Source organism: Zeus faber (genome assembly GCF_960531495.2).
Source record: "Zeus faber genome assembly, chromosome: 3".
Lineage (NCBI taxonomy): Eukaryota > Metazoa > Chordata > Actinopteri > Zeiformes > Zeidae > Zeus > Zeus faber.
Genome location: NC_137190.1, coordinates 9455772 through 9527860, shown reverse-complemented (window position 1 = coordinate 9527860; position 72089 = coordinate 9455772). Strand labels below are relative to the sequence as shown.

The 72089-nt window shown below is 42.9% G+C and overlaps 1 protein-coding gene across 1 annotated transcript; it reads left to right on the top strand.

Annotated features, from left to right (window-relative positions):
• Window positions 1-19930: 19930 nt before the first annotated feature.
• On the top strand, window positions 19931-62289 carry tox3 (TOX high mobility group box family member 3). The gene is made up of 7 exons (XM_079998124.1): window positions 19931-20041; window positions 43362-43424; window positions 52751-53002; window positions 60150-60416; window positions 60599-60829; window positions 61013-61093; window positions 61310-62289. The coding sequence occupies exons 1-7, from the start codon at window positions 19940-19942 to the stop codon at window positions 62168-62170; spliced, it is 1857 nt and encodes a 618-aa protein (XP_079854250.1). The 5' UTR covers window positions 19931-19939; the 3' UTR covers window positions 62171-62289.
• Window positions 62290-72089: the final 9800 nt, after the last annotated feature.

The window sequence follows — 72089 nt, the reverse complement described above, 5'->3', positions numbered from 1 at the left end:
ATTGGGTCAGCTTTATTGTACAAATGAATCAATGAGCCGTTTATTAGAGATGATAATGATATTCCAGCGGCAAATTTCATTTTCCTCTGGGTGAGTTAGAGTCTGCTCCCGTCGAGCCTTTTGGCAGCGGCAATCGGTTTGGATTTCAACAAATCATACATCGCACACATGACCCTTATTCGTTGCAATCCTGCGTTGTGTTTACACATACTGTATTTGCTCGTAAACAGAGAGAGAGAGAGAGAGAGAGAGAGAGAGAGAGAGAGAGAGAGAGAGAGAGAGAGAGAGAGAGAGAGAGAGAGAGAGAGAGAGAGAGAGAGAGAGAGAGAGAGAGAGAGAGAGAGAGAGAGAGAGAGAGAGAGAGAGAGAGAGGTACAGGGGAGGGGGAGGAGATGAGGGAGGAGAGAACACGACCACTGAATGTCCCAAGCCATTAGAACAAGGGATATTTCTGCTTGACTGAGCAATTCATTCTCAACATGTCACATTGAATCTCTTCCATTATAAAACACCGCTGCCTCCTCCACTCCACAGGCAGATTGCCTGCACCTATTTCACCCAGTGAAATATTGCCTTTCCCTTCAAACAATCTTCTTTTTTTTGTGGGAAAAATGGTAAAACAGTGATTAGTCTACGGCCACAGAGATATGCTTTTTGCTTGTTGGTGGTTTTGCAGGCTGTGTCTCAGGCGAGCACATTTGTTTGTTTTTTTGTTTTTTACCGTTTTTCTGTCTGTAGTGGGTAGTTACGATGGTATATGTGCACATTCCAACACATTCAACACCTTCTTGTTTTCTCAGTTTTTTTTAATACAACCCATCCATGCCATTCCATTCTTTGTATTATTGTGATATTGGACATCGCTGAGAAAACATGAATACGCGGTTACGTCTACACAGAAAACATGAATGCATGCTTAAAAAAACTGCAATATTCCGTAATAACACTGTAGTAAGCTAGAGTAACACATCCGTTATCAGCCGTGTCCATACTGTTGGACCCATATTCTTATAATTTTTATGCAGCATGTACAGATATATCCAACTATATTTAAATCTACATTCATACCAAGCATGTGTATGTATGTATGTATGCATATGCATATAGCATTCCTGTCTATTTGCACTACAAGAAAAATTCCTAGTACATGAAAATGTACTTGGCCCAACAAACAGTTTCTGATTCTGATAAATCTGTTAGTGTCACTCCACACTGCGACCGCTCCCTCTTTACACCGCGTCAGCCGAGTGACACGCGAGCTGCAGCGAGGAACGGAGCCTTTTTTTTTTTTGCTTGAACCATTTGTACGATCTCCCCTCTCATCCTCCTCATCCTCCTCACCCCGGCGTCTGGTGGTTAGCTCCAGCCCCTCCTCGAGTCCTGACGCTACACCCCTGGCTTTGCTCGGCGCCTCCGACAGCTCTGACAGCCCCGCGACTGAGATTGATGTTGGCCGGATAGAACCGGGAGAGGAAGAATGGCAATTATGTCAGGCCAGGAGAAACATGTGTCTGAGCGGCGGCGATACAAAAGGCCCGCGCCGCGTTGTTATCGTTCTCAATAACCCAAAGTGTGCTCGGGAGTAAATGGATCGTCCGTAAAGTGCATTTCTATCGCTCCGCCGTGTTATTCTCTCTCCTCTCCCCACGCTCTCTCTCTCTCTCTCTTGTTCTTTCCCCTTCTTTGATTCCTCTTGGAGGCTTCTTTTCATTTCTGTTTGGTTTTAGTTATGATTGTTCTCTGCTGCTGACTGATGCCATAATTCTCCTGTTTCTAACGTTCATTGGGGGGAAACGCGGCGATGAGAATACACCGAGGTCTGGAATAGATGTTTATTCATTATATTATATATTATATATTCTTATTTTCCACTTCCCCGTCACGTCGACGATGGATGAAAATCATTTTCACTTTGATCACCCTGTATGTGAGAGATTGTCAACGTGACTGGGTGTAAATCTTTACACCCAGTCACTTAGACTGAAATTTGCGTTCGGCTCTGAAATCACTGGAAATAAAGCGCAGGATACAGACACACGTCATCGCCGGTTCCCAGATATAGGTGAAAGTGGTGATCTCTGAGATTATTTTTGCCAAAAAATCCGATATTCAATATGCGCCTCACATTTATTGACAATTCTGGGACTCAGTGTCGTGTCACAGCCGACGCCGTGGATCGTGTGGATTATCACGTTAAGTCTGTTTTGCCGACGTCATTTCTCCCATTGCCCATGACCATTTGTACCATCTGGAACATCTCTGCCATCTGTACCATCTGTAAGGTCGGCATGGTGATACACTGGTCAGAGAGTGACCGCGCCCCCCCCCCCCCACCCTCCCCCCACTCGTGATGGCGCCCATTTCGCCTGTAGAACGCCGGCCCTGCCCATATATGTATTCTGTCCATCAGTTCCTTCCCTTCTTGTTGAGGATGCGTTCAGAACATGTGCCTCCTGAATTCATCTCTTGCCCTGAAAATAAATGTGCTACCTGCCCGTCGTCTGGACTCTCTCTCATTTTTTCCTACCGGCGAAATAAAGTCATTTATTCTGGAATACGCGACTCATTAAAACACTATTGTCGCCACGCTATTCTCCTGCCGTGACTATGAAAAATAACGTCGGGAAAGGAGTCATTGTCTTCTTTTTCCCACTCAAACCCACACAGTGGCTATTATTTGGGCTTCTATTATTTTATTTTGTTCAAAGTTGACAATTGATATTCGAATTTTGAAAAAAACAAAGAGAATGCTCCGCTCGTCCCCCCACCCCCATCAGGACGAACCTTTGTTTGATTAATTCTATGATTAATTAATGACGGACAAGGTCGTTTGTGAATTAACGCGAATAGCGTTATCCGTTATCGATCGACAGCCTCATGGGTAGGTAGGAAATATGGGTAAACATCAAATATTTTCCCCTTCACTGTGACTCATGCGCAAAATATGCCAACGGGCTCGTTGAAGTGCCCCCGCACAATGAATTACCCAGAAGTAATATCATTGAAGGTCCATTGACTTGGAAAGGGTCCAGAACCTCATTAGGTCCTCGTGTACACTCCATCGTAACATTTATCATTGTGATACACTATATAAACTATTATTTCCACTGCGTGGCATTGTGGGAATAGTTCTCCATGCTCGGAAACACACACCACACAACCATCTATAAAGATTTCCTCGCCACGCTCTGTTGGGCCCCCAGTGGAACAGAGAGAGGTGAGGGCGTCGCCGGGGCCCCCGAGTGTCCATGCTATTGCACGGCCTTTTTTTTTTTTTTTCGGGAGGGACGGCGGCGGGGTCATGACAGCGATTCCAGTGACTCCTCCATTGCCCGGCTCCTCAAACTGACAGTCCCGAGCGTGGAGCAGCTTGTACTGACATAATGACACGGATTCATCAGTAACACCGGAGCGGCGCTGCAACGGAACTGAGCGCCGGTACTTGAGGGGTGGATTTAACGGCAATTCTTTGCGGGGCATTGGTGCTTAACCATTCGGGGACTTTTACGCCGCTGTAGTTTGGGGACAAATATCTCAAATATCTATCTATTATCTCTGGATCTATTCTGAGGGATATATCAGAGTTGTGACGTTAATCTCTGAGCTCTGAGTTTTCTTCTGCACGTCAATATTTTCTAACTGTGGCCCCCAATCCCATTTCGTACGTTCGAGCAATGCAGTCATTTTCAGTAAAGTTTCGCCATTATGCTGCGTGCGCAGACGTATCTGAAACGCTTTGATTCCCGGACGCGACCGGCGTCTCAGTCCTCTGATGTTGAGTCATCAGCCGTGTATTCCAGATGTTAACGCCGCCGACGTGTAATGAGATGGATGGGTTTTCGCGAAAAAATAAATTTCTCAGCTCCACGAGAGACGTGACAGGAACATAGATGCGATTTCATCCCGGCTTTGGTTTCCAGTCGCACCGCCACGCCAACCGGCCCAACGCTGGCCACGACGCTATTTCAACGTCTAACTACCCGTAATAAATGCTGAGAATCTGATAATAGCAGAGCAGGCTGCAGTTGTCGAATGCTATTATAATATTAGAGTTATTAGCGGCATATATATGATTTCAGTGGTATAGCATATACATTTTTACACCAATTTAAGGATATAAATATAATTCCTCAAGCTGTTGCTGCTGGAAATCACTGAGCCCCCATATCTTTTTACACTTTTTATACTGCGCTCTTCAGTGTTTATGTGCCGATAGTGTCGAGTGTCTCGTCCCGTGGCCCCGCTCCTTGGACTGGGTTAGGGGAGACGCGGAGCGGAGCGCGGTTTCATTTACGAGCGGCGAGATGAGCCCCGCTCTCCCCCAGACTCGTCCGGATCGGCGAGTGACACATTTATATTCAGCCGAAATATGAGGTTACGTTTTGTTTTACACCTGTGTTGACATTTAATTCGAAAGACAACGGGCGAAGGGGGCAGCGCCGCTTCTCCGGCCCATTTTTAATGAATATGAACACTGAGCCGTCGTAAAAAAAAAATAAAAAAGAAAGAAATGAAACACGATTTTATTGTGATAGTACGAAAAAAAAGTCAAATTGAAGAGTGGATTTTGAATTGGTTGGCACATAATATCTAGAACATAAAATGAGATTTGCAGCTACGGGGGAAGCAAATCAAAAAAATCCTTTCTTAAGCCATCGAACCGTGGCAGAAAGAATACAGTTATTTTAATGTGACTGGAAGATGATCGTTTGTTCGCGGTGTCTGTGCAGAGAATCTGTCTTTTCATTCAAAGCAAAACACTGTTTCTAGGCAAGAAAACATGTCCCTAAAATGTCAGTTTTTTATGAACGCTCATGCGTCTTACTTTCCTTTAAGGGACATTTTTTCCTACAATACAAACAATGGAGTTTTAAACAGCAGTCAGGAACCAAATTCATAGGAACATAATTCAGCTCAACGGCCATGTAAGATTCTAAAAATAATACAAAATATTTGATATGACGCTGTTGGGAAAAAAAATCCCCCCCGGTTGTGGGGGGGCCACAGTGTTTTGTTTCGTTCCATAAGGAAACGGAGCAGGGCGGCAGAGCCGAGGATCCGTTCTTCATGAATATGCATATCTTGCCCAGACAATACTCGACCACGATGCCTATTCACGCTTAAAAAAAACCAAAACAACCCGCCTGATAAAAAGGGGCATCAAGGGGCAAAAGGGGCAGGTGCTTGGGCACCCCCCCCCCCACCCCCCCGCTGAAAAGGGGCCCCAACCCACCGGGGGTCTATGCATTTGAAAAAGGCTTGTTATTTAAAAGTTATGAAAGCAATATTTATACATCATTACTCTCTAATCAAAGCCGGCAACCTGCACTCTGAGCTCATGTCAACTGATTGATTGTTACTTTGAACTTTTAGCGTATAGACCCAAAACAACAGGAACATGTGACACTGCCCAATTATTTATGGTCAGCACTGTATCAGAATCAGAATCTGTTTATAAACATATGTATATTTTTCTGTACAAGGAATTTGATTTGGTAGATTTGGTGCGTTTATGTACAGACAATTATTGTAAAAGTTGTTTAAGAAAAAGAAAAAGCCAGGTAAACAGAAATAGCCAAATGTATAAAGTGTGATTATATGCACGGGTTAAGTTATCGGTTTAGACATAAAATTAAATACAATACAAGCTTTGAACTCAACCACTGTGACATGGAACGTCCATTACATATTTAAGTATATGCCAAAATTCTGTCATGGTCACTTTTGAAGTTGAGCGTAGCTTGAGGTCCCCATGTAGCTTTCTCTTTTCTGTATGATGAGAAACATGTAGATTCAAATTTGTGTCTCAATGCAAGCAGCCCCCCCCACACACACACACACACACACACACACACACACCTACACACACACACACACACACACACACACACACACACACACACACACACTGCATTTTGTTACATGTTGTGTGTTTAGTTGCAAGTGGGCTCATAAATATTCACGCAGATGTATTTTTTTTTAACTCATGATATAAACATAAGCGTATGACCGGTGGCGGCCATTAGAGATCAGATCAAATGGAATATCCCGCCTTTGATGCCGACCAAGGCCTCGGCGTTATCACTGCAATTACAAGGTACGACAGGACTTCCGTGTCAAAACCTTTGTCGCTCCGGCGTCAGGTTCTCTGTTTTTTTTTTTTGCCCACGAGCAGGAGAAAACCCTTCATCTCTTCAGCTGTGGAAGTGGGAGTGGGAGTGGGAGCTGTCCGTGGTGACCTCAGCGAACCAATTTGGGATGTGAGGCCGGAGTTAATTGGCTGGTGTGATGTGATTCCTGTACAGGGCTGGTTCGCTCCTAATTAAAACACCGATCACCAAATGTTTCCCTTCCTGCAGAGGATTTTTTTTTTTCCCAATGCCCAGGGATGATTTCACAGATGTTTTTTTTTTTAATCATAGCATATCCAATTTTTTATGGCATGCCTGATTAACTAGCGCTTTCCTTGACTTGTCTGAGAGATGAATATGGGGTTTGCGATTTATTTCCATCTCTATGAAATTTTAAGGAATTCTTTTCCCCACCAGCACTGAAGTAAACACAAATTCACTATCAACAACCTATAAATAGCCTTTCCCACAGTAGTGACTTCATGCTAAATTCGGAGCAACGATATACTGTATGTCTAATGCCTCTGGTGGCTGTTTCCAGAACAACGTTTTAACCCCGCCCACGCAAATTCAAATGAATGGAGGACAGGCCCAACCAAAAAGTTCCCCCCAAATGTTCCTCAAGTGTTTCATGTGATTTGTAAAACCTCTTTTACCACTAAAGGAAGACTTTTACCATGCTTATTTAGTTTACGTCAATTGATAGGAAGCCATATTTTGATCCCATTACCAGCATGTTAGAACACAAAGTTTTCTTAGACATATAGTACAATGAGGAACAGCACCAAGCAAGAAATATTTCTTAATGTCTCAGTGGCTACAACAAAAATTGTATTTGTACTCTTTAAACTGTACCGTGAACTCATTTTATAACCTCATTGAATATATACGGTATATTATACTGTATATATATACAGTGATAATATATACTGTATATTTACTGTATGTACTATATATATATATATATATATATACACACAGTATATACAGAGGATGTCAATCAGTAAGTACCTGTTTTACTGCCATGTGCCCTTACAGCCCAAGTTTTAATTAATAAATCATACAAGAGAAGCATAGAAAAAAAATCAATTATCGGTTGAGACGAATGTTGGAAATATAAAAGACAGGGATTAATGGGTGTCTATTGGATGTGTGTTAATCACAGCTGTGACCATGAAACACCATTTAAAAAGGCTCTGCATTTAGATAATTTTCACATTTTTCTGTTCACTTTTCAAGGATCTTTCTATTTTCCGTGCGTGGGTGAAAACAAGACATGACAAGTGTTCTCCACCTCACTCCAGCTTCCCTCATTCAGAACCCGATTAAGATTTTACATTCCTTGAGATGTACAGTTTATTCCTCACATGGTTTTTAGACTGATATTGATAGATTTCCCTCACACAGATTTCCTTTTGAACGTTCTCAATCTTTCACTCTTGACTAAATCCTTATAACGTTTACTTAAATCAAAGACGAGACAACCGCAACCTTCCTTTCCATTTATCAAACTCCCATATCTCTGTTGTTACTGTAAATCCTAATTATTGCCCCTGTCAACTCCAGTTGTTTCAGTATCTGGTGATTACATCTTCCCCATTAACTTCACTTGACATTGTGGCAAAGATTTCTGTTTGCAGCCTGCTCATCCATCCTCATACGCTGCAGAGAACTGTTGTTGTTCGAGCAGAAACTGACACAGCATCATCCCACACCAGCTCACAGATCATCAGTCATTTCAAACATTTTGGAAGCATCACTACCTTTCGTACCGTGGAAAAACTTTTTTTGCCAAAAACAATGCAGAGCTAGTTCTGTCAGACAACTCGACCGTGCCACCCGCTTCCACGCCCTGACCGGCCAGCCTATTTTAGCAGTCCCTCCTGCCCTGTCTGCTTTGTTGCCTGCTTTGTTGCCTGCTTTGTTGCCTGCTTTGTTGCCTGCTTTGTTGCCTGCTTTGTTGCCTGCTTTGTTGCCTGCTTTGTTGTCCGCTTTGCTGCCTGTTTTGTTGCCTGCTTTGTTGTCTACTTTGTTGCCTGATTTATTGCCTGCTTTGCTGCCTGCATTGCTGCCTGCTTTGTTGCCTACTTTGCTGCCTGTTTTGTTTCCTGCTTTGTCGCCTGCATTGCTGCTTGCTTTGTTGCCTGCTTTGCCGCCCGCTTTGTTGCCCGCTTTGCTGCCTGCTTTGTTGCCTTTACTGCCTGCTTTGATACCTGCTTTGTTGCCTGCTTTGCTGCCTGCTTTGTTGCCTTTGCTGCCTGCTTTGATTCCTGCTTTGTTGCCTGCTTTGCTGCCTGCTTCGCTGCCTGCATCGCTGCGTCGCTGTGCTCCCTCCACCTCACCTGCATCCACCTGTTGGGCTCCACTCTTGTATCCGATGGAGATTGAAGCTCATAACCTCCATGTTTCTACGTCACAGAGGAAGCCTGTGTTTGCTGTGTTTGACACCTCACCCGGGGCACCAGCAGCAGAGCCCAGACGCCCCCGACTCAAACAACACAAAATAAATAAAGATCATTTGAAAGTAAATATAACTGTCTATAAATATAGCTGTCTGTCAGAATTAAAATTCTAACTGCGTTATCAGCCCCTATCCATTTAAACCTGCAAGACACTATTGTGCTACTGTATTTACATCTATACAGTATGTAGATGCTCCATAATATCTAATCTATGTCCAGCCAGAATTCCACCTGATACCCATACGAGACATCACTGCCCAAATCCTGGTCACTTGAAAAAGAAACCTTCTCGGCTCTTGCCAATGATTTCTTTAAAGCGCGAACGTGTTTGGACAGCGGCTCTACTTCCTGACCCCCGCACCCGCCAATGAGCTGGGCTGAGCAGAACCTGCGACGGGGGCTTTGTGGTCGTTAGAGGACAGCGCAGGAAGACACGGGGCTCAAGGAGAATCTGTGAAGTGTCCTCGCTAATGAGCTTGGGCGGACTGGCAGGGTGGATTAATTCACTGCTTGAAGACCACCTTCCACACATTTACTCCAATATTATGACGAACAACGCGGCCCTATCTCCACACAGACCTTGAGAGAAGTCTGTACTCCAGTCCAATCCTTTTATTGTAATATTAGAGTAACCTGTAATCCCCTTATTGCTTATTTCTATTTTATAATTCATTATTATTATATATTATTATTTATATGACTACTATTTCTATTATTATTGATAAACTGATAATATATTCACCATATACCATATACTATATACTATATTTTCTACGGGGGGTAGTCAGAAACCGTGTATTTTATCAAGTTTTTCAGGGTATTTTTGACCCTTTTGCACTTTGGCAAATGAGTGCTTTTGGCTACATCCGTATCAACGTAAGAGACTAGAAACAGGAAGTTGCGTTGCTTCCTACTGGCAGCCTGCTGTAGCAACATTACGCTCTGGATGAACTCCACCAATCAAAGTCGTTTTAAATAAAATGTGACATTACTACTACTTAAAACATACATACATACATATACATACTTACATATACATACGATCATACATATAATGCAGGGAAATGTCATGTCTTCAAACGTTTGCTCAGTTAGAAATGAACCATGCTCCGTCAAACACTCAATGTCCTTAAATGTCCTTTAATCGTGCCATTTTGACCTAATTTTGTCTTGTATTTGACAATATAGTTCCATTTCCTTTGTATGATTATACGACAATCATTCTATGACCATATTTAAGTCAACAGACTAACGTCAACTTGCATGGTACGGAGAAGAAACATCTTTTTCTTTTTTTTTCTTTTTGGATGAAAACAGACGTCCAAGGAAAACCTCTGTTTTCCTTGGACGTGTTATGGCAGAATAAGTGATTGCATTTTGCAAATGGCAGCCTGGGACTATTAATCATTATCCAAAAGATGTGGGTATGAAAACTCATTACACTGTAACATTTTATAAATATAGAGTGCGCTGGGGGTCATTTATAACATTTTGAACTAATCACATTTTTCTGGAATAATGGATCTGACGAGAGATAATTAATATTTTTTCTCATGGGGTGAAACAGGACACGGACATTAACAATGCCTGTGTGCAATAGTTAGTCCATTTAATAAATATTTTGACATTTGTATCGTAACAACAGCCTATGCTGTGTTAAAGCAATATTCAAAAAGTCAGCTGCACACTATAAAGACATATTATACCTCCTCCTTCATTGGAGCAGATTGTTTTTTATGTTAAGATACATATGTTGTTTGATAAATCTTATTTCCATTTGTTTGTTTTATTGGTTGATTGGCTATTTTTCTGTTTGTCCTGTTTTCTCTTGTAATCCGGAGGAGGGACATAGAGTGATCTCCACATAGAAACGCCGACGCCTGAATGAAATGTGAAATTATTAAAGGAAAAACTGAAGCATATAATGTAATTACAGCCCCGGCTTTAAGAGAACGTCAGTCAAGGGCATATCTCTGAATCGCTTAATGGGATATTGGAATATCCTCTTTCCAGCACCAGGCACCGAAGGCAAGAGCTAATTAGTATGAACGACCAACACTAAGATGACTAATGCGGCCGAGGACAGGTTTTAATTGAGAATACTTTAATGAAGTATCCTGCAGATTTGTCAGCGTGCCACCGCGGCTTCCCATTGGCTCGGGCCGGAAAAGAAACGGCCGGCGCGATCTTTGTCACACATGATGTGGATGTATTTTAGTATTTTCTTTGGCGGGTTAAAGGTTTTATCCTTTCTGAGCCGACGCTACCAAACAACGCAAGAGCACATCAGCAGTAAAGTAAAAGATGAACACTTGTGACATGTACTTAACAGCTAACAACTACGACAATAAATCAAAGTGTAGATTACGTCCGATGAGCTCTGGTTCTGGGCGGTGTTGCCAGTGTTCAGTTAAGCGCCGAGGTTGGAACAAACGGTGACGACAAGAAAAAGTCACAAACCCCGGTTTGGCAGAGAAAAAGGGGAATGAAAGCGAAACAAGTTGGCCGTTAATCTCTAATCTCCCTCATCACCACCAAGCGAGTGCGATAGAGACGATCGTCCCCGAAGGGCACGGCATAAAACTCAAGCACCACGGATGGAGGGAAGACGGGGAGGAGGGGAGGGATGGATGGAGAGAGGGGGGATGGCAAAATGATGCAGGGAGCCGTGGGGGGCGGCGGCGGCGGCGGCCAACAGACAGTAGGAGGTGTGCTCCTCTGGACCTCAGCGTCTTGTTAGCGAAACAAACCATCAAACTTTCTCGCTCCGGTCAGAACTTTCCTCGCTGTGGATCGTCATGGGAATGCGAGCTCAAATCATTTCGATTTCAGTTGACGTACGACAGAAATCCGTCATCGTTATGTTAAAGGAGGTCGGAGTAGATTACATTTGATTTGATTCCCGTGTCGAGGTAATTAGGTTTTTAACCTGTTCTTCTGAGATGATTATTCTTGTAGTATTCACCAATCATGAATTAATATTAACCTCATCATCATTATTATTATTTCTCTTAATATCAATTATTAATAATTATTCTTAAGTATTATTGTAATCATTATGGTTAATAATAATAAAATAATCGTTTTTTTCTTATCATTATGGTGATTTTGTACACATGTATTTACTGTAATATCATATTATTTTTATTATTTGAATGAATGTATCCAGGGCTTTGGAATAAGGAATAAGCAGATGCATAATGATGTTCGGTGGGTCACAAGATTCTGCTCTAGATTTGGGGAGTGTGAGGCACTCATGCTTATCCCCCAGCGCCTCGCTGCAGGCTATTGTCTATCTCTGAGTGGGTGACAGACATGCATTTGTCAAAGATGAGTGTGTGCGTGTGTGTGTGCATGTGTGTGTGTGTGTGTCCGTGTGTGTGTGTGTGTGTGTGTGTGTGTGTGTGTGTGTGTGTGTGTGTGTGTCTGTGTGCGCTTGGGTTGAGATCATTAACGCTCAACACAAACTGCCATGTGGCCCTGCAGCCCTGGCTGGTTTACATTTCTAATGGCATGTAAACAATGTTTCTTTTTTTTTTTTTTTTATGTTTTCTGAGAAGAGATGTTATGCTGTTTGAGAGAAAGCTAATTTTCTTGATCTCGGCAAATTATGCAATTTGTTTTATTTTGTATTACATGGGTGATTTAGCCATTTCTGGATTTACTGATGAATGCACTTCTCAAGGTTCTGAAGCAGAGAGTGATGGAAGGTAGAAGATAGCATGTGGTTGAATAGGAGTACAGTAGTACATGGTATAAATAGTAATACATGTAGTAGTAGTATCATGGAGACCACAAGTCGGGGTCGAATGGACAAAACTTTTGTTGGCTATATTTGATCAGAGATCAAAGAGGTTTGTGCTTAGTTGTGAGCAAATAATATTTGCACAATATTATTGTTCACACACAATAAGACTAATTATTGTAAGCTGTAATAAACAAAATTAACTCCATTCTAGCTTGTGTTTGCATAATTATAATGACAATAACAGCAATTAGCTACTCTTTAGCATTGTAAATTAAACACAAAATACACTTTTTTTTAATTTGGTCTGGGATGAGAATCACACTAAACCACTAGATTGTTATGATTACCTCATATTAAATGACTATGTCGTACGTATCAGGGTGAATGCACACCATTCCTTTTTGGAAATTAAACACCTAGTTTATCTGGATGATGCATTTCCAGGTGGCTGACAAATGGAGGTCACAGCTGCTCTGAGCCTGACAACATGTCTTTATTAGATAGATAGAGAGATAGATAGAGAGATAGATAGATAGATAGATAGATAGATAGATAGAGAGATAGAGGGAAATTGCATTGTCTGAACAGCTCACATCAAAACAACAGCAAACTAAAAATAAAGCAATGGAATAAAAATATGAAAAAGAAAATGGCAATACATGCAAAAATGTGAAAATATACACTAAGCAGTAAACTGTACACAATAAAAATATATGGCAATATACTGTATACTAAACCTAATGATAAACAACAAATATAACCTAAAAATAACAGAACAAATAAAAGATAAAAAGGAAAAATGCCCCCCCAAAAAATGATAAAAATGGAAAAACACCCCTGAATAACTAAAAAGGTCATGTCCAAAAATATAATACGTTCCTATACAATAAGTTATTATGACAGGGGTGAGATGATTTCAGGCACTAGCGGTTACTTTGCAAAGGAATCAAACCCTTGATACAAGGTGTGGGAGCGTAAAATAGAGAGTATTAGGTCCATTAATCAAATCTCATTTATTTCTCTTTTGTACCTCTGTATAATTACCCTGGCAGGTTTGGTTTAATTGAATTTGAACGTGGGCCAACAGAAGATCATTTGTTTTTGGGTTTCCTTTTTCCTTTTTTTTTTTGGCAACGTCGCTCGAGAGGAAATGACACGCGGTGGCCAAGTGTAATTCATCTGGCGGAGAGACACCGACACCCAAGTGTCAGAGAGGAAATTAATTCTGATCACCGTCCGTGCAACACACACAGAAACACCATCAAAGGACAGAAATGAAATGAATAACAACGACAAACACGCGGCAAAATAGTCACGTCTCCCTCGCTGTGTCGCGCATGAAACCAAACATCCAATAATCAAAGTGAATTGGAAATGTTATGAAATCCACTTATGTGGCCCCTCGGTGTGTGTGTGTGTGTGTGTGTGTGTGTGTGTGATGTCTCCGTACATGCCAGTGTGAATGGGATTTGATTAGGTGGGCGTGTCTGTGTGTAGTAGGAGTGTGAAGGCAGCGCTTTCTTATGCTTGTGTGTGTGCGAAACCTGACGTTTCTATCTACAGCGTCACTATATCTACATGTCTATCTATCTATCCGTCTGTCTGTCTGTCTATCTATCCATCTATCTAAATCGGTTTGGTTATCCATCTATCTATGCTGCAATATGCTTCTATCATATGAGATTTAACTGCGATGTAAAACAATATCCATATGAAAGGTTACACATTTTAAATGTTATATGTACACCGATCAGCCACAACATTAAAACCACTGACAGGTGAAGTGAATAAAATTGCTCATCTGGTTCCAATCGCACCTGTCAAGAGGTGGGATATATTAGGCAGCAAGTGAACAGTCAGTTCTTGAAGTTGATGTGTTGGAAGCAGGAAAAATGGAAAAGCGTAAGGATCTGAGAGACTTTGACAGGGAGCACATTGTGATGCTAGACGACTGGGTCAGAGCATCTCCAAGACGACAGGTCTTGTGGGGTGTTCCCAGTATGCAGTGTATAGTACCTACCAAAAGTGGTCCAAGGAAGGAGAACTGGTGAACTGGCAAGAGGGTCATGGGAACGTATGGGCTCATTGATGTGCATGGGGAGTTGAAGTCCAGCCCGTCTGGTTCGATCCCACAGAAGAGCTACTGTAGCACAAAATGGTGAAAAAGTTAATGCTGCTGTGATAGAAAGGTGTCAGAACACACAGTGCATCACAGCTTGCTGCGTATGGGACTGTGTAGCTGCAGACGGTCAGAGTGTCCATGCTGACCCCTGTCCACCACCGAAAGCCCCTACAATGGGCACATGAGCGTCAGAACTGGACCATGGAGCAATGGAAGAAGGTGGCCTGGTCTGATGAATCACATTTCTTCTACATCGTGTGGATGGTCGGGGTTGGGGTCCGACCCCATCCAGCATCTGTGGGATGTGCTGGAGCAACAGGCCCGATCCATGGGGGCCCCACCTCCCAACTTCCAGGACTTCAAGGATCTGCTGGTAACGTCTTGGTGCCAGATACCACAGGACACCTTCAGAGGTCTTGTGGAGTCCATGCCTCGTCAAAGCTGTTTTGGCGGCACGAAGGGGAGCTACACAATATTAGTGGTTATAAGTGGTGGTTTTAATGTTGTCGCTGATCGTTGTATATACTATATATGTTTTTAATATATAGTGTTTACTATATATCCACCACGTACTGTTTCTGTCAGGATGTCTACTGGCATTAGAACCCACATACAGACACGGGAGGCAGACAAGTTTTAACAGAGTTTACTACAGGCTCAGACAGGTTCCAGTACAGTACAGGTTAAGATGTATCCAGGAAGAGCGGGCAGAGAGGCTTGCAGAGGAAGCTGGTAGCAAACAAACAGGAGCAGGACGGACTGGAAGAGCCGGGACAGGTATCACGGGATCAGCAAACACGGGATCAGAACAGGGAGGCTTTCAAGCGTGGAAGGTAGTTGGTAGTCAACCTCGTCGACCTGGCACCAGGGGAAGGGAACAGCGGCGCTTTTATGCAGGGTCACTCATTTCTGGCCGCCGCTGTACTCTGAGTGTAACAGGCCTGATCGCTGACCATCTTCAGGTTGTGGAACCAGGACCTGAGCGGAGGATAGAGACAAAGGGAAACGAGAGACGGACCAAAAAAACTACCAAACACTCGCACTCACACAGAAAAAGGAAAATAAGGGGAGACCACGCTCGCACAAGGGGCACGGGTCACGGGGGAGCAGGCACGGCAGGTGTGAAGGTTCAGATTCTGCTTCTTCTTCCCTTCCTTTTTCAAAAGAAATCCTGTGTTTTCATCAGTAAATGAATCCGCACGAAAGACGCTTCATTCAGTCATTCAAGGACTTAGGTCTCTTTTTTAAAAGATTACCTTCTTTCCAGCGCAGTCCAATGTGAAGTACATTCTATTTGTTTAAAACACTCTCGTCACCCTGGAAATTCCAGCTTCAAGCAGCCGACCCAGAGGGACACCGGCACAATATGATGCTGCTTCTGATTCAATTTGGTACAAGTCTGAGAGAGACATTGGCTCAGAGCTACTTGAAAAAAAAAGAGGCTGGGCTTACAATATTGCATTTTTGCTTTGGTAAACATTTTGTCAAAAAAATAATGTTGGTCGTTTTTTGGGCACTGGGATTCCACCACACTGAGATACCACCGGAGTCTGGTTATCTCAGGGTACAAAAAAGGCCATTCCCTTCGTCGGCATGAAGTGCTGACTCTGCCGACGGAATCGGCTTCTCTCAAAGTTTCTTCGGTCAGAGTGTCAAGATACTTCGCAAAGTGCCAAAACAAAGTGGAGCTTGGGGTGTAAGTCACGTATCCACCGGCGGAAAGTAAAACCTTTAAAGCGTCGCTGTTTACTGTAATGCTGGGGTCACACCGCCAGAGATTGGGCTGCAGCGTGAAGCCGAGTCGCTCTCGTCTCGTACTTGTATTTGATTGATTTTTTTAAAGATCTTCCAAAGGTCTTAGCAATGAATAAATAACTCAGTAAAAAGTACCTACCTATACAGTACATATAGGCCTACATAAGTGAACCAGTAATATTCTGCAGGCCTGATGTCATCCATATCAACTGTTTACACACCACAACCAGCCACGCTGTCTGTCAAACTCACTTATTTCTCCTTTCACTCCTTGCGTGTGTCTGATTTCTGCATTCAAACAGCACATACGAGGAGCACCTACGAACGCAAAATACATTGAACGGCTGTTTCTTATGAAAGGGCAGTTTAATAAAGAATCCAATATGGGGCTTTTTTTTTTTTTTTTAACAAAACGGTCCTACGGATTGCCGCTCCATGTTGCGTCTGCTTGCCAGCAATAATAGGAAACCACCAGGGCAACCGAGATGGCAAGGATGGAAAGTGTTTTTACACCAACACAGGCCATGATGTTGAAACACTACGACTTATTATTTATATTTGGATGTTTGTGTAGCCTACATTTAAAGTTTTAAGTGCTTTAATCTTTCTGAATGTTGAATGAAAGACTTAATCTTTTAACACAATAGTTTTCTTGTGGTATTTATTTTCCCATAATAATAATAATAATAATAATAATAATAATAATAATAATAATAATATTATCCTCTATTGATATTGTTCAGGGAAAATTCTCTGAATTTTAAAAAACAAAACTTTTTGAAACAGAAGCCACGTACACGGAAACAGAAGCCACGAACAAGATTACGTCTTGTTTCAAGCGGTATGTCACAAACATCTAGTGGTTGAAGTTTCATCCAAATCGATCCACATATACAGAGCAAAACCCACCAAATTTGACCAAAATCACAGACGAGGTCCAATGGCTTCAAAGCCAAAATGTGTCCAACCCCGCTAAAACTATCTGGAACACGACAACGACATAGGCTACGAACCCGTTTGAGGTGTCGTTTAAACAAGTATGTCACAAGTATCTCGTGACATCAAGCTTCATCCAACTCGATCTACATACGGAGCAGATGTTGGTGAAAAAGCGAACAAATTTGACCCCAAGTATTCAGCTGGTTGTGCTTGACTGACATGCCACTGATTTAGAATGTGCAGACTCACCACTCACAGTGGTTAGAGATCACAAATGATGTGTTTGTAGGTATATATAATTATGTACCTTCTTACATGGTAGATGTCAGTAGATCTGTTTGACTGATATTTAATCTCTTTGGCCCCCATTACTTTGCCGAATTAATGAAAAATCAGAGAAAAAAAATTTGTCAACAAAAACTCGTGACCACGTCGAATCGAATCCACTCGAATGTACGACTGAATGATGCGTTCAAGATCCAGCGAGCCGTCTGAAAAATAGAAGCCATGCCACGCTAATAACTCACAGAAATACCACAAGGTTTTTTGTATTTCATGTAAATGAAACTTATTGAAAATGTAATTCAATAAAAAAGTCACCGCTAAAATGACGTATGCTAGAATACTATGTTAACCTCCGTAATCACGTGAACCTGCGTAAATACGTCCAAATTTATGCAGTCGAGACACAACGTCACCTTCCATCACTGACACTGCACATGTACTTACACACAACAAGGTAGGTTATAACAATGACAAAGTTTGGTTTAAAGTAAAAAAGTAAACGGTTGTTTTAATGAAACGTCATGTATAAACAGTTTCCTACAGCTAAACTTAGAAAACTTAAATCCAAAGGCAGAAGGTGTTAAGTCTTGACAAAATCCTCCATAATAATTCCAATACCAAATTAATGTTAAAGTTAGATAAATGTTTTCTGCATTACAATACAGACAAGTCATCTATTCAACTGGATAGTGTGTTTTCCAGTCGTAGATTCTTAAAAGAAAAAAAATACAGTGGAGCACTAATTAAAACTGACGTGTATGTTTCATGTTTAGGAAATAATATGTATTTACTATTATTGTTATGTATAGTAGTGACAAAGTTTGTTTTTGTTATTGTTCCAGATGTCAAAAAAAGGCTGTAAGTAGACGTTGGCGTATTTGAGAATACAATACAATACAATACAATACAAGTGGTATAAGGATGTTGAATTGAACAATGAATGGAATAACCCTCTTTCCAAAATTGAAGAACATCCAAAGACAACAAACAACAATAAATCTACATGCACTGATCATATTGAAAATGCAGATTTAAGTTCAGAAGATAAAAATATTGATAAAACATTAAGTGATAAACAACAACATGAAATGTTTATGTAACATGTTTCCAACCAGTTGATATTGTACATGTTTCATACGTGTTGTCGTCCGAGTTTGATTCACACCGATCTACATTTGTACCAGGAAATGTTGATTAAACTAAACAAACTCACTGAGACTTGAAGAACATTGGCATTACATTGAGAACAGTCACTTTGTGACATCATGAACCAATGATGTAAAAATTGATGGTTCATCTCTGGGTGGTCGTGAAAATCGAAAAAGTGTAACTTGCGCTACATTGCACAGAATCCGGAGAACTGTATTAAGTATCCAACACAACTAAACTGGACCCCGTGTATTGCTGCCTGCAGCTATATTTATTAGAATTATTGTTGTTATTATTATTATTTGTAGAAGTAGTAGCACAGTAGTAGAAGCCGAGTTGTTATTTTCATTTTGCTTAATTGTGTTTACTATTGCTGCCTGAGGCTATATTTATTATTATTACTACTACAAGAATAATATGATCTCAAGCTGAAAAATATATACAATATGCAAAGACTGTAAGAAAAAATAGGATTAAAAATATGTCAATATCAGCAAAAGTATATGCAGTATATATATATTTTTTTTTCTGTGCCTATACAGTATATACAACTTCATATTTATAAATAGTATTTATGCTCCTACTTAGGTATCGGATTAGAGTACTTGTTCCCCATTATAATCCAAATTCATCTTTATTACCACGCGAGTCCCTGGGGGAGTGGGAGGGGCTTCTGGTGTTTGGGGGCGTGGCCTATCCCGCACCACATCGCCTTGTTCGTCATTCCGGCGCGCGGAGCCAGAGGCGGAACGACGCGCTTTACCCCAAGCACCACAACACACGCACGCACACGCACACACACACACACACACACACACACACGCACACGCACACACACACGCACGCTCAACTCAAATAAAAGAGCACAAACTAAACACTGATACCGGTGGAAAAGGCCCGCGCGCGCCACAACACCCTCCCGAGGTTTGACGTTTTTTGTTGTTGTTTTTTTTTGTTGTTTTTTGTTTTTTAAATATCTTTTTTTGGACTTTGTCTCGGACGCTCCAGCTCCGACTTTACTTTTCCAACTTGGGGAGATTTAAGCTCGCCGCGGCCGGGGGGGGCGCAGCAGCGCGGACGCGGCGCGGGGCTCCCGAGACGAGGACGGTCGCCATGGAGATCTAGAAGAAGCGGAATATTCAAACTTATTATCACAAAGAAAAACACGCCCCCCCCCCCACCCACCCACCCCACCCCCCCTCCTCTCCCCCTCCCTGCCACCCCCCCCCCAACCCCACCACCCCCACCCCCTCCTCCTCCGCTCTCCGGACCCGGGGTCCAGCATCGTTTTCCCCCCACTCCGCAGCCACAAAAAGCCGGTCTCCGCGCCTGCTCGCCGCGGAACACCATGGATGTAAGGTTTTACCCCACGGCCACTGGGAATTCTATTCCAGGGGACCCAGCCAACCTGGACTTCGCCCACTGCCTGGGCTACTACAACTTCAACAAGGTGAGCGGTCGGCTCCCCCCGTGGGGTCCCTGTGGAAACGGCGCCTTCGCCGTCCGGCGGCGGTTCCCGGTCACTTCTTTGTGTGTGTCTGTCCCACTCGCATGCGTTGATTTGGACCCGTGGGCACCTCCACCGACGTGGACCGTGGTGTATAAACCCGTAGTAAGGCTCGCTCCCGTCCGTGTTCCCAAACATCAGTGGCGGGTTATTGTAACAGCAGACAAACGCACCTTTAAAACTAGCCCGGGCTGCCTTTAAAACGTGCAAAAAAATATATATGATAAATAAAAAATATCGAGGATTGAACCGAGTGTTTCAGGTTAATTCCACAGCCCGCGGATGCGAAGTCCACTTTTCCCTTTAGTTCAATTATCCCACTTTCCCCTCCTCACCGAGTCCCCCCATTTCAATGCGGGGAAACCCTCCCCTCCGCGCGGGTTATTGGGGGGGGAACGCCATTGCCGCGTTGACGCGTTTTGTTTATGTCCCCGATCGATCACCCCCCATAATCTGTAATCTCGGCTGTAATCCCCGTTCTCCGCCGGTTGCAACTCCTCCAGCAGCTGTCCACTACGCCCCTCCCACCCCCTCCCCGTCCATTCACAGTGACTGGGCTCATTGTGTCAAGGCTGCTGACCAACTCAGATCCATGTCCACTTAGACGAGCACCTCAGTGTACCGACAACCCACTGCATCAAGTGCACAGAGTGAGATCATTAACCGCCGTGCCGTGGCTCTGGCTTTTTGGGGGGGGTGGCGCTCCGAGTTTCCTGGCTCGTGTCCAGCTGAGACAGTTAACTTAAGTGTTAAATACTTAAAGCCTCCACAGGTAGATGCAGCCGCTGTTCCCATTTCGCTCTGGGACCGCCGGTGACGACGGATGCACATTCCCCGATATTGAATCCTGCGGTCAGAATTTTTATCTTGTACTTGTGCAGAAGTGCAAGTCAGAGTCACAAGCGATTGGCGTAAAGAAATAAAAAATAAGGAAAAAGCCTGACGGTCTGACAAAACAAATAAAACGGAATACTATCTGCTGCTACTACTACACTATCTTTGACGGTGAAAGTATGACGCAAAACTTTTGGTCCAAAGCTCATCGTGCACGAGTCTCCTCAACTGTGGCTGGAGAGAAATTCACAGAAATTGCATCAAAGTTTTGTCATGCACTGTGCACATCAACGCTCCACGCGCACAGATGTCCCCCGCCCCCCCCCCCCACCACCACCACCACCACCACCCTTCCTTATCCTCCAAATGATTTACCCCTGTGGTGCAGTTGTGTTTGCCCTACCCGCCCCCTCCGAAAAACCCAGTTACCCGCTCCATCTCTCTGTTTCATCAGCTCTTTGTCGTGTGGATAACTAGTTGCCATGTGTTCCGAATTTCATCATGTCTTCATCATCAACACCAGCAAAACTGCGCTGCATTGCCCTAAGAATATAATCACAATCTTATGGACGCTCATTAATTTCCCAGGTTGACAGAGAGAGAGAGAGGTAGAGATCCGAGGAGTGGCTTATTTCATTCTTCTCCCAATATGCATCATCAGTGGAGTGGGGGTCAGGGGGTACATGCTAATGAACAAAGTGTTTTCCTGCTCAGCAAATGGAACGTTGTAGCTATTACCTCCCAAATAAACATTGGATTGAATTGAGGCAGCGTGGTGTGGTGCACATTTCCACCCCCACCCCCCCACCCCTCCTTAAAGAAAACACTCTGTCGTGTTGACCCATCCCAAAGACACCAACCATCACTTCTGTCAATGAGCTTCTGCAAACAGGCTGAAAACGTCCTCCTGTGTCCCCCTCTCCACGTTTCTAAGACTTTTCCAAAAAATGCTGCGTCGTCACAAAACGCTGTTGCAAGAAATGTTTTAATTGTGATGACAGCTGAGACGAGAAGGGACCAGATGCACTTTGAAACACCGGAGATTCCTTTACATTTGACCAAAATGCTCAAATGAATGTTCCTAACTGCATTAGGTAGAGCAGTCGTTCCCAATGTTTGTGCCTGTGTTTGGATATGATAACAGCTGAATAACGATAACAACACATGTTAAACTAGTGGTTTGCTAGGATATAGTGTCACTGAACACAGCTCCCCTTTTTATTAAAACCACCATTAAGCACGATGAATAACACCTCCTGGACCTTTTTATTCTATATTTAATAGAGTTGGTTGATGTTCAGATGTGTCATATTCTGCCTTTCATATGAATTACAAAACATGTTCGCTGTGTTTTCTTATTAGTCTCCATCATGTCACTTATTGGTCGGTACTTAAAAAAAACCCCTCCAGTATATTCTGGGATAATGGCTGGAGGTATTGATGGCCGCTTGGCTGCAGTTGAGAGCACATGTGGTTGTAGTCAGTGGAATTTACAAGGGCTGCCTCTCTGCTCTGAAAAAGGCTCAAATAACGACATGAGCTCATGTGTAGGTATTTTAGTTTTCATTTCGGTAATTGAAACATCAAGACGCGGAGAGATATGTGGGACAATAAACCCAGGGGCCTTTTTAATGAATGTTCTCAGGAAATGAATCTTCTTTTGCTATGGCAATGTGGTACATGTTAAGATTCAAGAGGTTTATTCATCACATACATATACATACTTTCATACATATATGCAGTGATGTCAAGGTTAAAATAAGGTTAAAATATTTATTATCGTTAATCTTATAAGGCAATATATGCACTTTAATTTAGCCTTCCATGAATGACACGAGGTGAAGTGACTGATGGCATATTCTAACTGTACCACTTGTAATGTACTTCATTATTATAAAAAAGTAATTCTAAGGTTTTCCAAGCGGAGATCCAAACGTGCGGCACCAAAAGGGGTCACGCCCTTAATTAAAACGTGGAGAATTTTCTGTAACTTTTCAATTGCTGGAAAGAAAAACAACACTTTATCGGGCTACAGGTCAGTTATGTGGTTGTATAACATATTGAGAAAAATATTCAAAGAATCTTTTTAACATTGATCTAAGAGATCAGAGCTTTCATTTTGGCGGGTCAAACTCCAACACCGCAGGACAAAAAAAACAAAAACTGCTAAAAGAGATAAAGTGAAGGATTCATTAAACGAAAACGTGTACTCCGCGTTTTTATTGTCCACTCATCGGGTGATTTGGGTGGGGGATAAGTGCGTTGTAAAAAGAGATGATTAGGACGATGGTCGCACTTGATGAAGGGAGGTAGGATGTGTGGAAGTGTAGCAGAAGCTGGGTTAGCGAATAGTTTTGGATGGTGTTGGAGCTTTTTAAACGCATGCTTTTCAACACATAGGTTGTTTTGCAGGGGGAAAAGCAAAGAAGCCGAATTAAGGAACCAACTAACACGGGGCCGCTCTGTGCCCCGTGTTAGTTGGTCGTGTTTCCTCCCGTTTGGAGGGCGTGGAAGGGGTTAAGATGTGTTCGCAGCCAGTTCCTCCAGTGTACACAGCTGGTGCCATTTCATCACGCGCAATCCAAACATATCCAAACAGAACTTTAAATGTGGGGGCGGGGTCTGCGCTGAAAGGCTGCAGGGCTGAGAGGCTGCGACCCCGAGGAGGTGATCGCGCGTCCAAACATCCAGGACGTGTCCCGATCACGTTCAACACGCCTATTACACAGCTTAGAGATTAGTCTCACGAGGTTCAGGTGATGAAGAAACATGGTGCAACGTATGGAAATGTCCATTTGAAAAGGTTTACAATGGTTGTTCCTGTAGCAGGGGGGCCAGCAAACAGCTAGCACTACTGGCTCTCAGTGAAACACGAAGTTATTAATTCAACATTACAAGGCAACCAGTGATACGCTGATGAAGACGCTTCCCACCAGCATTTGCAGCTAATGCTAGCATCAATAATGGAGAGCCAAAGTGTACATAGCGACTTCTCAAACAGGTTTTGAGGTCGAGGGTTTTTCTCCTCCGCCCTCACTCGAAAATGATAAACAGTTGCCCCGCTCAATAGACCTGGATAAGTATAATCTTAGGATGAGTGCGAAGATATGGTTTTATTTCATTGGGGAGTAAGTGTTACCAAGTGCAGTTTCTAGTAAGAGATTTGACATTAATGTATAGAAGGGAATGCTATAGAAAAACAGTAAATAAATCAAAAATACTGGAGGAGACTGTTAAAGAATCCAACATTTGTTCATGCAAAATCCATTAATCTGTCTTCAGGCACCACTTATCTAGGTCATGCATGTGGCAGGTAATGCAAAATGCAGCTTCTAATTAAAACTATTTTTTTTTTTTTTCAAATTAAACTAACGACTAATTTCTAATGTTTCAGGCTGTACATTTTGAAAACTAGAGACAATGCACGGATATATTTGGCCACCAAAAAATATTGACAAAACATTCAGCTGAAAGCGAAATGAAGCTCACTATTTAGGCAGAATACGTGACTCTACAGTGCCCTTTATTGATGACATGTGCAGCCACACCATGTCCATGCTGTTTAAACCTGCAAAGCCAAACACAGTGGAACTTAACCGTCCCTTTATAGTGTACTCCTGCTCAATAAAAGTGAAAAAGTATTTCAAAAAGCAAACATGGAACAATTTCGCGATCAGTGCATCAAAAGGTGAGTTTGAACGTCTTGGAGTAAAGCCATGGACTTAGTAGAAACTAAGCACTTAAAAAAGAAAAATGCTTTAAAATCCTCAACTTGCTTGTAAATACAGATCTAGTATTTCTATGCCAGAAGATTACTATATCTGTATGCTACACCTTTTTCTTCTTAATGCAAATGTTGATGTTTTATTGATTTTAACATCCGCTTCCAATGCAAACAAATTGACAATCTGCGTGAGCGCTGTAGTCTGGGCTTCATGTGTTAATTTTCGGGCTGCAGGACGTAAGATAGATGGATCTCACAGCTGGTCGATGGCTTTCAACCACACTCTGAACCACACTCGGATAGGATTTTTCTCCCAAAGAATCAAAGACTCTTCAATAATAAATGTTTGTATTCTTATTATGAGCCTCAATCAAAAGCAAATCTTGTTAAAAATCACCAAAGAAGGAAAAATTACTGGTACATGGCTCTGGTTCCCAGGAATGGGTTTAAATGTCCAATTTGACAGTGTGGGAAAGAACAACATGAGATTCTTGAGAACTTGAGATAAAAGTAATGAAAGAAATCAATTTTCGGCATGGGTTCACCATTGGTGTCTTTGGAAACCCAAACCATTGCTATGTAAGCTATAGGAAGTGTAGGATATCTTATAGATCGGACGAGAATGGGGCACTCTATCACTTTAGAATGGGTAGAAATCTATCAACATCATGCCATGGCAACAAGGTATCAACAAAACTGGGCAACACAAGCATTAGTTTGTTATAACGGGTCTGATATAGATAACTCCACATACAAAGAGATAGGAGCCGTGTGTTGTTAGTTATGGTCTTACTCTTGGTGTTTCAGAAGCGTTGCAAAGGTGGCATTGGAGTGACCCGACCTCTCTAAAGTGAATTTTGGAAAGGCCGTATTCTGTGGATATAGATTTACTGACCTTGACATACTCACTGTGAGTAACTCCAAAATAGGCTTCTTGCTCCTCAAAACTGCTTTCCAAACGCGTCTTCGGTCTCAGATCGTGTTCTAACTCCCCAGCCCCAAATAATAAACTTCAGTGCCTAACACTCGCATCTGGTCATTAAAATTCAAATAAACGCACAGTTTGTTGGTTTTCTGTTTCAAAGCACAAACTTTGCGCTTGATGACATTTTTTGGGATTTCTGAGATTCGTGACTTTTTAAAATTTACAGGATTTCTCATGGGTCTTCCCCTCGACACATATATCTCCAGTAAATGCATGTCTTGCATTTAAAATATTGCAGTCTCTTAACCGTGACCTTTCAAAATACCACTTGTATGCCAATAAACATGCAATAATGCTGGTCTCCATATATTATTTTTATGGTTACTAATCAAGGTTTTATGATGCTTTCTTGAGTTGGAGTTTTGAGTTGAGTCAAAGTATTTTTAAGTCATTGGTGTAGGAAACATTGCTTTAAATGGAATGGAAAAAGTTTCCACAAGACAAGACTATATTACAATATACAACCTGATGTATTATCACTTATAAATTAAAGTCCTGCCTTTTTATTATAAGTTTTATTCTGAGGCATACTTTTCCTTGGTGGTCATCACTAAAACAAGCCTCCTAGCTTTGAGCTTTTTGGTATGTTTTTCTCAGCTCGAGCAGAAATTGTCCCTCGACAAATCAAAGCCCAAATTTATATTGTTTTCCGTCCATGATGAAGTGTAGTTATCTGTTTTTATCTCAAGACTTCATCCTATCTGACTGATGAAAGGAAAGGTAACACAACTCTTGCAATTTTCCAAAGTACCAGTCAGTCGTTTCTGTTTTGTGAGCCTTGATGTTCGGACATTTATTTCTTAAAGCCATTTTGCTTTTTTTCTGGGTCCACTATGTAATTCTTCCTGGATTCTGGGACTGTATCAACTTATCGAGCTGTTTTTCCTTTCCAACTTGACTTTCTTGCCATAAGCCCCCAGCTCCTTTAAGGAGCCTGGTTCCAAATGTCGTCCGCCTGATGCCGTCCTGTATATTATTTTCTAATCATAATGACCTTGCTCTTATCTGCGGCTGCTTGTCGTTCCTGCAGCTTTTAGGACTATTTAATTTGGCCTCTCCGCTCCCCGAGCAGTACATTTTAGCAAGTAAATTAATTCTATTAGGGCTTCAAAAATAACTTTGCATTCAGTAAACACATGCAAATTAAGCCCTGCCTGAAAGTAGGAAAATATTGCCATATTTAAGCTGTGTCTTTGCAGAGAAAAGCAGCCTCTGAGTCATTTATACACTTTCATTTAATGTATTGCTTGGGAATTTGTTCCTCATTACTGCTCTTTGGGGGAGAAGGGATGTGAGTGTTTGCACTATATAATGCGTCTCAATGTTTATATTGTACATTATTCGTTTTTTTTTTTGACAGCACTCGCTCCCTCGTGCAGTAGGAAAATGTAATATTCCACCAGGCGTTAAGGGTTGACAACGCCAGCAGGCAGGTGTACAAACCTCCCTCAGTAAAAAAATAAATAAACACTCTTGTGTTGAAACAGAATTGCCCTTTACTCGGTTGGAAATAATCAATTTATGTATGTTTTATTTTGTAATTATTTTTCTGTATTGAATTATTATTTATTTATTTATTTAATTATTTTGTTTTAGTTTTCCAAATATTCTTTACCTAATAAATGACGAACAAACAAAAACGTGAGTTTAGTTACGTGCTCTCTTGTGTTGACTTGTTGATGGAAATTGATCTTTGGTGCACGTGGGATAATGTTATTCATTAAGGTATTAGTCTCCTAGTTCCATCCTGAGATCCCTTTGGATGCAGTTTTTTAACCATGGCCCTAAATGCTGCATCATAAACACACGTGACCCGATTTGGAAACGTGACGTCCACACCCTGCAGGGCCGTGATTGTGTAGATGTAAAGACACACATTAATATGATTAGTATGAATATTGTATGACTCATAATATACTCAGTTATTCCTGAGAAATATCCCTCAATATAGTTCGTGTTCAATTTAGATCAGGATGTGATTCTTCAGATGACGTTTTTCGCTGATGACGCCTTGTTCTCCACCTCCTTTCAGTCCCAGGGGGAGAAGGAGCAGCTGGTTGTCCTTCTCCTCCATCTCTTCTTTTCCCCCTTTTCACACAAACCTCTCTGCATCATCCACCTTTTCCTACCAAGCCCACGACTCTGCCCATGACTAAATTAAATTTGTTTGTTTGTCAAATCGACAAATATAGATGTATAAATAAGTAATGAATGATAATGTTCCGGGATTTGCCAAAAAAATATCCTGGGTAAACTAGTTATAGAGACTGAAGTTCCAGTTTCAAATCCAAATGGATGAATTTAAATCTATTTAACCACAAGCTAAGTTCACTACAGTTTGGCCTCGTGAGTAGAGTCACGGAGCAGTTTTGACCCTCATGACAAAGAAATTCTTCTTTGGCATGAGGGTCAAAGATTTTATCCCAATCTCAGGAGCCTTGGTCTTCAACATTATTTATCATTATTCATTATTTACCTCTCGCCAGGGTTTATTTTTTGGATCAGACTCAGACAGAAAGATTTGGTTTCGAGTGTCTGGGTTGAACATTTTGTTTGTCATTAAACATGAGGGACACAACTTTCAAAAGTAGTTTTCCTTTTGCAGGTTTCTGTCGTACTGTCTGGGTCTTTTCCAAAATAATTCTGTACTAAATGCTCAAACCAATGGCGTTTCTAATGCTCAAACTCACGTCTTCCTCATGTCTATCTAACCACGCAGCGAGAACAAGGGAAATAATGTAATTCTGTTGTGCATGTAAGTAATGGAGGCTGTAGAGAAGGGTCTTAGAAAATGTTACTGTTCTCCGATCAAATGACTTTGTTATCATTCTTTCATTCTTAGAAGGATCTTAAAAAAATGCTCACCTGTTTTTGTTGCCACACAGTACAGCACAGTATGTAGGTTTATTAATCATGTTGCTAGTGGTACTTTTCGTGGTAAATTGGTCATTGCGGACCCCGGATTTATTCAAATATTTCAATCTGAACTTCTCTTTTAGTCCTTCGGTCTAAGTCTTAAGATTTCAAGATTTGTACTGTAATGCCTCCCATCGCATCATTGCGCCCCGGGGTTTGCTTCACCCTCTGACTCCCGCGGGCGAGCCGATCCGCCTGGCCGAGCACATCTGGTACCTACACCGGTAGCAGGGGGCTGATCCCCGCGCCCAGTCCACGGCTATTGAGCGCCCGCTGAAGCGAAAATGTCCGTGCAAGGGCCCCTATTACCTAGGTGTACGTTATATTTGCGTTTGTAAAATAGACCGTTCTTGAAATGTGACAGATGAGGTTCAAATGTGTCGGGTAAAAAATATTGTTTTCGACACCGGACCAAGTTTTACGACAGTGAGATTTCACTCAGAAACTGTGGGGGCGCCAAATTCGCCAATTTCGCCACTGTACCCAGACGGAAAAATGTTACGTAAAACTATACATCCTTCCTTAAAAAAAAGCAAAGCTCGGCACGTGTATTTTTTATTTTGTTTCCTGCTGATGAGAGGAAAGTGGCATTCCCACAGCTCCCCTGTAGGTTGGAAGCTGCGTTACGGCCCGATCTGCATCGCCAGAAAAGAAAAAAACAAAAGAAAAAAGTTTAAATATGAAGTGGCTGTTCCTGGTGACATTGACATACAGACCTTCTGTAATATCGCTTTCATTTTTGGAGTTTAGAACAACATGACCGTTGCCGTGTTTTGGACGACTGCTTGACATTTACCTTTAGTGGCTCTTTGTGTTTGTTATTATGAGGAATTACTTTTTTTTTTTTTTTTTTGCCTTTAAACCCTCCATCCCAAAATCACCAGCATTTAAAGAGGCTTTTCTGACCCTGGCCGCCCTTAATCATAACCAAATCATAGGTTGGATTTCTTTATACCTTTGATTCGTGCCTCAATCACCCTGTAACTTGATTTTTTTTCCATAGAATACAATTTGGTCGTTATTTCTTTTTTTAAACAAGGCCGTAATTGTTCACATGGGCACTGGATCATATTGCATATTACTTAAGGCTAAGAAGAAAAAAAACCTGGCTACTGTCCATGAAATGTCAATGACTGAATGAGTAATATGACTCTGGGGTTTAAGGTATTAATTATTATTGGTTAAAGGTGGGTTTTTTTACATGCAACATGTGCCTGTGGTTGATTTGAGTCTGGACAAGATCAAGAAGTAATAGTTTGGATTCTACTGAGCTACAGGATAGGAAATTACGAACTTTCATTTCAGTCATTGAAACACAATTATTTTACAAATTACTTTATAATGTTATTCAAATGTTCTGAAAACAGTCAGCCTTAATAACTATAAAAAGTACATTGGTGGATATTTTCCAAACTCTAAACAAACGTTATTCTCCTCTGTGTTATGTCCATTACATTTCCGAATATGAGCTGAATGTAAAAAATATATTCATGTTTATTCAGAGCTTTGGACACTGGACACATTGTTACGATCCAATTTTAACGATGTGTCCAGGGTCCAAACCTCTTGTCTTTTTTTTTTTTTTTTTGCGAATATTATTTGCTAAAAAAATGACGTGAAAAAGACACTCAAGATACAAACTGTCTCAATAGACTTGTTTTGATAGGTTGGGTTCGTTGGTTTTGAATTGCGATTGTGTTTCTGAACACTGTTTCACCATGAATGGGAAACATTTTGACACACAACATGTTATTTACTTTCTTCATCTTGGGGGAATTGATCATGTGCTTGTACTATAGTGTATGGATAGAAACATGACATTATATCGGAGTACATCAGCGTTCATGTTCCGTGAGTCTTTTATATTATTTAAAAATGTGTATTTTCTTCACAACGAAATAAGAATAAGTTCCCTGTGTGTATATCCATCCGTAGTAAGAGGCAGAAGTGTTGGATAAATCAATGTGCGGAGACCTGGGAGGCTCCTCGCTGCTTAATTAAAATCCAGGAGGATCATGTTTTAAGTGGAGGTGAGCGAGTGCTGAATAACAATGACAAATCATCCTCTGGAGGTTTGGAAAAGACCGGCATCACATATTTTTATTTTACTTTAAATAAATAAATTTGATTTTATGTGGAAAAACCCATGGCATAAAATACCCTGGCTGCTTTTTTTTTTTTACATTTTTTTGGCAGCACTTGCTTCTCGGATTGGTGTATTAATCTCATAATTACCCATATGGGATTATATGTAAACAGCTCTTTTATTCGACGTTATTTGATGGTTTATCCTGTTTAGTTTACTGTGCTTTGTTAAACAGAAGGAAAGAAAGGAGCCTTTAGACAGGACAGTGATACCGAATCAAAGCCTTAATGTCAGAAAAATGTCCTCAATGCTCTAAGGGTTTTGGGGTTTTTTTGTAATGGAAAACAGACAGATTAGTGTTCTCATTTAATTTTTTTTTTGTTATTATAGACAGGCAATATGCCAAAAACAACTGGAAAAATAAGTTGTCAATGGAGCGTGCAGCACATCGCTGCTAAGCTCTCATCCTTAAATGACAGTTTGAACAGTTTGTGGAGCCACAAAAAGAAATTGCAAATACAACTTGCGTTTATTATTTTTTTGTTTTAACACTCTTTGTGCAGGAAATGTCAATTTGCAGTTCTTTTTTTTAACTTCATGCACACATCTCTTCTCTGTAATCAAAACATTTAAAATTGAAAGAGCATTTCTCTCCGGTGCGAGCTCATGGAAGCGAAATGCATTCACTTGAGGGAAAAAACATTTACCTTGTTTTTCCGAATTAATGAGATATGGTTTCATAAAAAGAAAAATGTCTGCCCGTAAAAACAGAGCAGAACCACCCAACAGAGCAGGTTTTTGATCCTGCGAGAAGCTCTAATGCATTTCCGATGCATCATCTTACATCCGTGAAGCAGCATGCCCTATTGGTTCAACTGATTCCGGAGAAACACCGCCGTGTCCAGTAGGTCAGGACGGGCCGTCCGCCTGGACAACCCCAACGTCCAGAGGTTCCTGCGCAAAGTCGACAAACTAATAACAACACCATCTATATTACTTAGGCGGGAATTTTTTTCCGAACTAGCAAGAAACGTATTTTGTTCATTAAATAAAACATAGTGATTTTTTTTTTTTCTCTCAAGTGAATGAATTATGCTTCCGTTCAAGCCTGTTGCGAGGTTTATTTGGGGGTAAAAACACTTATACACTGACCATTAGCTGTCAATATTTTAGCTTTCCAATCTTAACAATCTTCTAAATTATATTCTATGTACATGAACTGCAGTTAAATGCTTTCAGCCAGTTAAATCCAATACAGAACTTTGTCAACATGTCCACTTCACGCAGGCTATAAACCAGTGTGTGTCACTGCCTTTTAACTTTACTTATCCTGTGCATAGATTGCCATTTTTCTCTTAACTTAACTATTTTTTTGTACATTTGGCTATATCTGTCCTTTTATTTGGCTGTGTTTTTGGCAAAAAAGATTTAATTTGGTGCTCTTGATTTTATTCTTGATAAAATTACACATTAACTATAATAATAAATGCATTCAGCCCTCCTACCCAGGAGCCACGAGCAGCACCACAGCACTTTGTCAATGTGTCCACTTCACGCAGGCTGATAACCCGGCGTGTCCACTCCGCTGCCAATTTGTGTTTTTGCGTTTTGACGTCTAGCAGCAGCTCCTTGTAGCCATGGCGACACGCCAGCTCCTCTGCTCTGCCCAAATATCTCCATCCAGCACTCGTCCTCGCAGTCTTAATTACTCCATTGTTTCCATAAAGAGCATGGATGATTATTATTTGTGAAATTAGTTTCGCTAGGTGAGTGACGGCGATCGCCTGTGACCAAGTGTCTAACAAAATATGTATGTTCTTACATATGTACATCCCAATAACCTATGAAAAAGGTCATACGGTAGTTGGTGCTTAATGAACTTCTTAAAAGTTAATTTTGGAAAAAGGATGAATGCAATAAGAAAAGAAATGGGGAATTGGCTTGAGGTCCTTAGAAAGTCATATTTAAGGTGACAACATTAATGAAATCCATGGAAAGCTCAGGTAGCAGTCGCTGTAATAACATTGGCCACTGTAATAATTTTGTAATAATTTAGACCTACTCATTCATTGTTATCTATGCAAATATAATTGTATACTATATGTATTTCTTCTTCCCCTACAGTATATAATCTATATTTATGTTATACCCACAACCATACTGCCACTTAGCCCCAGCCCGTGGCTTTTAACTTAACTTATCCTGCAATCACATTTCTATATTCTGTATATTTTTGTATATTTGGCAGTTTTTTATTTAGCAATTTTTTGTAGATATGGCTATTTCAAGAATTGTGTGTTTCTTGTTTTTTATTTGGCCATTTTTTGTACTTAAATGGCATTTTTTTTGTACGTTTGGCTGATTCTGATGAAACATTGCAACATTCTGTATGTGAGATCCACTGACTCACTCAATTTCTTTGTTTTCCCCCTTCTCACAAAATCCAGAGCATTTCACAGAGAACCTTTTCATGTTATACAGTAATGCCTGTGCATCTATACAGTATTAGTGCCACAAACGGTTGAATCAACTTGTTTATTATGGGATGTCGGCGGCCCACAATGGCGGCCCCAAGGCCGTTGTTTGGTTGTTTTTTTTCTCCCGTTGACTTTCTGGATTTGACAACGTTGAAGCGACCAGCCGTAGCCGCCGGGAGACGGAGAAGAATCCTCGAGAACATCGTCAGATTAAATAAATATGATATGATATGGGATTAACATTTTGGGATGCGGCGGAGCATAAACCATCCGACTGTAAAACTGTGTCGCTGCCGTTTCTGCAATAGTCATAACTGATGTGGCTCAGTAAAGACAAGTCTATTAAAAAAAGAGGGTCTGAGCGTAGTTATCACCCAAAATAAGTAAAAGCCGCTCAACCCCCCCCACCCACCCCCAGAGCGGCTCCCATTGGCTGATCAGTTACAGCGAGTTGCAGATTTGAGCGGAGACGTCATTGTTATTACTGGTGTGTTTATTTGTAGCACGTGTTCAATTTTCCTGGGTGGGATTTCTTGTTGTTATAATTATTATTAGTAATAATAATAACCACTATTTGTAAATGACCTCAAAGTGCATTTCATTAATAGATGTAGCAATCAAATAGTAACAATGAAAAACCAAATAAGCAAAATGCATTTGATACAAAAGGGTAAATACCAGTCACTTTCAGATTTGGGTCATGATCGATTTAGACCTGGAGGGATCACGCCCGTTCCTCAGTGAATGATTTCGCTTGAATTATTGCTCTCGAATTCACTTTATTCTCCAGTGATTCTCAAATAATTCTCACTGGTGAGTTTAAAGCTCCTGATTTTTAAAGGGCTGAAGCACGTGGTTTTCTGCCACTCATCGTGGAAAGCTAATTGGGTCGATGTGCTTTAGTGAAGATGAATGGAGGGATGAGCTCTCCCAGTGTCAGTCTCTCTCTCCTTCCGGCTGCAGGTAAATTAGTTAATGACGTGGGGAATCTTTTCCAAAACCTCTCGCCCTGGTGATTGAAGAACAGCGGCCCCTGTTGGACCCTCCGTCAACCCCACTCCAGGCTTTATTCATCAAAGGAGTAATTGGATTAAGGATATGGTGGAGCATTTAATGGAAATGGGACAGAAAACACACACGTTTAGGTTGTTTTTTCTTGTGCATTTTTTTATGCATTTTTAAATGCTATAAACTCAGACTTTTGCAGAACACTAACTGTGGAATGTAGATGCAAAGTTATATAATTTTGTTTACTAAATAATAAATCTGCTCCCATTCTGACTGGACTCGTTTGAGTTTCCCTCATCTCCAACTTTGTTTGGATTTCTTCCACGACTTGCAGCTTGTGTTGGCACATCATGCAGAGTTAAACAGTTTATTGTTTTGGTGAATTGAGGTGTACAATATTATTGTATGAATATTTATTCATCCTGTACAGTATATCGTCTGTGTTTATATTTGATACCCTCAGTCTTACTGTCACTGAGCCCCAGGTATGTATTGCCTCTAACTTTCAACTTAACTTATCCTGTGCATAGAATCGTCAAATCATTGGATATGTGGCTAATTTTGTATGTTTGGCTTTTTTTTATTATAAACAGTTTTGCATATGTACCTTTTTTTATTATTTGACAATTTTTATATATTTAGCTTTTTTTTAATAAGTTGCCTCAATGCACCAATTGCTACCATGACAAATTCAGAGGATAAACTACTACTTTATATACCGAATAAAAAGATTCTGATTCAGAATCAGGTCAAACTTGAATCTTAAGACAAAGCGTCCTAAAAAGAGGGACGAACACAACATTTTTAGTGCATCTGTTGGAGGGTCAGCGCTGATCGTGGCCTGCTCTTATTAAATCTAGTGCAGAATGTCAGTGTTTAACTCCCTGTTGTGGCGAAACAACGTGAAGCTGCTCTGGGGGAGCAGAGGTGAAGGAGTAAATTCGATAGAGGAGCCTTTGTTTTTTTTTATTTGGTTCATAGTATTATAGATGCATTTTTGCAGCAGTAAGTGAATGGAAAAAATGCAAACATTTGTGGATTCGTCTCATGGATTTTTGATCATTTTGACTAAGTTGCCTCAGTCCCTCACCAACCTGTGTCTGGTCAGTGTGCAGACCTGCAGAGCGCTGGTGTTTTGCAGCTGAACCACTGTCAGCAACGCCGAGCAACACAGTCACAAATTGGAATGTGGTTGAGCTCCGGGAAGATGGCCAAGATTTAAATTAGACAATAACCTCTGCTCTCTATACCGCCCGCTTCTCTTTTTTTCTCCCAGCTGCAGGCCCAGTCATTTGTTTAATACAGTGCGTCCTGTAGTGAATAATAGACTGATATATGAGTCACTGCTCAGCACTTTGTGTGTTTCAGATTTATAGAGATTGAACAACTGGATGGTTTGGACTTGCACCGAGGGTTTATGGGAAAAAAATAACAGACGCCATGCGAGCACTGGAGGGCTGGGAACACCCATACGAGCTGAAATAAAGTATTAAGTATAGTGTAGTACTATAGTACATGGAGGGGGTTTTGGAGTATGAACGACCTCAAGCCTTAAGATAAGCAAATTAAAGGGAGACTGATATGCTTGGAAACAATCCCACCAACTCAAAGTCAAAACTGAATTTGATTATTTTGGTTCACAGTGTAAAAAAAAATCAATTTCTCCTTTCAGGCTCTGTAAGCGTCAATACACATTTTTATACTTCAGTGTATGTCACATCAATTATTTTTTTGTCATTCTGCTTTAGAGGAAAACATTTCAACTAACTGAATAAGGCTGAGACGTAAAATGGTTTCAAAAGGACACCCATTATGTCATTTTTGATTCAATTTTTGCTTTTAACACACAGTGATACGACTCGCTGTGGAAAGAACTAGATTCAAATCAGTGTTTTAATTTAGCTCTGTTTGTTACATAACGTGTTCATTTTTTCTTTCTGCATTACATCAATAAGAAATTGAGGAGTCGCGGTAAAGCCTCTTGACTTGTGCACATTCCCAAAGCCAGTTATAATGACTGTATTAGCCTGTAATGGCACCTTGGGAATAAAGAAATGTGTCCGTGCTGCTGCAGTAATAAGAGAGCGCCACGCTCCCAGTAGCTTTTCAATGAAGCTTTATGTGGATCCCAGTCCCAGGGTTCATAGCCATCTGTGAAACACAGCGCAGTAGCAAAACCATCACCAAACCCCAAACTCATTCCCACTGGCAACACATTTTTTTTTTTTTCCCCCGTTATGACATTTAACTGTGTATTCCAAATAATGGCTCCCTTAAAGCCACGGCAGCCTTCGGTTTTTGCAGTGCGAGAACGGCAAGTAAGTGGCTGAAATCCACTGCTCTGATAGCATCTTTAGCTGCTTCAAAGCCTGTGAGTGTAAACAGCCTTGAGACTCGGCTCAAAGGCAACTTGCAGAACAACGCCAACAAGCCTACAACCGCTCCTCCTGTTGTTCCGTGCACCGGCAGCCTTTTGTGAGAAAGCTACACCGTTTTTTCTCTTAAACCCCTTAGTGGCTGCGGGCCAAATAGCTCTGCGCCCCACCACCAGATCACAGATGGAACCCCATTTAGCTTCTGCTTTCTTTTAGGATTTGCTCTTCAGAGTGTGCAGCAGAAGAAGTGGTGGGTTGTTGAATGGTGACCTGCGCAGCGTGGAAGCGGTTGTGTTGGTTCTGTCTCAGTACTATTATGACAAACGCTTGTACCATCTTTGTTTTGGCAGCGTTTCGCAGGTCTCAGTGCCCTTGGTGACCCCCGTGGAACCTCCATTTATTCTTAGTTCCTTTGTGTCCCGTGATGCCGCACCAAAGCAAGGCTCAGGCAGCGAGTCTCCATGGTGCTAAAACACCAGTAATGTGCTGTAAACACAACAGTAATGTGCTGCTATTATGGTGCTCAATGTTTCATCGCCGACATATTGTGATTCCTTATCGTGACCTAAAGTAAAATCAAATGGTAAATACTATTTTGCTTTGTTTCTGGATTTATACATGGAAGAGCCTAAGCTAGACGTTTCTAATTTCCATATTTCAGACCTTTTCTATTTCGTACATTTCTGAGGGCCCTGAGACAGGCAATGACTTCAAGGCTGCATCTTCATCTGTCAAAAACGCCTCAGTGGCACCAAACCCAATGCCTTTCTTCTGAGCTGTACCCATCTTCAACATGGTTCCATTATTTTACACTTCATGATACAGTATGCGCTCTTCTTCCCTGATGTTCTTGGCGTGACGCAGGAGCCGGGGCCTGCTTCTGGTTAAGCTTCCCCAAAAGCAACCGCCTCAACGACTCCCCCCGCTCTCATATTTCAGAGACGGTTCTGATTATACTTTCCATAGGTTAATGGGAAAACATTAAGTTCTCAGTCCATCTAGGAGAGAGAGAGAGCGAGCGAGAGAGAGAGAGAGAGAGAGAGACACCTTGAACATGATACTTAATGCTTAATACACTCCGAGCTACAGTGCAACCAGGGAAACAGGTGGTCTTTTATGGCCATTTTCGATATCCCAGCAAGGGCTTAAACTGCTCCTCCAGGCCCCAGGTTTCCCGGTTTCTAAAAGCAAACAGAGCTGTGATGACACTAAGCCCGGGCTACGGCGGCTGCGGTCTCTGTGTAAAAAAGAGATAATCAGGACACGGCCCTGAACAAAACTGTCATCAGCTTGATACAGATCCCAGATAAGACCTCCATGTTTCCTCCCGGCTCCGAGAGAAGCTCAGCGAGAACTTCCACTCCACGCTACCCGGTGTAGTAGTCCTCGTGACGGGAACGCTGCACTACAGGGGCAAAGATTTCTACCTTTTCTTAAACTGAATTACCAATCGATTCAGGTCGGCCAGCGAGGGGGAACCGGCGCGAGCACGCTGCGCCTCGGAGTTGCTTTCTACAAATTGACTGCAGCTCACGTCGGGGAGAAATATATCTGTATGTCTCGGCCACGGCACCACGTGCACGGCGGCCTGCTGGGCGTGAATGGGCGTCCTGATCACCCCGAGAGGCAGCTGCGGAGCGGGTTTACACCGAATTGGTTTGAAAATGAGCGTGTATTTGGTGAGGGAAGGACCTCGGGAGGAATCAGAAGATGGCTTTCTTACCCAGAGGTTCTGTTTATCGCCGATGGCAGGATGAGGCAGGGTTCAACTTTCTCCAATGGATCCCCAAATGAAAGGCTCTAACCTGGCATTACGCCAAAGCCCAGCCCAAAAGGAAATTGGGGGGGAATAATAATACAAAGCAAATTACTCTTGGTTTCTCTGTGTTTTTGCTCCCTCTTTATAGGAACCACTGGAAAACATATTAGCTCTGGCGTGGCGTCCCAGAGAACACAGGCCGGGCTGTGATTACCGAGCTGGAGCAGAACTGTAAAAATCGCTTGTCAGCACTTGATATGTTTCTGGGAAAGCTTGTGTGCGCTGGTGATTGAATTAGTTTTTGGGGTTGTGGGGAGGGAGAAGGAATGTGTCCAAGTTGCTTTACCTGCTGACAGACAGACAACCCTGTTGTTGTGATTTTTATTTATTTATTTATTTTATTTTTTTGCTGCCACAAAGACGGCACAGAGATGTTTTCGCTGATGAATAAATTGACGTTGCCTTGTAATATTGTATATGCAAGATCTCAGAAATATCCTCCGACACCCCCCAACCACCACCACCACCTCCACCACCATCACTCCCTAACCTCAGGGTGTTTCTGTTAAATTTATTCATGGGATCCATCTGCTGAGTGTAGTGAGCTAAATGCAGACGTATTAAGTGCACACTCATCAATCTGCAATCTCCCAGAGATTCAAATGGAAAGAAAGGAAACTGAACTCTTGAATTCTGCGTCGTTGTCGTCACCCCCCCCCCCCCAACTCTTTCTGATGAATTAGTTTCTGCAGAGAAATCAAATTGTTCATCTTAAGACGCGGTGGTGTCCGTCTCGTCTATCTCTATGTACTCAGGTGTAACAGCCGGTTATTTTGTTGTTGGTTTTGCTCGTCTGCTTCCTGTTTGCTGATAGGATCTCTCTGGTTCCTCCATCTTCCAGGGGTGGAGATAGGGGTCACGTTGGCGCAATATTGCGTTTGCCCCGAGGTTGAAATAATTTTGTTTGCCATAATAGCTGTAAAACTGCTTATTTCCCACTAGACACGGTGCTTTCACACAAATATTCCCAGTCTGATTGTTAATAATTGTCAGAAAGGCACTTATCCAAAGTACTGGTTTGAGTCAGGGAAATTGAAATAAACATCACGTGTTTGCATATGTGTATGTCTTGCATTTCAATCTCTGTATTTAGATTCTGAAAGTCTCACGAAGGTAGCTATTAAAACAACCCTCCACTGTTTGGATGGTGTGACCTCATATTTCAGCAAAGGACCACGAATCCCACATTTTGACGACCGTCCCCGATGTGTCTCCATAAATCACAGAGGAGAAAACACCGGCAAAAATCTGAATACTGAATTCATATTGAACAAAAAAAAGGGGATCCCTATTTATCTCTTGATCTCAGCTCAGTGTTTTGTCTTCCTGCGGTGACTCTGTGCAATTCTTCAGAATCCACGTAAAGCTGTTAATTCTCCTCTGTGGAAAAAGAAAAGTTCTTGAAGAAATGTGCTGGTGCTGCAGTGGAAGGAGTAAAAACAGAGAACGAACGCAGCGCCGGGTTTGCTGTTCTGTCTTTCATGTGCCACTCGTATTACAGAGAGCACCTTTTAGACTTGAAGTCACTCACTAAATAAAATGCTCCTATCCCGCGGCTATTTTAAAAGTGCGCTTTTCTGCCACTTTTCCCCCCCCCGATCTGTTGGACTCTTCTCAGAGAGATGGAAAGGAAAGGGGGGGGGGGTGGATGGTGGGCTTGTTTTTTGGAAACCTACAGAGCTTAGGTGTGCTAGGCTGGTAAAGGCACCGTGAAAGCAGAGCCAGAACCGCGCTCAGATCAAGACTTTTTTTTTAAACATCTGGACAGAATGGTTCATGGGAATCTGTTTAATGGACTTTGAACTGGGGATGTTAATAATTTTCTGTTTAACCGTTCACCGACGATACGAGTTTTAACCGATCGATATGCTGTCAGTTCAACATAAAAAAAAAAAAAAGGTTTGTTGCATGGTAAAAAAAATGTTGAAAATGCGATTACTATATCGATGAACGAATGCTCGACGTCCAAATGGAGTGCTGGAGTACTCGTGCCCATCCCTAACCTCGTCAACAGCTCAGAATATTGACATTATCCCGATATACTATACTGGTATTTAATTATACTGGTATTATTGTGAATGATACAATATGGAACACCCCTAGTCATCCTTTCTAAATATCACATTTTCATCTGATGAGGTTAATGATCGGTTAATAAGGGTTGGCTATCGGTCAGAGGAAATATTCAAAATTAGCATCCCTACTTCTGACTGAAAGGGTATCGACAAATCAAAGAGCTTGACTTTGGACGTGGGACATTGCAAAAACAGTGGTATTCCATTGGTTGCGGGGTGGGGGGACATGACATCCCTTTTGTGCGATATTTCATTGTTTTTCCTAATGATGGTGGCCTTAACATTTTCCCATTCTTCTCTCTTCATCTTAAACATTTGTTGGGGGGGGGACTTCTTTTCGCCTGCGCACACTTTGTTTTCCCCTTCACAGTGCGGTGGCAGCGCTTGTCCACCATGTCAAATCATTTTAATTACACAGCGTTCATTGTCAGCGCTGACCCATTTCAGCCCTCTCCGTCGGCCACACGCTCGCTCCCATCACACTTAATCTCGTCTGGCGTTCGACGCAAACCGGCGCGGCCGCGAACACGGCCATTAGAAAGCGGGAATAACAAGATTCAATCCTTGGGCTCGGTGCCGTCCGTCAAGGCCGCCGGCCCAGCTCGCACTGGGCTGCAGTGCACGTTTTAATGGCTGAGATTGATACCGCCGGCGAGGGACATTTCTCGGGATGTTAGTCACAGTTATTTGAGGAGATTGGAACTGTGTTTAAAGGGTCGTACAACGCAGTAAAACATCGCCCTAAAAGAGGATTGCTGCAGTTATTGCTGCTTTGCCTTTACTTTGAGTACGTGCTGATGTGATGTCCCTAAGACCAATATGGTCTTTCATTTCAGCCGCCTCTTCCATGTTTTCTTTTGATTTGCTAGATCCCCACGTAGCTTTTTGTGCGACAGGAATAAAATACGGAGGTGTTTTGGTGTTGTGGAAGTTTATGCCACAATAGAAATAAACAGAAACAAGGAAAGCCTCAATCCAGCCCACTTCCTCTCAAAAGGCGTCCTCAACGGGCTTCCATATTGAAAGCAGCGTTGCGATTTGAATATATTCCCCCCGGGGGCCTTCCCAGAATTCCAAGCGAGTGAGCTTTTTTTTTTTTTTTCTCAATAAGATCTATTGTTTGCGTTCCCCGCCCCCTTTAAAATGTCTTATTCACATCTCGAGAAACACGGGAGTTGGACGAAATGGAGACGGCACTTGACAAATCCTTATCTCCCCTGTAATCAGCACAATGTTCCCAGTGTTTGAATATAGCGAGGGGAGGGCGGAGGGGATATCTCTCAGACTTCAATTTGTTATCTGAAAGAAGGGGAGAAGACGGGCTAACACTTCCCAGATAAGACCAAACTTGAGGTTAATTATCAGCAGAGTGGAAGAGGTAAGGCAGACATGTCGGGTCTCGGAGTCAAGGGCTGAGATGTTTGACGGTGAAGTTGCGGAACATCTGCCAATAAAACATGTTTTTTGTTTTTTTTTGTGGATGCCCCTGGGGTGAATACGAGCCTTAAAGAGCTGGTTTGTTTGGGGGCGGACCTCAGGTAGGATCTGCTCCGGGGGAACAGAAAGCCCAAACCACCTGCTTTTTTCGCCCCTTCTGGGTACGAACGCGGTTGAACGTTTTGCCGCCGATTCTCCAGCCGCTCTCCGGGGCACAGACTAATTAATGGATCCCATTCTTAGTTGATTAGCGGTAGTTCTATCGGTAATTACATTCCCATTCTAACCAGCGAGAAGAAAAGAAAAGAGGAGAGCGAAACGGAAGAAGAGGCAGACGGAGAAAGAGAAAAGATCACAAAGGGAGCGAAAAATATATTAATGCACTTCTCACTTCTCGCTCTGATCTTAATTTGTTTCCACAATTGTTTGGCCTCTGCTGAGATAAGGCACCGTTTTTCTTTTTCCTGAGTCGTTAGGCGCTCGCAGTGTTTCAAGAGAGTGACTTTGTAATAAACACACAAAAGAGATTACTCTGCCGCTTTGTTGGAAACGAGGGAGCGTGTTCTCGGTGGAACTTCATGAAGACGTGGTTCTTCCTCTTCTTCTTCTTCTTCTTCTTCTTCTTCTCCCCTCTCTGCTCGTGGTGTAGGAGGCTCCGCGCCGCTCGCTCACACAGAGGTGCATTGTGCTCCGGGGCCCAGCTGCTAGCCCATAATTCTTCATTCTATGTCCCATTGTTCCTACCTGTCAGCACGCTTGTGTCTCCGAAGAAAGGAAGTGGCTGCCATTTTGCCAGCAGGCTGTGTGGGTTTGAAGGAGGGAGGGGAGGGGGGGTGGTGTGAAAATATCATGTTATTTCTTACGTTTTAATGGCTCGTCTGCAGTGTAACGGCCCAGTTTGCGATGGCATTTCGGTGCCAGCTTTGTTTACACCCTGAACGGTTGGCTTCAGTACATTTCTGGAAACAGTTATTGGTGTCTTTTTAATGTGAATCTTTATAAGTGCTTTTGGTTCTTTTTTTTTCCCCCGCCATGTCATCTATATGAATATAGAATTTCCCTCAAATTAACCTCCCAAATGCGAGATCTAATAACTAGCTCATTATCTCCAATTGCAGCCATATTTAAAGAATAGTTCTCTTTTCCTTTTGCAACCCTGACTAATCTCACTCCCAGTGTGCGTCACTTGGAGTTAATAACCTGCCGCCGCATGTTGATACTTTGCTTTGTGATGCAAACATGTCGTTAATTGCCATCCCATCAAAACTGAATAGCCAGACCAGGTTCTCATTACCTTACTTTAAATTAGCTCGGGCCTCTTTCAGGCCTCTCTTCACGTCACAATAACGGTGAAGTGGCGATGCCATGTTATCCAAGCGGAGGGAGGGGTTAACCCCATGTGCAAACACCGAGTTAACAAACAGCGCGGGGACGTCTGAATGGAGCCTTTTTGCCGTTGCTGTGATGGGTTTGGCGCCGTGTACACCAGATGATGTGATCATGTCCTTATTTTGTCTTCCTTTGCAGTTCCAGAACAACAATTACATGAATATGACGGATGCTAATGGCGCCCTGCTCGCAGCTGGTGATGTAAGTGTGATTTAACTACTTCTACTTTTACACTCATTTCATCATGGTGCTGCCTTATACCAGGCCAGCCTTCTAAAGTGCTAAATGGACTGCGCGTCATGTCGAGCCTCTACAGTGAAACAAAACGCTTTACAATGAATGCCTCTCATTTAGGGATGTAACGCTATGAAGTTTTTCTCACCGCGGTGAAAAGCAATATATAACCGCGGTACTGCAGTTTATCGACAGGGGGTGGCGGCGGCACTTTTTTTTTTTTTGTCAGTCAGCGTGCATTACAATAACAGGAAAAAAGAGATAAAGCTTACAACAAATGCACAGGGATGATTATGGAATTATGAACAAGGGGAATCTGTGAATCGTCCGGACTCGACCACAGCTCTCCATGCGTCTCGATCGCAGACAGCTGTGCTGGCTGGATATTTCTGAGGCATATTGGTGAGTATCATGTCAATCAATGACGTTTTGGAATACCTTCACATTAGGGTGTATTGGTTTAGTTATTAGTAGAGTCAGGTTTTTCCCAATCAAGTTTAATGTCACCCATAAGTAGGGACGCACCGATTGTGAAATTACAGGCCAATACCGATACGATGATTAAAATAACATTTTGACTGATAGCCGATGTCAATACCTATGTTTCCAAGTTCCCTTGAACACAGCATCACTTCCTGCTTGGAGCGCTGCAGAGAGCCATGATGGCGTCTTCTAAAATCGTTTGCGGATGGCGTCATTCTCTCAGACTGACTCAGAAATATATATCTATATACTTTGGCGGCCGTTAATATACTGTAACTGGGCAGCCCGCCTAAGACTATGTGTGGTCGGGCTGCAGGAACGAAATTCAAATTGAATTAGAATAATAAAAAAAATAACCCCATGTGAATGCTGAAATTGCCATTCGATTGTGTATTATTTTTTTTTTGATAAATAAATAACATGTCCTGGCTCAGCGAATCAATTCACATGTGATGAACAATAAAGTTCAATATAAGTTCATCCAGTTTGCTGCACAGTGAACGCACATTAGACAGTACTATTCCCGGTAACGGGAGTAAGTCGGTGGAGACGCACGAGCTCACCGGCGTGTTTCCGTCTCATCCGGCATTTCAGTGTGTGTACAAGCGAGTGTGCGCCTTTGCCCAACATGTCCAGTAATTCCACAGATGTGGCAATGAAAGTGGGAAATAAATCCACCTGGGTTGTAACCCTGATGTTCACGAGCTCTTCTGTGGTGAAGGAGCCCTGGGTACTGTGACAAAACACTGTTTACACAAAAAACAAAACAAGACAAGCTGTCCGTGGCGCCATCTCGCGTGATTTAATTGATGATTTATACATTCAAGTGTTTCTATTAATATTATACGTAGACATTATATTTACATAGATGACACAGGTTAAAAACTGTACCGGTCATGTTGTTTACAATAGACGAGCTCGGGACGCCTTTTTTAGTCCTTCCTTTGGTTCTGTCATTCCAAATGCAAAGTCATTGCACTTCTACCCTTTTTGTCCCCCTGCAGTTTCCGTAGTCCCAGCTGGCATTTGACCCTTTTGTCTCCCCTGACGCTCCGTACTTCCTCACGTGCACACAGGGTTTAGCTTTCGCCGCTCGTGCTAAAAACACGCTCCACTCTCCTCTAATTCAAGGGGTTATTTGAGTCGTCTTTGGGGAGTCGGCGGTGTCGCGGAGGCCGGAGCAGCAGCGTTTTTATACCGTAGTGGTAGTTGCGTGATTTAAGGAGTCTCCAACTCTAGTTAAAGGAGATTTTGTTGTGGACATATTTTGTTACTTGGAATGAACAATTTTGTTCATCCTTTTTACACCGGGGTCATGTGGAAGTGTTTTCTCAGAAGAGGGCAATGTAAATGACTAACCAGCTGTTTCGACTGCCACCCAAACGACCGTCAGCTCCCACATGTGGGAAACACCGGATAAACATCGGCCACTGCCAGCGCTGGATGTCATCTTATCTGCCGATAGGCCGATGGTAGCGGCTGTAGGCCGATATCGATGTACAGCATAATTCGGTGCGTCCCTACACATAACTAACAGTTGGCGTAGCTGTGTATGAAGCGATAATGTCGACTTAGTTGTCAATGGCGCGGGGAAGGCTGAAGGGAGTCTCTATGTCCCTATCACAGTCACCTGGTTCTCCCCAAGATTTACTGATCGAGCCAGACATTCAAACTCTTTTGGATCAGAGGATGAGATCAGAATAGATACAGGAAAACATGTTTTAACGTAGATAGCCACACCACCACCATTCCCTTTTCCGTGTGCTCCAGAAAGGTTAAAAGCATCAAGACCTTTTTCACAATCTGAGATAACAAAAACAACAAAAACATCATGATTAGCCTGTTGGACCAGAATATTGATATCGTCCATTTTAGAGACCGGACTTCTCACATTTGTGTGTCGCAGCCCATGCCCATCTCTAGATTTAAAAAGTGATGCTGAATCTAGAAGGGGAGGCTCCATATCAGCTGATATAATTGAACTACTCTTTATTATAGGCTCAGGCGTCAAATTGCCAATAGAAATCCCAATAAGTCTGTGACTGGATCTGTGACGTCTAAAAAGAGAAATACATTGTATTTTAGGAGCTGAGGGGGTTAATGACAGGTGGGGCCAGTAGGGGGAGTTCTCGGGGTAAACAGCACTGTGAGGCGGCACCGTAGAGGAAGACAGAGGGGTGTGTGTGTGTGTGTGTGTGTGTGGCGTGTATAGTGTATGCATGTGTGGGACTCGCTGACCGTCAGCTGGTAAATGCATTGCAGGGGAGCATATTCCAATTGAAGCGTAAAGTGCTGAAGAAAAGTAGATTGAATGACCAAATGGGCGAGACCTTATTTTTCCGTTTGCTAGAAATAATCGTATTCATTGTCTGTCAAGTAAGCCGAAGAAAATTCATCTCATCTATTTTTATGATGCATACGAAAGCGGAGATGTTAGGTTTTTGGAATCTTTCGCGGAGACTTTCTTCCCGAGGCGTGGGCGACAAGGCTCCAGCGTGTTATTCTCAATCTTTCTTATCAACTTGTTCTACCTTTTTGCCAACGTTGATCACACTTATTAAGTTCAGTTAATGTTTGCTCGGGCTCATTACCCTTAAAGCACACGGAGCATAAAGAAAGATCCATAGCAGTTGAGCCATAGGACTCGTAATAGTAACAATAAATATTCTGGGAGCAGGGTGATGACACTTTCTGGGCTGCGTGTGTGTAGCCAAAGTGGCTTCCAAGAAAGTTGCTGATGTAAACAATTGGGGTTTTTTTTTTTAGGCTTAACAACCCAATCACCCAAACGATAACAGCTTTATTCTCTTTCGTAAACATGTCATCAAACCTTAAACAGCACCCACCTTCTTAAACCCCGGAGCCGGCTCATTAATTCAATACGTAGCTGCAAATCGCATTAACAGATAATAATAGATAATGAGAGAATAGTTCTGTTCTTATCTGGAGCTATAGCTGTCGTTCTCAGCTGGGAGAGACGGGGCTTAGCGTCGCAGTAAATATACCGTCGTTCCTCTCCCTCCGCCCTCCTCACGGCCCTGTCATTAAAGACAAGAGCGGCAGAAAATACCCATCGTACCCTGCTCTTCACAAAGGCTAATGTCACTCATTCCCATCTGGAAGATTGATCTGAACTGGCTTCAAACCCGAGCGGCGGAGCGTCGTTACACCGTTCCGAGTGGTTGGGGACGGGGTCACAATTATTGACAATATGTAATGTAACACTCAAACACGACTACAGCTCGGAATCACAACATTTGATTGTATTTGTTGAGATACAAAGGGTCACGATTCCATTCCATATCGATTCAATCAGATATTGACGCGATGGCTCACGATACGGTTCCATATTGATGTATTGACATGTTGTACATAATCACAAATGGCACCGTTATACCAAGTATATCAAGTTATACCATCTGCCGTCCATTTCAAAAATATTTCACAGAACAAATTCAGTCGACTACATTTCAGTATTCCAGTCATACTATTGATATAAAAAAAAATTCAAATCAGAAATTGAGACAACAGAATAAAATCGAGGTATTTGATTTGAGGTATTTGGAGGCTGCGACCTCATGTTCACCACGCGGCCGCACCACAAAGCCCAGTGGCGCTAGAGGTCCGTTTCTCTGCCACATTTGGTTTGAATGGCGCATCCTCTGTATCCAGGGGATGCTAGCGCAGCCTCCCATCTGTGAGGGCCCAGCGTGCACGGAGCGGTGGAGGGGACGGGCACGGGGATTACTCGACGGAACAGCTTTGCTCATTTGCATTTTATCAAAAGAAACAACTGTTTCCAGCGTTACAGCACAGATGGCATTGTGCTTAGAAAGAGAGAGAGGGAGAAGCATGGAAAATGTACAAAATGTGAATTTCTTTTACTGGAATCACTGAGGATTGAACATTGTTTCTCGCAACCTGAGCTGAAGAGAGATTAGAATGACTTAACCACGCCGTGTTGTGTAATTTGACAGCGAAATTAGCCTCCTCTCTGGTGTAACGCTGTATTAATCTACTGTCGGTGTCAGCCCAGGGCTCCGGGTGCAGGAGGTGACACCGGGGCTCCCTGTCGACTGCCTCACAGCAGGAGTTATTTACACAACCACTTTTGACAAGACATTGTTTGCAACCTTCAGGCCAATTTTTTCTCCTCATCACCATTGTCGTAGTTTTTAAGATCGTCAGAAACAAACGTGCAGCGCTTCAACTCTGTGCAAGACACAGCGTCTTCCACAAGCGCCAGTGGGTGAGGAAACACTCAAAGCTCCGCCTTTCCCCCGGCCTTCTTTATACCTTATTTTGTTTTCAGGAAGAAAATAAAAACCTTTTCATAAGAACCTCTTTCCTATTCCCTGCACTTATTTGGTGTCTATCAGGTATAAACACTATATATAAATACTGTCTAAACACGGCAGACTGCTTGTTTGCGCTTGATCGCTAGAATGTTTATTCAAGATATTACAATTGAAATGTGAACTCATCCCTGTATAGTCACCTCTGATTTGCACAACTGGTAGTTCAGATGCAATAGGTTGCAGGAGAAAGGATTTTTTGCATTTCAGTGTGGGACCTGTTGTAGCTGTTGGCTGGCATATCATTTCCCTTATGCACTTAGGGGATGAGATAAGATGACCTTGGTGTGCTTGGCAAAGAACACATCCTAAAAGGAAAAGCTCGACTGCTTCCCTCAGGGAACGGGATACTGTAAACCGAGATTTTGCTCCACTTACACGTATCACTTTACATTCTCAATTAAATTAGAAAGAGTTTAATGAACTATAAACATGTAGAAATGGACTTGGGATGATCCAAATTTGAAATAATGTTGATTGGGAGTGCCACGGTTGAAATGTTGTCATTCGAGGAGCTGTGCACTCTGCTTGTCGAGATATTGGAAACCCGAGCCCCAATCCTGCCCCTATTGATTCTGGAGACGATTATGTGCAGTAATTGCATGGTGCTGCCTTTAACAAGTCTTGGTTATTGCATCTGTGAATTGGATTACAAAGTTTATTGAAGGACAGGAGATATTGCCCGAGAAGTGTTTTCTTGCTCTTGTCTGCTGGTATCAGACAGCACCATATTGGAACCCTGGGAGCACTTTCTCATATACATCATAAATGTCTCTTATTCAGCTGCATGCAATTTTCCTGTGTGGCTTCATTGCTACAATCCTCCTATTTAATATTTAGAGTTGTCACCTTTTATGAGAACATGTGTTGCTAATACACAATATGCGTGTGCTGCTTGTGTCGGAGTCCCGACTTTGTTTTATGTGTCGGGTATATATGATATATATATATATATATATATATATATATATATATATATATATATATATATATATATATATATATATATATATATATATATATTATGCTTCCGTCTTCAGTTTTTTTCATGTCTTTGCTCCGATGCCACCAAGTTAATTCTTAAAGAAGAAACTGAGTCTGATTCCGAATACATTCAATTATGAATTATATGTAATTATTATACGCAGTAATATGATAACAAATAATCTGTTTTGTGTGGTGCATTAGAAAACCATCTACGAACAGCTTTGATCATGAAATATAAGAAGCCAAATTGACGCAAAGGCACAACATAAGAGGGTGTTTCACAGTACCTGAGTCAGTAAAGCGTGGAGGTGTCACAAAGGCATAGGCATGTTGGATGAATCAAGCCTCTCTCTTTCAGCATTTGTGCCACTGGACCTTGTACCAGCCAACAGAATGACACATGTACATGTACATGCACACACACACACACACACACACACACACACACACACACACACACACACACACACACACACACACACACACACACACACACACACACACACATCTGTGCACATATGCTTTACGTTTGTCTTGCCCTCCACTTGCATTCATGTCCACTTGTTCCGAGTCCGCCAGCATCTGGCTTGGCACTTGGCTCTTCTGAGCCTTTCAGAACAATTTAAATGGATAATCAGGCTGGTGATTCGGAGAAAGTGGATTGTGCATCTCTTAATCTGAGATCAGAGCCCCCCCCCCTAAGCTGTTCCCTGTGCCGAATTAGACTGGCTTTATGGGAAGTGACACCAGACAGTATGTGCAACTCTGCCGCACTCTGTGGGCACTAGCAGCCTCTCCGAGTCTGGCACCTCTCCTCCGGGGAGAGGGCCCTACTTCGCTGACAGCTGACACCTTCCATAGCCCCAGATGAGACACCAACTCCATGTCTCCATTATTGGCTCTCCCTGTGTAGATGTTCATTTGGCTCATCATCAACAGCACACTCCGCTCTGGGTTTTCTTGTCATAGACATTTTTGCCGTTGAGTTGAAATCTAGCCCTCGTAACCTCCTAGTACATGTCCGTATTTGAAGGTCATAGTCATGTGTGCTCGGATTTCCTTTGAAAAAAGTGGAGCCTTAGTCCTATTCACCTGCCCTCTTGAAGGCTGTTTCACATATTTTAGTTGGTTCTGTAATTCAGGCCACAGTGTACCAGCCTATAGGACCGTGTGGCCTATATAGTACTGCTCTAATTTAACTTACACAATTCAATACCACTAGAAACCCACTTACATAAGCACATAATGTCCATATGCCAGGGGGAGGGTGGAACAGAAGTGAATGTGACAGATTTTCCTCCTCCGCACTCTGCCGTTGAGGGGCTCTTAATGTGGCCAAAATAGGTGTTTTCTTCTCATTGTTCTTCCTCGAACCAGAAAAGGCAAAGAGGAGACTTGATAACCAAAACCAAGACCAGAACCTCCCTTAGTTTACAACATCTCCATCCATCTACCAGTTTGCATTAGCCACTTCTCCCTGTTCGAGGCAGGGAGATAACCTAAACGTGTGCCAGTGCACTGGTGGCCAGAACATCAATCTTTGACATTTCTATCATAATCTGTACAAACACATTCCCTGACTGAGATAACTCTGAGACCATGACTGGGTCCTTTACATTCAACACGCTGTGTTTTGATCGTGACATCTTCAGACAAGAGAGTAGAACAGAACAGCCGGATCAGAAAAACTGTATTTCAGTAGAGCAACCATATTACACAGCTTGAGCATAAAGAGGAGATTGATCTGTCTTGTCTTTGTGCCAGTGCTGCAATGGACATGACCTTAGCTCCTCAAGGAAGAACTAATTCAACAGCCGTGCAACAAGCGTTGAAATGTGAAACGGTGCCGTGCAACCGAGAAGAGAGAGAGAGGGCGAATGAGAACTCCATTAGCATCCTCCGCTGCTGGAACTCATCAGTGCTTGTCTACTCAGCCGCCCTGAGTAGACAATAAATTAGTTTCAAGTATCCCTGTGCTGAAGCAAGCAAGGGGAACATTAATATTCCCTAATCAAGGGCTGTGTTGGCGTGTTCCCTCTGTATCCCCTTCGGAAGACAAATAGCGGTGGTGTGAAACAAGAAGGACAAGGTGAGCGTGGATGGCACATTAGAGTCCAGTGAAGTTCGATGGCACTGACATTGGCCAGGGTTCAGCGTTTAATCCTCATGGGGATTACTCACAAAATGTGGGAGCTCACAATGCACGAAAGAGGGGCCTTGGATTAGGCCTCTGAAAACAAACGAGAGCAAAATAGCTGGTTTGCGTCTCTTTTTCTCAAAACCTTCCTGAGACGTCAACGTATCCCCAACGACAACAACTCAAAACAGATCATCCCTCAAACGGGTTGATATCTCCCACAATTCCCGTCGAGTGGACTTTCCAGTACATTTAGGGAGTGGAGACCGGTCTGTTTATGCTCCTTGTCCCTGCTAGAAATGAGTTGTGAGGGACTCACTGACCCTCCCAAAACAGCAACTATTTCCATATTATGTCTCTTTCAAGGCTTCCATTTGGATTTGGGACGTCATGGGATGTGTGGGTTCATCATTTGTACAACACAGACACAAGGATGAGTCAGATCTGTTTACCTTTAACTTGAAGCACTTCATTCAGGCATCCAACAGAAAGCTATTTTCACAGCAGTTTTTAATTGGCTTCATATGTTCTCTGATCAGAGTGCACTAACATATTGGGGGGGGGGGGGGATTGTTTGACCCGAACAGCTGTTTTGTTCTGCTTCCTAAACAAAGAGTTGCACAAGGTTTTGGTGGATTTTCATCACTCTGCGGTTTGGTCTCCTGTTTTAAAAGCGGCGGGTGTTGATATATGAATATGTCGGCCTTTGGAGAGTGGCTAATGTAAGTAAAGATGAAGACAAGGCGCAAGTAGGTGAACAGTACCCCCTCTGAAAAAGGCAAATAAGCAAATTAAGTGTGACCATGAGCTTTAATTTGAAAGCCAGAAGGGATTATACTGTTTGATGAGAAGATTTAAGGATGCAGGCAAGGGGAACAAAAAGAAACACTTCTGGCCAAGCGTTATAATCTTTGAAAAATGTTCTTTAAGCCCATCTCCTCGTGACATGTATTTTTCTGTGCACTTCAGCCCGACATCTTCCATTCCTCAGATTAAGAGCTTTTATCATGTATCCCCTCTCTCCCATGATTGCCGCTTGATATTTTTACATTTGACGTCTTCTGCTGCACTCGCCTCCTCTTCCCCTCTTTGCTCAAAGTGGACTTTAATAGGTTTAGGAAACGTTAGTAATCTCAGTGCACTTGTAGACAAGTGTATTACTGATCAAAAATACTTTTTTTTTTTTTTTTTTTTCACAAAGTTGTTTGATTTGATCCCCGAAGGTTTCCTGCCGGCGTGTTAGATAAGGCCTTACCCCAAAAGAAAGAAATGCTTCTGAGTTAAGCTTGTCCATTTTTCGCTCGTTCTGACGTGTACGTCCTTCTTCATAGACCTTCCACACGCCCAGTTTGGGGGACGAGGAGTTTGAGATTCCGCCCATCACACCTCCGCCCGAGACGGAACATGGCCTGGGCCTGTCGGAAGCCGGCTCGCCCTTCCCGGGAGTCCAGGACCCCCCGGCCCAGCATCGGGGTCTGCTAACCCCCCAGTTCCCCCCTCAGAGTCTGGAGCTGCCTTCCATCACCATCTCACGCAACATGATGGACCAGGAAGGAGTTCCCGGCAACAATGGTCTACCTACCGTGAGTACGACTTTGTGGTTTTTTTTTTGGTTTTTTTTCCACGAGTAAAGGCATCGGTATAAAAGAGAAATGGAGGCTATGACTGCTGTTCCCTTGTTGCTCAAGACTTTTAGTGACAGGGTTGATAGAAAAGTAATCATCATTGGTGACTGTTGTAGAAGACACCAACTTGTTAGAAGAAGCCATTTACTGCACCATGTTGTGACCTTCACCGTTGTTGTGCGTCTCCTGTTGTCAATGCATCTGGCACAGCGTCTGCTCTTGTTTACAACGCAGGAGGTATGCGCTCACATTGAGTAAATGTCATGATATTATGTTACTTACTGTGAGTGATCCGCTCTCTGTAAGGTGAGCAGATGTGAATGGATCACAGGTGTTGGGGAGTACAAAGTGAATTCAGCGCCAGAAGGACGGTGAAAACGGGACCCCAAAAAGGGCCACTGTTGTTTCACGGGCTCATATTTTATTCATGTGGCTTCCAGGAGCCACGGCTACTGTAAATGCTGATGCACGCTCCTGTCTGGTGTCACACGAGGTCCCGGCGCGGCTTTTATCTGCTGTTCTGATCCTGTCGATTCGGAGTATCCCGCGGCTTTTTGTTGTTGTGCATTCAGGTGGGGTCGGCGATGGAGCATGATAATACCGATATCGCGATACGAGACGAGATGTCGCCTGTTATCGTAATATTGCGATACAGTTAAATGTTGTCTTTAAGGCTGCATTGCAGTAAAGGAATGTATGCATTGTTCTAGCTGTTCTGTCTCTACCAGGCTGGCCATAATATCCTCGTCATTCATTCATACATCACTCGTTTCTGTTCTCTTTCTTGTGTGTACATATATTTTTAATAGACATCCCCAAATTATTGTCAAATTATCCATTTTGCCAATAGCCCTACTTCCTACTTCAGCTTTTTTCTATGCACCGTGTTTCTAGATTAAACCTCCTACACAGCGTTTAAGTTTGAAGCCACGGGAGGAGCCCAGGTATAATTTGATATAACAACATGGATGTTCAAACGTGGAGGAGCAGATGGGGAAATCACCCTCTCTATGTTGATAATGTTATGTGCTATAGATTTTTAAGATTGTTGTCTGGGGATTCAAAGGCATTTCTTAAATGCCACCATTGAGGATGAAAAATGGAAATGTCACTGCCTGATTAGTTATCTTACAGACCTATTACAGGAACGGGAGATTCATTAAGGAGAAAGGGAATTAAAAAAAATAATAAATGGCACGGGCAGGGAAAGTGACAGCGGATTTGCTTTGTGAACCGCAAAACACATTGGAGTTGAAAAGAAATACCACAACCGTTTCAATCGTGTGAATACATGGAACAGCTTTTAGAAACACCCCCCCCCTCCTCCTCTGCAAATCAAAGTAATATTAGAGATATTTATTTACATTCTATATGGGAAAGGGCTATAACATTTTACAGCTTCTCTTCCTGCTCCCATGCTTCTGGCATGTAAAATAATTGCAGCTTTTTAAATATCCTCGCTGCATACAGTAAGTGAGTCCCCGAAGGCTTTGGCCTAAAGAATTTTCATTTCATGGTCAGTTAAGCTTTCTACATCTGGAAGAAACGGAACCTTGACACAATTACATTCCTGACTGTTCTCACGACTTGCTGGAGGATTAGATTTGATTCTCAAACATTATTCCTCTTTAACACCATTTGCATGGCTCATGTCTCTGATTGTGTGTCGACTCTATTAAAAAATCGAGGGGAGAATGTGGGTTTCTGCTCCTTTGCCTCGTGGCTTTGTCGCCGGCGCGCTGTTCCCTCGTTATCACTCATCGCACATTGTAACGCGGAGAGGCTTACGGAGGCCCTTCATTTTCTCTGCAAATGGGATTGATCCCTCCACCCCCCCCACCCCCTCTCTAAAGTCGAGAGAGACAGTGTGTGAAGAAATTCAATTCATCTACATCTTTATCTTTGCCTTGAGAAAGGAACACAACTTTAGATGAGATAATGGTGGAGTTTTCTTTTTTCCACGGATTCTTCATATAATAATAACAATAATTTGGGAGGGTCCTCATAAAGGCTGTTTTGTCATTTTGTCAGTGTGCTGATAATGGAATGACAGCCTTACATGCATGATTATATTCTCTGTTATTGGTTGGCTGGAGGGGCAAACAAATAAACCATGCAATATTGCAATTACATTTTTCCACCGAGCCCCCGTGCTCATATCCCCCCGCAGCTTCTTCATAGTAGCTGTCTCTGTGAAAGCCTGTTTAAACTTAATCACAAACCCAACCAGTCAGTTTACCTGGGCTATTTTCGGAAGCCCCGTCCATGTCATTGCTTCTCCAAGTGCTCTACTAATTCCTCTCCCTCTAATGTTAAGCGTATGTCCCTCAAATTGGCCACAGATGCCTCGGTTTCTTCGGGCAGAAATGCGTTTTCTCAGCTGCAGAGATGCCTGGCAAGGCCCGAACCTGCAGTCATTATTTATTCAATCTGCTCTTCTAACAAGCATCTGACTCTCATTTCTGTCTCCCAGCATGTGTCCTCCTGATTTGTGATTGAGTCTCAATAGGGCCAAATCGAGCTGGAGCTGGAGCTGAGCTTTTCACAATGTCTTCCCGAGCCTCGTCTCGCTGCACAGCGCGGGTCGACGAGTACCATTTCACAAAACACCTGGTGCCTTCACCAGCTTTTTGATATTATTCTGGACGGATCTAAGCTCGCAGCAAAATGGATGCTCCGTCCGCCAACGACTGCATTTGAAATATGCATCACAGCTAGTCATGCAATAAGATAAGTTGAGACAATAAATAGAGCAGCGAAAAAACAATGCAAGTCAAGAAAGAGCTACAAATTAAACCTTGGAGTACGGTGAATTCAATACTTATCATAGAGGTTTGATGACATTAGGTCACATGGGCACTAAAGACGCTTTAAGAATTAACTTGTTCGCTGTGTCTGATTGGGTTATGGAAAACAGATAATGCCTAATGAGCGTGAAGACGAAAGTGAGACGCCACGAACCATTTGCAAGCTTGTTTGTTTGCACGCTTCGATGGATCCAAATATTGTGCGGTTTGTCAGCAAACATAATACCTTAGATTTTGACTAGTCACAAACCACTGTGCTCTGAATCAAATGGAAAGTGCGAGCGCTGTTGCAGAAAGCATGTGTTTTACACTTTCCTCTTATCTCCCTTCCAAGCCAAGTGGCACTGACATCAGTTGTACATCAATTTCAGAGAGTGGATTTCTTTTTTCACTCCATTTCATTTCTCTGTTTTCTTTCTTTTTTCCCCCCTCTCTCTCTCTCTCTCCCGCTCTCTCGCTCTCGCCCTCTCTCACTCTCTCTGGCTCCCTCTCTCTCTCTCTCTCTCTCGCTCTCGCAGCAGACAGCCATTGTGACACATTGGGTCAGTCAGAAATGAAAGATATTCATGCAGGCATGCAATGCGAGTAATGAAGTCTTGGCTTGACCTTCTGCATGATTGATTCTGTAATTTAGTTTTCTCAGGCAGTGCTCAAAATGAAATGATGTCATGTCGGACAAGTTTTAAATACCCATAGTGCACCAGGAGAAATGGTGGATGGGGGCGTGGGGGGGTCTGGATGCAGGGCGGAGCTGCGGGTGTGTGCATGTGCGCAGATAGACGGGGTGTTTAAGAGAGATTTGTTTTCGAGTGGGGGTGGACTGCAGGGGAGATATGCCATGTTTGCCCAGTGGAGTAAAAGAGAGAGGGGGAGAGAGAGAGCGAGAGAGAGAGAGAGAGAGAGAGAGAGGTGTGTTTGACTGAGACAGGGGGGTGAACGGGAAAGAAAAACAATTTATCTTCATGCTATTATAGCCTTCACCGCCATTCAAAATTCCATTTTTCTCATTTGGCTTAAGCACGGACTTCAGCAGGTCGCTGGAAACGGAGGCAAAATAAAAATGATGTAGCCGTTTAGAAAGGCGAGTAAAGGAATATGTGCAGAGCGCTGATAAACTATCTTTAATAGGACTGACCTTTCACGCTGGCCAAAGTTACTGGGGGATTCATCCTTATAATTACCATATAGATGATTTTACCCCACTCCTTCCACCGAACCTTTCCAAGAGCTTCTGCCGCTGATTGAATGGAAATTGAACTTGTTAACATTCTTTTCAGCCTGTTATAGCTCACACACTGCTACTACTGTTCATGGACATTCCCCACCTCCCTCCGCACGAAATGTTCTTATTTCCAATATCTCGAGAAAACAGACACAAGCCTTCCATTTTATTGACATCACTGTTGAATTCTTATCCCCACTACACTTGAATGGTTGAGAAATCGTGTATTTCTAGTACGCCATTGTGTTTATTGCGCCGCTATGCTTTGAAAAGAGGTCCAGCCATTTTACGTTTCGATATTTTTTTCCATCTCTTAGATTCTAAATGCTTTCAGCGTTGCACCAGTTACTGTGTGCAACGCTGATATTTCCTTTTTTTTTACACTTTTATTTATATGTTATTTGATTACTTTTCCACTCAAAGATGTCATTTCAGAATTTGAATCTAAATTTCCACTGACAACCTTTTTTTTGTTGTTGTTTTTTTGCCGTAATCCTACTGGCTCTCTTCACGTGCATTTGCGTAAATGCACACACTCATGCACACACACACACACACACACACACACACACACACACACACACACACACACACACACACACACACACCGTGCGCACACAGCGGTGAACCTGACAAAGGCAGGCACATCTGGCCGTTGTGCACCCGAGATAAGGAGTTATTTGCAGATTTACGATGACTATCAAGCCGTCGAGTGAGAGGTCTGCGGCGACTCCAGACAATAGTGCAATCAATATGCAAATGAGACGGCAGAGGGCCATAAATAAACTTGTTCCAGATTTTGTATTCATAATCAAGGCTACTGTTGCTTAAGATGCTTCCTGCCTTCAGTTTTCAATGAGCGGTCGTTACTTGCTTCCACGCAGGATAACATTTGCCCAAATCAGATGTCTCGGTTCACATCACCGCTATTTTAGATCAATAAATGAAAAGGAAAATTACCGCATCTGCCTGTGTATAAAAATAAATAAAAGTCTAAAGATTGCTAATTAATCTGACAAGGATGATGTGTTTTTAGTGCTGCGGCCATCAGGGCCCGTCTCCTAAAAGGCACAGCATCTAAAAGCCATTTTGAAGGAAAATTACCATATTCCAAACAAATGGCGGAATGGGCCATTGCTCTAAGTCAGAATTGCATCATTGGGATTGGGTGGAAATGCTATTATACAGATGGCCGCGGCTAATGAGCTCAGCGTGCACGTCTTTGATGTTTCCCAACGAGCGCGGAGCGAACCCGGAGCCGCCGCACATCGCTCAATAACGAAGACGAGAAGACCAACACTCGCAGCGTTTTCAGCAGCAAATATGTAAAATGGCAGCCGCTTGGTCCGAGGCTTGTTCATTAGAAAGATTACCCAAAGTGAAAGGGGCGGGGGCGGTGCGTTTTGTGGAATATAACAACAGCGAGAACGAGGAACCTTTGTGTTGTGAATATTTCCTCCAGATGTAAATACAAAGTGTGTCATTTCTCCTTTTTCAAGAGACGGTCTTTTTAGGGAAAAGCAAAGGGCGTCGGAGAGAGGAACGGATTGCAGATCCAATATGTCTCGTCTGAAATGGTGTTACAAATATTGTTTCTGAAGGCGGCTGTTCATAAGGTTCTTTCAATAAAGCCGGCTTTATGATGTGTTGATGTCGGGGGAGATTGAATTTGTCGCTGCTGAATACCAGATGGATGTGCCCAGGGAGGGAGGGAGGGAGGGAGGAAAGAAAAACAAAAAAAGGAAAAGAAAGAGATCACCTGTTTTCCGTAGCCTTTCAATTCTCCATCGCTCTGATCAGCCTTCCCACCGGGGAACCGGCACTTCTTGTCATCTTCACCCCTCCACCTCAATCAGAGCAAACATTTTGACTTCGTCCTCTGGCGTCGTTCGAGAACTAATCGTTTCACAGACAGGAACACACAAGCCTTTTTTATGTTATTTTTTGGGAGATTTTTTTTTATTATATTACACCCTGGACAGTGGAAGGCAGAGAGAGAAATGTGTCCGAGGCACTTAAATTTTTATCCTCTCGGCCGAGTTGATTTATGGAGTTGATTATATAGGTGTTTCTTCTACTCTTTGGCAGGCAAAGTATGATCTATGAAAGCTGCCACCAAATAGAATTTCACGTCTAAATGTACTGCAGCCATCATTTTTCCCCTCTATCTCAGAGCTATAACCTTAGAAAAGTCACATTTCACTGAAACGTATCGAGTGTTTTATTCTGCCCGGCACCTCAATCCGAGATGATTTGTGAATGCCGGTACATGCATACAAATCGTGACTTGAACAATCTTATTTCCCTTTTTCTCTTCTCATTTTGCTCTCTCTTGTGACGTTTAGGGTTATGTTCCATACCGAGAGCCACTGACGGATATCTCCTCCGCTCACCGTCTCCTCCAGGGACCGGCCAGATTTCCTTACAATAGACTTTTCAGAATAGATCAATTGGCTTGTGCAGAAGATTCGGTATCTATTTCCGTCCAGTGAAGACACCGCTGCAGTGTCGGCATGATTTCTTGTGGCTCATCCTGACGGGACGAAGAGGCATGAAATTTGCTTGTATTAAAGAAAGGAGAATAAACGAGAGAAATTTGGCGATTTCACTTTTCATCTGAGGGAAATCTGGAAAATGAATGGCTATTGATACAATGGAATCTTCTCTCTAATAGTCTTACAACCAATGCAACCGAGCCTGGCGTTTTTTTGGATATTTTTTGAAACAATGTCGATATTGGAATATTATAGATGTTGTTTGGGATTTTGATTATCCTAATATCATGATATAGTAAAATGTTGTCTTTAAGGCTGCATTACAATAATGTAACGCAGATTTCCGGTGCAGTACGCTCATCAATGCCTTGACCTGCTTAGGTCATAAATTACACATTACTAATGATTGTAAATATCTAATGAAAGCCCCAATAGTCATCCCCAGAACCTCGTCAAAGTAGACACATTCATAAAAACATATCATGATGTTTGATTTTGTAGGGCTGGGCGATATTCCTCAAGTCGACACCATGAGATAGCGTAACAAACTTTTAAATTGCACCCTATCTTAATTTTCCCAGAATGTGGGACCAGGCCATCACCGCCAGTATCCCTCCAACCCGGCCATGGTGATGCGCTCCATCATCAGCATGAACAACCCCGGAGGAGGGATGATGTCACGGGGCCAGCTGACCACCATCAACCAGTCCCACCTCAACGCACAGATGGGCCTCAACATGGCCGCCTCCGCCATCAGCCACACCTCGCCGTCGCCACCCGCCAGCAAGTCGGCCACACCCTCCCCCTCCAGCTCCATCAACGAGGACGACCAGGATGACGGCAACAGGGTGAGCAAAGAGAGAGATTTTAGAGATAACGCGATGAGTAGAGTTGTCATTTGCGGAGAGGATATACAAATTAGCTGGTACCGAGGGAAATAAAGTGGAGGGCTGCCCGTTGAGCCTCAGAATCAGAGGTCTGGTTCCCATCCGTTCTCTTCTGAAGCAGATCGTCATTTTTTCGGTTGCAGGTCATTGGGGAAAAGCGACCCGCCCCGATAGACCACACCAAGAAGCCCAAGACGCCCAAAAAGAAGAAGAAGAAGGATCCCAACGAGCCCCAGAAGCCCGTCTCGGCCTACGCCCTGTTCTTCAGGGACACGCAGGCGGCCATCAAGGGCCAGAACCCCAACGCCACTTTCGGAGAGGTGTCCAAGATCGTGGCCTCCATGTGGGACGGTCTGGGAGAGGAGCAGAAGCAGGTACAAACTGGTCCAACGTGTTGATCCTGTGAGAAGGCGGCGCTCAACAGAATGCATAATGTGTCTTACCAGGGAACGATATCCATAACTACATATTTGTTCATTTATGTTTGTATATCTCTGTGTGTACTTTGCCTTTGTTAATGGTAATACCTTTTGCCTTCTGTTAATGCCTCCTGCCAGGTGTACAAAAGCAAAACAGAAGCTGCCAAAAAGGAATATTTAAAAGCCCTGGCTGCGTACCGCGCCAGCCTGGTTTCCAAGGTGAGAAACCATTTATCCGTTTCACCCGACAAATGCGTGAAAGCTTTGAAAGTGATTTTTAATTAAATTTAATTTACATTATAACCAGGCTCCTGAAAGGCTGTTAACGTCTCCATGGCACCAAAAAAGGAATTATCTTTATGCGTACGGGGAAGTGCAATTCTGTGCATTGGCAAAACTAATGTTTTCCCTCACCTTTCTGTTTTGTCTACCAAGGCTGCCGCAGAGTCCGCCGAGGCCCAGACCATCCGCTCGGTGCAACAGACTCTGGCCTCCACCACCCTCTCCCCCGGCATGGTGCTGCCATCGCCCCTTAACCAACACAACCATCCCATGTCCGCGGCCGCCCAGGCCGCCCTGCAGGGTGCGCTGCCGCGGGCCATCGCACCCAAACCGCTGCAGATGCGGCTCGGTGGGAACCAGATCGTGACCTCGGTGACCGTGGCCCACCAGAACATGCCCTCCGGGCTGCCGCCACAGCTGCTGGGCCAGATGGGTGCGGGGGGCGCCATGGTGGCGGGAGCCCAGTCCACGGCTGTGTCTCAGATGAGTCCGCCCATGCAGCCGCCGCCGCAGCAGCATGCCATACAGCAGATGCAGCAGCAGCAGCAGCAGATGCAGAAGCACCTTCAGCACCACCAGATGCAGCAGCAGCAGATGCACCACCAGCATATCCAGCAGCAGATGCAGCATCAGCATTTCCAACACCACCTCCAGCAGCAGCTGCAGCAGCACCACATGCAGCAACAGCAGCAGCAACAACAACAACAGCAGCAACAGCAACAACAACAACAGCAGCAGCAGCAGCAGCACATGCAGCTCCAGCACATGCAGATGCAGCAGATGCATCAGCAGCAAATCCAGCATCTCCAGCAGCAACAGCAGCACCAGTCCCATTCCCAGTCCCAATGTTCCCCGCCCCAGCACTCCCCAGGAACCCCGCATTCGGGTTCCCTGGGCAGCCCCCAGCCCGCACAGCAGCAGCAGCAGCAGCAGCAGCAGCAGCAGCAGCAGCCCCCGCACCCTTCCCAGATCCAGGCCCATGCCCAGGTCCTGTCCCAGGTCAGCATCTACTGAGCCAAATGGAAGTCCTATCTCCAAGAGCAGGAATAAAATAAAAGCATCATTCTTAGTTGCTTTTCTAAGTTGCACTTAAAAAGTGTGGAAACAAAAGTAGAATGTTATACAAAGAGTTGAAGTCCATTGTTCTAGACGGATATGCACATACGTGTACAGGGGGAGGGGGTCCGTGAGCTGGAGTTTGTCTATGAAATAGACCGAGCTTTGAGCTTTGGGGGGGGGGGGGGGGGGGCGCCCGTCGATTGGTTTGTTTGCCGGGTCTTTAAAAAAATGTCGCTTTTTGAACTGGACTCTGGGATCATGGTATGTAGATGGGAGACACGAATGTCTTTCACTGTTTTATTTAACAATAAAGCTTTATTTATGAGGTCATAGTCGTCAGCTCAGCCCGGCAAATGGACAAACCGAGGTATTTTAAGGGGGGAAAAAAATGTGTTTTTTTGTTTTTTTATCATTTCTCCTCTCCCAACATAGAGCACCAGAACTCAGTTTCTCACAGGTACCGATATTTTGTTCCCAGACTGGCCAGTATATTGTGAGACTCTCTCTCTCTCTCTATTTTAATGCTTTTTTCATTCATCAGTCATTCCTGCGATCGAACGGATTAAAAAATCGCCCCGAGAGGGAGGGAGGGACGCTGATCAAATCGTCGCACATTGAAGGCCAAGAAATATTTGAACGCATTCAACTGGTGTCACAAAGGCGGACAGTGTCTTCATGGGGAAAGGGGAATCGAAAAAAGGAAAAGAAGAAAGGACCTTTTGGATGGATCTCCGTGGATGAACAGACTGACATAAACTGCCATATATCATTTATGTCGCCATTTCATCGACTGTCGCTGTAATCTGCTGTACATGTTTTGTAGAGAAGGGAGCCAACGGTCTTACTTTTTAAACGCGTCAAATTTAAACTCAAGATTGTTCGCTCGGATATGTGTAACTGGCACTCCAAAAGGAAGGGAAAAATGACACTAAAATGTCCTTTTATGTATTTCTTTTTACTTCAGAGGTTTAACGATTAAATTATGTTTTTATTTTGTGTAACAAAGGGATATTTTTTGGGGTTAATACGCGCACTGGAATTGAGGCAGATCAGTTTCATGATTGATGTATTTTTACACTGCTCCTCCATTCCTTATTTGTCTCAAAAATGGAGAAAAAAAAAAAAAAAGAAGAGTAAAAGAAAAGCCAGTTTGTTGCACTGTCAAAGCCAATTGAAGAGAATTGGAGGTATTTTGGGTCAGCTGTACAGAAATCCCTGAAAAATAAAAAAAAATGTTGTACATTTTTCATATCATCTGTTGTAAAGTTTTAATATGTAAGGCTTTAATTAAAACATTGGTAAACGACCTGTGGATTGCTATATCACATAGTGCATTTCTGCTCTTTTCTACTTTTTTATGAGTTCCATAGCAACGCCTCATTTTGTTTGGTTTTTTTTTTTGCCGACAAACCAACTTGCTTTTTGAAAAGTAGAATATCGTTATGAAACTCTTGATAGGGGAACATTAATTTAACTTTTTTTTTTTTTTTTTTTTTTTTTTTTTTTTTGCTCGGACATGAAGTCAAACCAGAGACATTCCATCACTAATATGATAGTAGCCATAATTTTGTATGAAGTATTATATATTTCTTTTTGTGTCTCTTTGTTCAGAATTAAAAATAACAATCACAAATATTTATTTGAAGGAATCGGTTCATTTCAAAGACTATATTAGCCATAATTTCTATGAAGTCTTTCTTCATGTCAACTTGTTAGCTATTGAAAATAAAGACAATTACATTGATAAACAAGGATTCATAGGATTCAGTTCTTTAAGATGCCTATTTGTGTTTTTCTATGAAGACATTTTATAAGAAAAGCAATTTGCAGGGATATTTCACAATCTATGTTGCCGTTCATTCTTACCATAGTTTCTAATGTTTATTTATTTTGGTGATTTTTGAATGGACGTCTATTGTGACCTGGACCTGTCTCAATAGCAGTCCTCCTTATCGCACACCAGAGCAATGGATTCTGTCTCTTTCTTATTGCCTTCAAAATCATTTCATTTCAAAGACATTCCCCAGAGGGGGTTCTGTTCTGTTTCTGCCCCGAATAATACGGCGAGTGGGGGAGGGAGAGCAGGCAAACAATAATTATCATATCTCCACAATGGGGTGCAAAGCCACCGGCCTGCTGAAGGCCTCTCCTCTTTCTGGTAGGAGATTTAAGCGCTTTTGGCTATTGTCACTTACAAATTTACAGTGCAAGTGGAAATAATTCCGGTTAAATTCATGGTGAAAATGCCCAAATGTAGCCGTGTTTTCAGTCCTATTTGTCAGCTTGAGGAGAGGCGTTTCTGTAATTTGGAGAGGGTTGTTCTGCTGGAGGTGATCGGGCTCTTCAGATCAGTATTTAAACTGTGGCTGTTTTGTTTTTTTGCCGCTGTGATTAATTGCAGCATCTGTCCTGTCAGAAGCCACAGTGAAGAGGTCTGCACGAAAACTGCAAATAAGCACTGCTAACAGTCTTAAAGCGCTTATGATGAAATGAAAATTAAAAACAGCGAGCGCCACGCATGCCCTGAATCTCAATGAAGTGGGGGGAGAAGAGGAGGAGAGAGTGTTGGAGTGCGGTGTCCATGGCTACCGAAAAAACCCATGCTTTAAAAACACAGTAATGAGGCTCTGGGAAATAGCTGTTATTATTCTGAACAGATTCACAGCAGAGCCTATTAATAATGCATGCGTCTCCTTGTTATTCCGTAACCCCTTAGTACTGCGGCCACTGTGTATACAAATATCTTACAGCCAGGGTTGGAGTAATGGGACTCTGCAATAAAAAGGTTACGGATATTTTCAAAACAGCGCCACACGCACACACACCTACACACCTACACACACACACACACGCACACCTACACACACACAGACAAGCACGCACACGCATGCAATCACATGCACAGCACAAATAACACAGAATTTCCAATGTTAACAGACTCGCTTCTCCGGTAATATCTATCGGAGGAATGTGAGTAGTTGAATAAATATGCTTGCTTTACGCTTTTTTGCGTTTTTTAAAATGGTATCCTTGGTATGGTGGTATAGCTTGATAAATGTTTTCTTCCCAGTGGCTCCATGTGCTGTGATGTTATGATACAAATCTGGAATAATAGTCAACAAACGCGTACACCATTCTTAAATAACGCCGAGGAAACTCACAAAGACCAAAGTGACAGTAATGTGTCATTTAATTCATGCCATCATGAGCTGACCTAATTGTCTCTCCGCTCCCTCCCGAGGCCGGACGCTCAGCAGCATGTCCAGGATGACGGAGGAGTCAGATGTGGAAGCTGAGGGATCCTGTATTTTAATGATTTATGTGGCTCTTTTGTTGTTTTCCTGTCCAATGCACAGATACAATGTGGCCAATAACAAAAGCCCTGCTGGCCCCCGGCCGCCTGACCACCGGACCCACGCTGCGGCCAAATCCAGCCTCGACAGACGGCAACTGTTGTGGGACTTGCTCATCAAAAATGTGTCCCCAAACGTGGATAGACAGATATATATCTCTCCATATGTGTTCATGCGTTGATTGCCAATTGGTTATTAAACGGTTCTGGCAATTTGAAAGACTTTGATATCCAAGTTTTGTGCAGCGTTCGCCAAAACGCCCTTCCCTGTGACACCTTAAATGCCACCTCAGAAAAGATGGCCGCATGGGCCAAACCTGAGCAAACCTCATCAGCAAAGAGGCCCAGTGGTCACAGGTGGGAAGCTCACCAACATAGATAGGTGGACACTTAACAGGATTATGTATCAGGGCTTCAAAAGTAGAGCCTCAAAAATGATCACAGAAATAAATCAGCCTCAACAGAAACTACACGTTGTGAGCTTCACAAAGCTGGAATGTTTGGGCAGGGAAGCCCAAACATTGGGTAAACCACTCGTATCCAAGATCGAAGTGCAGCGCCTGCACAGACCACCAGCACAAAACCTGGAAACCTTGAGCAATTGGAAGAAGTAATATACTCTAATGGTCTGAACCTTTATGGGATGTTCTGGAGGCGATATTGCCAACCTCCATTATTCCTCAAAGAACTGGAGGATTTCCTGCCTGCAGAGCAATGCAACGTCCCGCTAACGTTGAGGTTTTGTAGGAGGACATTCCAATGGTTGCAGCTGCTGCGAAGGTGGCACTACTCCTTAATATACGGAGATGTCGACCCCAGTTGAACTGCAGCGAGAGTTTACCCTACAAGTCCAATGGCAGGCTTTGTTTACAGGGGGCCGTGAGGCCCCTGAACCAATGGCGGGCCTTGTTTAGGGAATTTCTTGACCTTGCAATCCAACGGCGAGGCTTTTGGAAAGCCCTATTGACCTCTGAGTTGAATGGTGAACTTTGTTTAAGGGGCTTTGGGTTGGGCCCGTTGGCTGGCTGGACTTAAAAAAAATGGACTGTCAACCTCCCTGACCAATGTTAGGCTTTGTTAAGAGAACCTTTGTACGGACGGACTTAGCGAGGGCCACAGTAAGAACGACACAAAGCCTCTAAGCAACAACAACAATCACTGAGCGGAGCATTGAAAATGTTATGATGATAAGCCTTTTTTACAATAGTGTCTATAGAAATATTATCCTTCTACTCGGCCTTAAACACTTCATTTAGCAAGAATATGCTGAATATATAGAGTTTGTGGAGAGTCTGACGTCAGGGAAATAATAACTGCTTAAGTGGCTGCTCGCTAAGCCTTGTGAAATGAGAATACAACCCAAAATGTGCTCCCTCGTTCTCTCCCCAGCAGTCACACACCGAAATACGCATGACGCGGCGGGCGCCACGCAAAACCCAACATGCGCTCGCATTCTGGATCCCCGGATTTCTCTGAAATGTTGCCTTGGTGACCCAATGATTCAGCCTGTGGGCTTATCCCCTCCGCTCTTTTGTTGAATTTCTGTGAAAGAAAGGCTGATTTGCCAGTCTTTTTGACCTCTGCCGGCGCGGAACACCGTGCTCCGTGGAGTTTATCACCGTCGCGATTCCGCTTCTGTCATGAGCGGCAGACTCCCTTTGTAGTTTTCACACCAAATCTGATATCTGCATCCAGCGCCAACCATCCATCGATCACGTCGCGTTTCTGACTTTGCCAGAAGTTGGCTCTCATGATACCGATTGAGGGAAAAAAAACAAAAAACCTCTCAAGGAATAATTGTAATTGGCCAAGGATGGAGGTGCATGACAACTACGTCTGCCCTTATCCAGAGGGTTTCACAGCCACGAGAATTGGTTTCAGACATAATTTGTGCCAAAAACAGGAATTTGGGGTCCACATTTGATACAACCCTAACCCTAGCTATACCTGGATCTACATATACTGTATGTATATACAGTATATACGTGGCTTTATATATGAAGTAATGTTTTTGTGTGTTCCCTTTCTGTTTACTTGGGAAAGGATCTTGAAAACCCTCCCAAATGAGTCCCAGTCAGTTACTTGTCTGAGTGTTATTTACACCAAATGCGTCCAGAGCGTTTTTTTAGGGAGTTTTAGGGAGTTACTGTACGGAGTCGCTCCGAGGCGTCGCAGGACGAGCTGCCGCTGGTTTTTAGGAAGCTTGATGTATCGTGACAGATCGTCGAGCCCCAGGGTTTGACGGACGCCGCGGCGTCGCCGAGATACGTCGGCGGCGTCCACTTATTTGGTCTTGTTTGGTTTCGGCGTGTTCAGCGCTGTGAGTCCTGCCTCCGCTCCCCGATTGCCACTTTACAATTTACTTCAACAGATTTTTTTTTTATGGGCTTTCTGTTCGGCAGAGTGGGATCCCAACTCTGAAATTGCTTTTTATTGCAACTTACTTAGCCCTGTTAAGAGAGGCTATTACCGAGCCGACGCGTTGCTATGGCAACAAAACTGATAAAGTGTACCACAAGTTGGGGGGGTGGGGGTGCTGGGGTGCTGGAGTGATAGATTACACGTGCATGCTGTGTCACATCCAATTAAGTCAAAATGACTGTACACTACCATTGTGCCACGACTCCGAGGGGGAAAATCAATAAATGTGGCCGGTACCCAACAAGGCCCCCACCCGGTCTCCTCCAGGACGAACCAGGCCTCCACCCGAGGACGTCCCTGCCTCCACCCGGGGCAGGTGCTGCCGAGACACCATTCACAAGTCAGCCTATTCAGTCCAAACTCCTCTAACGCTCCATTCATGCATAGCAAAACACCATCTGCTCCTGTTTTGCCCCAGAGCGATCACAGCTGACCAAAAAAAAAAAAAAAAAAAAAAAAAGAAAAGAAAAAGAGAAAGAGAAAAAAAAAGATCCAGGAGAACAGCTGTTGCCAGACAAAAGCCAAACAAAGGAGGGAGTAAGGAAAAGGTTAGACACCAAAAATTACGAGATGGGAAGGGGGCGATGAAATTGAGAAATCACCGGTGTCATAATAGTCAGCGTTGAATACTGTCCAGAAGGAGTGACGAGGGAAAAGGGGGTGAAGGTTGCGTTAAATGTTCATTTGCACGTAATACCTGTTGGGGATAGATGCCTATCACGCCTCAAATTTGATGCTATGATCATTCTCTATTTCAGGCTGTCGTTAAAACGTCTTAAAATGTCTTCGGTTTGACGAATCATTGTCCCATAACAGTAGTTAAATAGTGTTGAATTTGAATTTATGAGGTCTTCGTTTCACAACATAGACGTTTTGTCTGAATCAACATTTCTGATGTTATAAACCCATAATATTTACCTGCTTCACTTACCTGCTGGCTTACCTTACTTACCTGCTCCCTTTATATTTACCTGTGGAGAGAAATTCAAGAAAATCCTTCTTACTTACCTGTCTGAAAAAATAAAAAGTTCTGGTTGGATTTATTCCAGTTCCTAATCATTTACCTTGAAATTTGAACTTCAAGGGATTTGTTATAACAGTTTATAGAATCATGTAGTTCATAACTCTGTTTCTACCTAATATTTATTGCCCTATACCAAATATATAGCAGCTTTATATAAAAATCAAATATTATTATAATTATTATTATTATAATTATTATAATTACAACTACTATAATAATTATAAATATTATTATTATTATTATTATTATTATTATTATTATTATTATTATTATTATTATTATCACCTACGCTGCAATACTTTATATTTTATTTTTATATTAAGTATTACCGACCCGAGTCAAGATTATTTCCACAAAAATCCGTTCAGTCTTTACATCCACATAAAAACAACGCAGAAGAGATAAAACTTTATTAGGCTGTAATAGCTTCCAACGTGGGTAATGGAAAACTGGCTGGTATAACAACATATCACAAAGTGGGTGAAATAACAAAAAAAAAAGTTGGATAAAGGGAGATGTGTGTGTAGATCCCTGGAGCTCCACAGGCCAATGACCCAGGGTGGAGCGGGGATCTGGGGGTGAAAGGTCCAACAGCTTGCAGGCCTCCAGACGTCCAGGTCCTGAGACCTCCCAGACCTGCAGACCTCCAGACCTCCGTTGCTCCTTGCTCTCCAGGAGGTGAAAAACAACAGTGTTTATGCCAAAACATAAACACAAACATCAATATCATGGTCCTCATAGACTGACAAGCTGAGAGGAGCCTGCGGAGCTAAGTGTTAACTTTACCTGAGATGTAGTCTCTAAAAACATAGTCTATTCTGGAAAAGGAGAAGGGTGGAGGTGGACGTGGAGTCGGGGAGAGAACAGGATCACACAGACTAAACTCACTGTGAACGATAAACTGTGACGCTGTCAAATCGTACCCAAAATAACTAAATAAGTGACTGAAAAAATATTTTGTACCTTAAGTTTCAAAGTTGTATTTGTCATTACAGCGAGTTCCATGTTTGCACTGAAATGCTTAAACTTAGTGTCAGTTCTTTACAGTTAAACAAGTTTAAAAATCGAAAGAATTGACGGCGACTCAAATAAAGTTAAAAAGAAAATACAAAAAAATGTACAAAAAAAATACAAACAAACAGAAATCAAGAACATTTTACGGAAATTAGAAAACAGCAAGCCTTGAACATTGGGGGGTACAATATAGTAAAAAGGAAAATGTTATATTACTAAATTATACAGCAAAAGAGTGTGTGTGTGTGTGTGTGTGTGTGTGTGAGGGTGTATTACACACATACAGTAATATATCGTAACATAGTGTCATAAAATGATCACAATAAAGAAATCTCTGCACTATTTCAACTGTCCTGACACTGTTTGGCTCCAGGACGAAGAAAGAAAGAAAATGCTGCCAATCATTTGCAAGTCCTTTTTCGACCCAAATTTGACTAAAAATGCAAATGTGTGGTGATGCATTGCACAGAAAAGAAAGGTCTCTGCCTGTCTATCTGTCTATCTGTCTGTCTATCTGTCTCTTTCTCTCTCCCTCTCTCTCTCTCTCTCTCTCTCTCTCTCTCTCTCTCTCTCTCTCTCTCTCTCTCTCTCTCGCAGCAGCTTTGTAAACACCGGCTCACGGCAGTTGATCGGGCGATTTGCTTAAACAAATTTCACACTTTTTTTTTTTTTTCAACAGTCGGTCACTTGCTACAGACTCCACATGAGGAAACTGCAGTCGAAAAAAATCTACACCGATCAGCCACAACATATAAACCACTGACAGGTGAAGTGAATAACATTGCTCATCTGGTTCCAATCGCACCTGTCAAGAGGTGGGATATATTAGGCAGCAAGTGAACAGTCAGTTCTTGAAGTTGATGTGTTGGAAGCAGGAGAAATGGAAAAGCGTAAGGATCTGAGAGACTTTGACAAGGAGCACATTGTGATGCTAGACGACTGGGTCAGAGCATCTCCAAAACGACAGGTCTTGTGGGGTGTTCCCAGTATGCAGTGGTTAGTACCAACCAAAAAGTGGTCCAAGGAAGGAGAACTGGTGAACCAGTGAAAGGGTCATGGGCACCCAAGGCTCTTTAATGCACATAGGGAGTGAGGTCCAGCCCGGCTAGTCCGATCCCACAGTAGAGCTACTGTAGCACAAATTGGTGAAAAGTTAATGCTGCTGTGATAGAAAGGTGTCAGAACACACAGTGCATCACAGCTTGCTGCGTATGGGGCTGTGTAGCTGCAGAGCAGTCAGAGTGTCCATGCTGACCCCTGTCCAACTCTGAAAGCACGTGAGCGTCAGGACTGTACCGTGGAGAAGGATTGAAGAAGGTGTCCTGCTCTGATGAATCATGTTTTCTTCTACGTCATGTGGATGGGCGGGTGGGTGTGCATCGTTTACCTGGGGAAGAGATGGAACCAGGATGCGCTATGGGAAGAAGGCTGAGGCAGTGTGATGCTCTGGGCAATGTTTTGCTGGGAAACCTTGGGTCCTGGCATTCATGTGGATGTTACTTTGACACCTACCCCCTACCTAAACATTGTTAAAGACCAAGTTCACCCCTTCATGGCAACAGTATTCCCTAACGGCAGTGGCCTCTTTCAGCAGGATAATGCATCCTGCAACACGACAAAAAAATTTCAGGAATGATTTGAGGAACACGACAGAGGGTTCAAGGTGTTGACTTGGCCTCCAAATTCCCCAGATCTCAATCCGTTGGAGCATCTGCGGGATGGGCTGGAACAGACAGGCTGGAAGGCAAACAAAATGGAACACAGACAAGATGGAAGACATGACGGAAGACAGGGTGGAAGACAGACAGGGTGGAAGACAGACAGGGTGGAGGACAGACAGGATGGAAGACAAATGGGATGGAAGACAGGCTCCTCTCCTTTCTGTTTGTCTCCATCTCCAGTAGTTTCGTTCTTATCAGTTGAATGCGTTCATCCCTCCATCTTGGCTGGGAGGGTGGAGGGTCAGTGTCTGCAGCAGTACAAGTGTGGGTTGTGTTTGTGTCACAGAGGGGGAGGCATGGGTGGGGTGAGGGGGTGGGGTGGGGGGTGAGGGGTGGGGTGCT

What these genes read in the sequence shown, in the direction of transcription:
- tox3 (XM_079998124.1), top strand. Translation starts at nt 19,940, where the DNA reads ATGGATGTAAGGTTTTACCCCACGGCCACTGGGAATTCTATTCCAGGG. An exon ending in GCTACTACAACTTCAACAAG is followed by an intron (nt 20,042 to 43,361) that starts GTGAGCGGTCGG and finishes CTTCCTTTGCAG; the next exon opens with TTCCAGAACAACAATTACAT. An exon ending in GCGCCAGCCTGGTTTCCAAG is followed by an intron (nt 61,094 to 61,309) that starts GTGAGAAACCAT and finishes TTGTCTACCAAG; the next exon opens with GCTGCCGCAGAGTCCGCCGA.